Source organism: Rana temporaria, chromosome 8, assembly GCF_905171775.1.
Source record: "Rana temporaria chromosome 8, aRanTem1.1, whole genome shotgun sequence".
In the NCBI taxonomy this organism is placed as follows: Eukaryota; Metazoa; Chordata; class Amphibia; order Anura; family Ranidae; genus Rana; species Rana temporaria.
The window spans coordinates 170,572,861-170,628,887 of NC_053496.1; the positions used below are offsets into that span (position 1 = coordinate 170,572,861).

The window sequence follows — 56,027 nt, forward strand, 5'->3', positions numbered from 1 at the left end:
GGGGGGGGTAGAACTGACTGGAGGAGGAGAGAGATCCTTGTTCCTAATCACTAGGAACAGCAGATCTGTCTCTCCTCCCTTGTCAGAACGGGAATCTGTCTGTTTACATTGACAGATCCCCGTTCTGGCCCTTTCTCACAATCATGGATGGCCGGCGGACATTGCGCATCGGGGTCCCCCGCTGTGCAGCGGGCGCGTGTGCCTGCTATGGTTCTTAGTGGAGCCGGCTTACAGTTACACCGATACGTGGGACTGAGCCGACCTGCCACCGTATAACAGCGGCGGCTGGTCGGCTAGTGGTTAATAAAACACAGGTGTGGAGGATTCTGGGAAAATGTCAGTTACTTATTTTTTACGTTTCTTCATATTTAGAATTACACTGTAGTGAAAAAGGGGTTTCATCACAGTATCCTACAAGGCATTTACCCTCATCCCTTGCCGACATCTGATATAAACAACGACAAGAAGATCCTAGAAGTCACCCAGAAGATCATAGAGCTGCTGACAGGAGAGGTGAGCGGTGCCGGGAATTCTGGGACATTATCCAGTAACAGACAAGGGGTGTGTCTGGATGGTGACGGTATCATTGTGTGTGTCAGGTTCCTATAAGGTGTCAGGATGTCACTGTCTATTTCTCCATGGAGGAGTGGGAGTATATAGAAGGACACAAGGATCTCTACAAGGACGTCATGATGGAGGACCAGCCGCCCCTCACATCACCGGGTAAGAGGCGCGGTCATTGACATTTCTACACGCATTGATACAAAGCACCAAGTTTCTGTGTTAGCAGCCACCTTTATTAGAAAAGCGTTTTTCAGGGTGTTTTGTCAGATGATTTTAATGCGTTTTTGTACAGCGTTTAAAAAAAAGTATTTTTTTTGCTTTGGCGTTAGTGCTGTTGTCAGCAGCAGGGATTTGTCATCTGTTAACCACTTAAGACCCGGACCTTTAGGCAGCTAAAGGACCTGGCCAGTTTTTGCGATTCGGCACTGCGTCGCTTTAACTGACAATTGCGCGGTCGTGCGACGTGGCTCCCAAACAAAATTGGCGTTTTTTCCCCCCCACAAATAGAGCTTTCTTTTGGTGGTATTTGATCACCTCTGCGGTTTTTATTTTTTGCGCTATAAACAAAAATAGAGCGTAAATTTTGAAAAAAAAAACAATATTTTTTACTTTTTACTATAATAAATATCCCCCATAAATATATATAAAACAAATAGTTTTTCCTCAGTTTAGGCCGATACGTATTCTTCTACCTATTTTTGGTAAAAAAAATCACAATAAGCGTTTATCGGTTGGTTTGAGCAAAATTTATAGCGTTTACAAAATAGGGGATAGTTTTATTGCATTTTTATAAAAAAAAAAAAAATTTTTTTTTACTACTAATGGCGGCAATCAGCGATTTTTTTTTTTTTTCGTGACTGCGACATTATGGCGGACACTTCGGACAATTTTGACACATTTTTGGGACCATTGTCATTTTCACAGCAAAAAATGCATTTAAAATGCATTGTTTATTGTGAAAATGACAATTACAGTTTGGGAGTTAATCACAAGGGGGCGCTGTTGGGGTTATGTGTTCCCTGAAGTGTGTAGGGGGGTGTGGCTGTAGGTCTGGCGTCATCGATTGTGTCTCCCCTATAAAGGGGATGACACGATCGATGCGCCGCCACAGTGAAGGACGGGGAAGCCGTGTTTACACACAGCTCTCCCCGTTCTTCAGCTCTGGGGACCGATCGCGGGACTCCAGTGGTGATCGGGTCCGCGGGCGAGCTTCGGACCGGGTCGCGGGAGCGCGCCCGCGACCCACGGCTTGGTACTAGTACAGGACGTACCTGTACGTGGATGTGCCCAGCCGTGCCATTCTGCCGACGTATATGTGCAGGAGGCGGTCCTTAACCACTTAAAGACCTCAGGTGTTTTTCAGATTTGGTGTTTGCAAGACTAAAACATTTTTTTCTGCTAGAAAATTACTTAAAACCCCCAAACATTATATATTTTTTTTTCTAACACCCTAGAGAATAAAATGGCGGTCATTGCAATACTTTTTGTCACACCGTATTTGCGCAGCAGTCTTACAAGCGCACTTTTTTTGGAAAAAATTCACTTTTTTGAATTAAAAAATAAGACAACAATAAATTTGGCCCAATTTTTTTATATATTGTGAAAGATAATGTTACGCCGAGTAAAATGATACCCAACATGTCACGCTTTAAAATTGCGCCCGCTCGTGGCATGGCGTCAAACTTTTACCCTTAAAAATCTAGATAGGCGACGTTTAAAAAATTCTATAAGTTGCATTTTTTGAGCTACAGAGTAGCTCTAGGGCTATAATTATTGCTCTCGCTCTAACGATCGCGGCGATACCTCACTTGTGTGATTTGAACACCGTTTTCATATGCGGGCGCTACTCGCGTATGCGTTCGCTTCTGCGCGCGAGCTCGTCAGGACGGGGCGCTTTAAAAAAATTTTTTTTTTGTTTTCTTATTTCATTTTATTGATTTTATAATTTTTTACACTAAAATATAAAAAAAAAAAAAATGATCACTTTTATTCCTATTACAAGGAATGTAAACATCCCTTGTAATAGAAAAAAGCATGACAGGTCCTCTTAAATATGAGATCTGGGGTCAAAAAGACCTCAGATCTCATATTTAGGCTTAAATGCAAAAAAAAAAAAAAAAAGGAAAATTTGTCATTTAAAAAAATGACAGAAAAAAAATTGTCTCTTTAATGCCCCGTACACACCATCACTTTATGTGATGAAAAAAAACGACACTTTCTGTGAAGTAAAAAATGACGTTTTTGAAACTTCAATTTTCAAAGACGAAGTTGCCTACACACCATCGTTTTCTCACAATGATCTTGCAAAGTGAGGTTACGTTCCACCACGTTTTACCATTGAAGCTTGCTTCTGGGCATGCGTGGATGAAAAAACGTCTTAGAAAACGACGTTTTTTGCTACACACGGTCAATTTCTGTGAAGTAAAAAGTGCACTTTTGAAAAACGACACATAAAATTGAAGCATGCTTCAATTTTTTTTGGTCGTTTTTTTGAAGACATAAAACGACGTTTTCCCCCACACACAGTCAATTAAAGTGACGTTTTTAAAAACGTCATTTTTTTTCATCACATAAAGTGATGGTGTGTACGCGGCATAAGAGGCTGGGCGGGACTGACGTTTTGACGTCACTTCCGCCCAGCAGAGCTATGGGGACGGGTGGGGGCCATCTTGCCCTCACTCAAGTCCTCGCTCTCCAGGCTGCAGCATCCGATCTCCTCCGACGGCTCCGGTAAGCGGCGGAGGGCGCGGAAAAGCGGCGGGAGGGGGGGGGGCCCCTCTCCCGCCACCGATAACGGCGATCTCGCGGCGGATCCGCCGCGGAGACCGCCGTTATCGTTTACACGGCCGCCAGCTGAAAACATGGATATCTCAGTTGTGGCAGCAGCTGCTGCCGTTACTGAGATATCCATGTTTAAAAAGAGGACGTACATATACAGTGGGGGGTCCGTAAGTGGTTAAGTGGTTAAAGTAGCTCCAACACTTTTTTGAGCTTCAAGCGTTTGGCTTCAGGCGAATTGGATGGGAGTTGGTGAACCATCTCCATAGAGAATAATCAATTTTATTTCTTCCTGGGCGTTTCGGAGCTTCGAGCGACAAAACATTCAGGTGTGAATGGGGCCTAAAAATGATCTTGTGGTTTCACGTTCGTTTTATGTGCCAAAAGCAGACTGGGCTTTTGTGATATATTTTCCGCATTTTGTTTCCTCAGGTTCATTGTGGCGTTGGAATTTGATGGATAGTCAGAGCTCCATGAGATCTGATGAAGAAGGGCATCTCCCAAACCAAGACAATGGAAGTTCCGTCAGATCTGTTGAAGAAGAGAACCTCCCAAACCAGGACAGTTCCATTTCAACAGCCAATAACAGTCTTCATTATCCAAAGGATCAAGATGAACCTCAAGTGTGTGACGTCAACTGTCAACAGGCAAAACCATCCTTGGCCTGTCCACTTTGCGGTAAGACATTTACCAAGAAGTCAAAATTCTCCAAACACGTCAAGTACCACACCGTCAAGAGGCCTCACTCTTGCCCTGAATGTGACAAGAGCTTCATCCGGTCTTCTGATCTGTCCAAGCACACCATCGTTCACACCGGCGAGAAGCCGTTCGCCTGCAATGAGTGTGGCAGACGTTTTGTCAGCAAGGCCTACCTCACCATCCACACCCGAATCCATACGGGCGAGAAGCCGTATTCGTGCTCCGAGTGCAAGAAGCGTTTTGTCAGCATCTCGGCGCTCATTGTCCACCAAAAGATTCATACGGGAGAAAGACCCCACATCTGCTCGGAGTGCGGGAAGGGCTTCATTCGGAAGTCTGACCTGGTCCAGCACCAAAGGGTTCACACTGGAGAGAAGCCCTATTCTTGCGATGAGTGTGGCAAACGTTTTTTCAGCAAGCCTCATCTCGTTGTCCACCAAAGAGTCCACACAGGAGAGCGCCCGTTTTCCTGCGTTGACTGTGGTAAGTGCTTCAGTAGCAAAACGCACCTGGTGGTCCACCGTCGGATTCACACCGGTGACAGGCCTTACCCATGTACGGAGTGCGGAAAGTGTTTCATCCGGAAGGCAGTCTTGGTCCTGCACCAGAGGACCCATGCTGGGGAGAAGCCATATTCTTGTGCTGAGTGCGGGCGCCATTTTGCTTACAAGAACTACCTGAGCAGCCACCGCAAGATCCACCTTGGCATGAAGCCCTTCCCTTGCCCCGAATGCGGCAAATGCTTTATCAGCAACTCTGAATTGGTGAAACACCAGAGGACTCATACAGGGGAACGACCCCATTTTTGTGCAGAGTGCGGCAAATGCTTCACTAAGAAGTCCCACCTCAACCGCCACTTGAGGATCCACTCCGGTGACAAGCCTTACTCCTGCAACTGGTGCAGCAAGTGTTTTATTGTCAACTCTGACCTGGTCAAGCACCAGCTGACCCACACTCGAGATAAGACCTGTTCCTGCCCAGAATGTGGCAAGAGCTTCCTTAACAACTCCCACCTTGTTCTCCACAGACGAGTCCACCACGGTGCTGAGCAGTACCCATGTCCTGAGTGTGGAAAGTGCTTTCCTACTCCCGCCCTCCTTCTGAACCACCAGAGGTCCCACACTGAGGAGAAACCATTTATCTGCAGTGAGTGTGGGAAGAGCTTTGTCCGGAATATGGATCTAGTGAAACACCTGAGGAGTCACACGGGTGAGAAGCCTTATTCTTGCACAGAGTGTGGACGCAGCTTTGCTGAGAAGTCTTACCTTCACATACACCAGAGGACTCATACTGGCGAACGGCCTTACCCCTGCCCGTTGTGTGGCAAATGTTTCATCAGCAACTCCGACCTAGCCAAGCATGTGAGGATTCATACAGGCGAGCGGCCCCATGGCTGCACTCGGTGCGGAAAACGCTTTATAAAAAAGTCACATCTCACCCGACACGAGACCATCCATGTGGATGTACAGATTGACTTTCCACTTTGAATCAGGAAGTCTCAGTGTTCAGGTGAAAACTAAATGGGGTCCCCCAAAAAAACAGTTGTAGAAGACTGAATGGGGTCCAACAAACTCCAATGGCTATAGAGAAGCAAATGGGGTCCATCAATATCAATCAGCTTAGAAGAGAAAATGGAGTCCATCAAAACCCAGCTACTCCAACACATTAAACAGGCCCACCAAAACTAAATAGCTATATGGGACTAGATGTGGTCTGCTAAAACTCAACAGCCTGGTGAACACTATTCGGGGTCTCCCAAAAACCAACAGTAATAGAAGACTGAATGGGCTCCACCAAAATCCATCAGCTTAAAGGAGAAAATAGGGTCCATCAAAACCCAGCTGCTCCAACAGATTAAGCAAGGACCACCAAAACTAAATAGGGGACTAAATGTGGTCCACCAAAACCCAGAAACTTGGTGAACACTGATTGGGGTCCCCCCAAAACCCAACAGCTATAGAGGAATGAATAGAGTTCAGCAAAACCCAAAAGTTACAGAAAACTAAATAGGGTCCACCTAAATTCCAACAGTTTAGAGGAGAAAATAGTCTATCAAAACCTAAATTCTCTAAAATTAAACAACACCCACCAAAACTCAATAGTTATAAGGGACTAAATGTGGTCTGTCAAAACCCGAAAGCCCGGGGAACACCGATTGGGGTCCCTGAAAACTAAACAGGTATAGAGAACTAAATAGGATGCACCAAAACCCAACAGGTATAGAAGACTGAATGGGTTTCCACCAAAATCTAACAGCTATAGTCATACTTAATGGGGTTCAACAAAATTCAGTAGCTATAGGGGATTAAATAAGATCCATCAAACAGGTCCACCAAAACTCAATAGCTATAGGGTCTAAATGTGATCCACTAAAATCCAACAGCTATTGCGTACTAAATAGGGACTAGTTGTAGAAGACTGAATGGGGTCCAATAAACTCCAACGGCTATAGAGAAGCAAATGGGGTCCACCAAAATCAATTAGCGTAGAAGAGAAAATGGGGTCCATCAAAACCCTGTTGCTCCAACACATTAAACAGGGCCCACCAAAACGAAATGGCTATATGGGACTAGATGTTGTCTGCTAAAACCCAACAGCCTGGTGAACACTAATCAGGGTCTCCCAAAGCCCAACAGTAGTAGAAGAATGAATGGGGTCCATCAAAATCCAACAGCTATAAAGAAGCAAATGGGGTCCACCAAAATCCATCAGCTTAAAGGAGCAAATAGGGTCCATCAAAACCCAGCTGCTCCAACAGATTAAGCAAGGACCACCAAAACTAAATAGGGGACTAAATGTGTACCACCAAAACCCAGAAACTTGGTGAACACTGGGGTCCCCCAAAAACCCAACAGCTATAGAGGAATAAATAGGGTTCACCAAAACCCAACAGTTACAGAAGACTGAATAGGGTCCACCAAATTCCAACAGCTTAGAGGAGCAAAGAGAGTTCATCAAGTCCCGAATTCTCTAAACATTAAACAACGCCCACCAAAACTCAATAGCTATAAGGGACTAAAAGTGGTCTATCAAAACCCAGGAGCCTGGGGAAGACTGATTGGGGTTTCCCGAAAACTCAACAGGTATGGAGGACTTAATAGGATGCACCAAAACCCAACAGTTATAGAAGACTGAATGGGGTCCATCAAAATCCAACAGCTATAAAGAAGCAAATGGGGTCCACCAAAATCCATCAGCTTAAAGGAGCAAATAGGGTCCATCAAAACCCAGCTGCTCCAACACATTAAACAGGGCCCACCAAAACCAAATAGCTATATGGGACTAGATGTGGTCTACTAAGGCCCAACAGCCTGGTGAACACTAATCGGGGTCTCCCAAAACCCAACAGTAATAGAAGATTGAATGGGGTCCATCAAAATCCAACAGCTATAAAGAAGCAAATGGGTCCATCAAAACCCAGATGCTCCAACAAGGCCCACTAAAACTAAATAGCTATAGGGGACTAAATGAGGTCAACCAAAACCCAGAAACTTGGTGAACTCTGATTGGGGTTCCCAAAAACCCAACAGCTATAGAGGAATAAATAGGGTTCACCAAAACCCAACAGTTACAGAAGACTGAATAGGGTCCACCAAATTCCAACAGCTTAGAGGAGCAAAGAGAGTTCATTAAGTCCCGAATTCTCTAAAAATTAAACAACGCCCACCAAAACTCAATAGCTATAAGGAACTAAATGTGGTCTATCAAAACCCAGGAGCCTGGGGAAGACTGATTGGGGTTTCCCAAAAACTCAACAGGTATAGAGAACTAAATAGGATGCACCAAAACCCAACAGTTCTAGAAGATTGAATGGGTTTCCACCAAAATCTAACAGCTATAGACATACTAAATTAGGTTCAACAAAGTTCAGTAGCTATAGGGGATTAAATGGGATCCATCAAACAGGTCCACCAAAACTCAATAGCTATAGGGTCTAAATGTGATCCACTAAAATCCAACAGCTATTGCGTACTAAATAGGGACTAGTTGTAGAAGACTGAATGGGGTCCAACAAACACCAACGGCTATAGAGAAGCAAATGGGGTCCACCAAAATCAATCAGCGTAGAAGAGAAAATGGGGTCCATCAAAACCCTGTTGCTCCAACACATTAAACAGGGCCCACCAAAACGAAATGGCTATATGGGACTAGATGTTGTCTGCTAAAACCCAACAGCCTGGTGAACACTAATCGGGGTCTCCCAAAACCCAACAGTAGTAGAAGACTGAATGGGGTCTATCAAAATCCAACAGCTATAAAGAAGCAAATGGGGTCCACCAAAATGCATCAGCTTAAAGGAGCAAATAGGGTCCATCAAAACCCAGTTGCTTCAACAGATTAAACAAGGGCCATTAAAACTAAATGGCTATAGGGGACTAAATGTGTACCACCAAAACCCAGAAAATTGGTGAACACTGGGGTCCCCCAAAGCCCAACAGTAGTAGAAGACTGAATGGGGTCCATCAAAATCCAACAGCTATAAAGAATTAAATGGGGTCCACAACAGCTATTGCGTACTAAATATGGTCTACTAAAATCTAGTTGCCGTAGAGCAACCAAAGAATGAAGAAAATTGAAGTGTATAGAATTTTTTTTTTTTTTTTTTAAGTCCTCCTGACGCCGTAATTCCTAGATTGCTTTACAATTTTGCATGGAGCCCATGTTTCATAGCTATACCCCTGATTACCTGAGTTCCCACTTAGCATATAAACGTATGGCTCACACTTTAGTCTGAGACCTATGAAGGTCCAAACCTGCCAGGGTCTAATTTTTTGTATTTTTTTTGCAATTAAAAAATCTTTCAGCCTTCGGGCATTGGTTATAATCCAATATTTGCCCTCACGGGTCTATAGGATCCTTTTGTAAGGTACAGGAGCTGGTACAGAAGTGGATGTCAATTTTATGTATTTTGATAAAATGGTTGGAAGGCCTATAGGGTCTCCCCACAGAGGTTTGTACTAATGATTGAAGAACAAAGACTTTCTTCCCACCAAATATATTTTCGGTGTGGACCTCTACAATTCCGTTACATTCATGTTGTAGCTTTGCCACGGTGGTTGATGGATTTCAGAGGACAAAATCTTCCCTTGGGGGATACTTATTAATATTTCAGTCCCAGTCCCAACATAGTATTAAGTCTGCCTCAGGCTTGCCAGTGATGATTGGACCTGCCCCGTTACCTGCATGGCCCGCCAAAACCCCACCTCTAGTGGGACCTCCCACTCTCGGTTCACCATCACCGTAATGAATGCTTTATTGAGTTATTGTGCAAATAAGGCCGGGTTTCCCCGCATCCGATTCGCATGACATGCAAGTGTGATCAGCTCTTAATGAAGGCCAGTTTACAGAGGTCTGGGGCGACCGCGGTCAACATTCCGAAAAGGTCCTGTGCGTGTTTCGGTCCAGTTCAGGTGCAAATTCATGCAGATATTCGGACCTGATACGCACCTGAACCAGTGAACGGGAACGCACTGGACTCCATGCTGTGAACCGCGGACGCACATATGTGAACCCGGCCTAAGGGTGACCTTGTGATCCCTGGACATGGCTCCGGACACAGCATCATTGAGGCTGAAGTGCAAGATGTGGGACTATCCCGGCAAATCCGGGACAGTTGGCATCTGTACATTAAGGTCATAGTTAGACTAAAGAGACCCACAATTGCTATTTAAAGTGTATGTCCCACCAAAACTTCTTAGTTTTGGATAGAGAGGGGAAGGGTTTAGAATCCCTTTGCAGTTTTTACTGCCATCCAGGGTCCATATTTCCTGTCCTGTCCGTATTTTCCAACAAACAACATCCTGTCCTATTATATTTCTGTCTGTGTCTGTAACGTACCTGGTGGTGGAGCCTGAAGTATTGAGGAAGGCCTCACTTACAGCCTTGGCCTTGGAGTCCCTGGTAGGGTGACAGGGAATGCTGGAGCACAGAGTGGCATGAGACCCTGGTAAATTTCTCGCTGGAGTGCAGATCGGCACAAGACGGAGTCGGACAGTCCAGGTCAGCAACTATGGAGCAGATCAGGTTCAGGCGGCAGGCAGAAGAGTAGTCAGGAGTCAGGCCAAGGTCGATAACAGCAGAAGGAGAAGGCAGAAGCGTAATCCAGTGACAAGCCAATGGTCAGTACAGGCGGCTTTCAGGCAGAGGCAGGATCAGGTTGGTAACAGGAACTTAGTAGACCAAACGGCACTGACACACTACACTAGTGCAGTTTAAATAGCCCTTGTGGTGCCAATGCGTGCTCGTGCACGGGTACGTGCACCTGCTAACCGGCCACGAGCAGGGTTTCTTAGATTTGTGCATCTGCGCACACGAATCTTCCTTTCCTGACAGTGTCCTGTGTGCAGATTTTACCTCACTTCCTGTCTGATGAAACTGTTGTCCGCAGGACAGGAAGTGAGGGTAAATTTCTCTAACTGAGCCCTAGGTACCAGCAAAACCAGAGGCCTGATTTCTCCCCAATTCATCCAAAAGTAAGAAAGAAAATTCATGCTTAAAATACACTTTAAGCTTTAGGTGAATGGTGGTTTGTTGACTTAAAGCGGAGTTCCACCCTAAAAATGAACTTTCTATTAACAGCTTGCCGTTTACTCACATCTATCTGGCTGTTACTAGGCAGATTTCGTAATCTGCCTAGTTCCTGGTCCTAGGTGGTTCAACTTCCTGTCCTAAGACCCCCTTGCCTCCTGGGAAATGATGACACTCATTTCCCAGGAGTCTCTGGGCATTACTGTGCCTAAAGATCGCCCAGCATGCACCTCTCCCTGAAAACCAGGAAGAAAAAGGAAACTGGGCTTCACACGCCCACACATATGATGGATACGGCCACAACATGAGCTGGAGGATATAAGACAATGATTTCTGGAACGATTGGGGAGCTATTATCGGGGCTGAAGTCCAAGATGTGGGACTGTCCCGGCAAATCTGGGACAGTTGGCCTCTGTATGTTTGGGGTCGTGGTGAGACTAAAGAGACCCACAATTATTTTAAATACACTTTTTAACTTTTAGGCGAAAAGTGTCTTTTTGACTCAACTTTGCATCCCAGCAACATTCACTGCTCCTCTCACAAAGCCATAGTGGCGACCCTTTCGTGCGCAGAATTTCTCCAGCATTATAGTTTATCAACGCAGAGCAACGCCATCCTTTGGCTTTGCAGCGGCCATGCATTGCAATGAGTTGTGATCCCTGGACATGGACATTGTGATCCCTGGACATGGCGCTGAACACAGAATTATCGGGGGCTGAAGTCCAAGATGTGGGACTGTCCCGGCAAATCCAGGACTGTTGGCATCTGTATGTTGGGGTCATGGTGAGACAAAAGAGGCCCACATTTGCTATTTAAAATACACTTTAACCTTTAGGTATGGTAAATGGTGGTTTGTTGACTCAACTTTGCATCCCTTCAATGTTCTCTGCTCCTCCCACAAAGCCGTATTGGTGACCCCTTTTTCATGCACAGAAATTTTCCAATGTTATAGAGTTTATCAACGGGGCGAGATGCCAACTTTTGGCTTTAATTCTCCGCCGGCCTTGGATTGGACAGCATGGAACCCCATTAGGAATGGTTTAAAGGGGAAACCCTGTATTTTATCTCATACAACCATTACTGATAACCTTACGCATGTTTGTACATACTATACAGTATATATATATTTTTATAGTATATGTTATATAGTGTTTTTAATATGTAGCACTAAAATGAATATCTAGTTGAAGTTCATGTTTCATTATTTATATAAACTTTCTGTTTTTGAAGGACCGTCCGTTGCGTTTGGTTTACTAAAGAGGTGGGTTCACTTGAGTGAATAAGGAGAAGCTGTGTTCACATTATGTACCCAATCATGTCCAAGGGCCAGTCCTGTTTTTTTTTTTTTTTTCATTTCCCTAGCACATGATTGGATATTTATTTTATTATTATTATTATTGGATATTTATTTGACAATTTACTCAGCACTTTACATAATGTACTTTCACATCAGCCCCTGTCTCCAAAAAGCTTACAATCTAAGGTCCCAATATACATACGGAATAAGGGCCAATTGAAGTGATTGTAAACAAGCATACGCTAGTCGCTAGGCGATTCCCTGTAATATAAAAGCAATCATAGCGGTTGTTCAGCCGCTTGATTGCTTTTACAGGCGGCAAGAGGGGACGCCCCCACTTAACCTTAGGTGAACGTCATATGATGTCCTTAGGTCCAAGTTGAGATATCTGATTGATGCCCCTCTCAACACCCTCAGGTGCTTCTCAGGTCTTTCCCGTGCAATGGAGGAGCTGGAGAATGAATCCATAGAGGTGACCTTAGACCTGATGGTCCCCAGCCATCTCTATGACCCATGAAGGGCCGCAAGCGACGTTGCCGGCAAATGTAAACACTGCCGTTTTTATTCCTGGAAAGCCCGAGGTCGTTTTTTTTTATTTTTTTTTATCCAGGATAGAGGAGAGATATGGGGACTTATAGACCCCAGATTTCTCCGTAAAGAGGACCTGTCATGCCCTATTCATATTACAAGGGATGTTTACATTCCTTGTATTAGGAATAAAAGTGATAAAAAAAATTAAAGGAAAATTGTAAAAATAAAATAAACAAAAAAAATGTAAAGCGCCCCGTCCCCGCGTGCTCATGCGCATACGTAGGTCACAACCGCTTATGTAAACAGAGTTCAACCCACACATGTGAGGCTTGACGTGGTTACTAGGAAAGCAGAGGGGCTGGTAAGAACACCAGGGACTTCTCATAAAGGAAGCAATACAAAGAGAACAGGAGACTTTCTCATACAAGTACATGGTACAGCAGGCTACACATCGGGAATATGAAGTGTTGGGTTTACAGATCCTTTAACTTACCACCATTGGTTGTCTTCGGAGTGCGGGAGGAAACTGGAAACCAAAATCACGCAAGAGCATGCAAACTCCATGCAGGTGGTGTCCTTGTTGGAATTGGGATCGAGGACCCCGGTGCTGCCCATTTAAAGCACACCCAGGTTCACCCTATTTATTAACATTCACTTTGGTAGGTGAACAGCCTCCACCCCTTTAGTAAATCAAGGCCACTGTTTATTATTACTATGGACTTTATGTAGTCGTGTTTGACCTACAATATACTGGAACTATACCTGTCTGCTTTTGTGTCTTTGATTGGGCATCCCCCCTCCCCCCTCAGCTCTTGATTGGTCCCAGTAGCCATCATACCATGACAGCCTGGGGCTCTGCTTAAAGTGGCTGTAAACCTCAAACATTGGCCCAGATTCAAGAAGCAATTGCGCCTGCGTAACCATAGGTTACACAGCGCAATTGCTTACTTGCCCCGGCGTTACGAATGCTCCTGATTCAGGAACATCGTAACGCCGACTGCAGCCTAAAATCTGCGTGGCATAAGGCTCTTATGACACGCATATCTTAGGCTGCATTCTAGCGATGACCGCTAGGGGGCGCTCCCATTGTGCTCAGTGTATAGTATGCAAATTGCATACTAACACCGATACACAACGTTGTGTGAGCCCTGCGTACACAATTTACGTAGTTTCGCGTAAGGTTGCACATCCTAATAGCACGCGCAGCCAATGCTAAAGGATACCCTTCGTTCCCGCGTCGCGATATTTGAAATCTACGTCGTTTGCGTAAGTGATTCGTGAATGGCGCTGGATGTCATTCACGTTCACTTTGAAGCAAATGACGTCCTTGCGACGTCATTTGCCGCAATGCACGTCGGGAAAGTTTCCCGACGGAGCATGCGCTCTACGCTCGGCGCGGGAGCGTGCCTAATTTAAATGATTCCCGCCCCCTACGGGATCATTTACATTAGGCGCCTTTACGCAGGGCAAGTTTACACAGCGCACACGCTATTTACGGAGCTACTGCTCCGTGAATCGCGGGTCGCGCAGTAAATTTGCGGGGGCGCAGGGCAAAAACGCTGCCCTGCGCCTCCGTAACAGATGGGCAAATTCTACCTGAATCTGGGCCATTAAATATAACCAAAGCATATCCCTCTATAGTGTATACTTGTCTCGATCCAAAGCACCAAGTGTCATTTCTGTCTACTGTTTCGTTCCTCTACTATCAGCATGAATCACTTCTGACAAGTTTTCCTGACACCAAGAGAAAAAAAGGTGGCAGGGAAGGGACCTCCAGCACACAACCTGTGATTGACAGCCTCGGCCATAGCTCCCAACTGTCCCTGATTTCGAGGGACTGTCCCTGATTCGGAGCAATGTCCCTCTGTCCCTCATTTTGGTCTGATCTATATAGTTGTATATAAAATGCACTTTTTATCTATCAAAAGGTGTTTTGCAGCGCTAAACCCTTCATCTGATTTCTATATTGCTGCATTTGTAAATTCCAAAAGCCAATATAAAGCAAAAGTAGTGGTTAAAAAAAAAAGCACTTGTGTGGTTACCCAATCTTGTTTTTTTTGTACAATTCTCCTTTAAGGGGTGTGGAAAGAGGCGTGTCCTATGCCTGCATACTTTTGCTGATAGGTGTCCCTCATTCCCATCTCAAAAAGTTGGGAGGTATGGCCTCGGCTCCCTTCCTGTGTGCTGTGTGAAGTTGGGTGTCTCTCTTCCCTCCAATCAGCTCTCAGAGCTCTCCTCACTGATCCTACCTGCATTGTGGTGTCACCCTACACCCAAACAGGCCGCTTTATGCTGTTCAGTTTCTTGAAGCTTTATTGAAAATTGTTCAAACTCACAAAGCCAGGCTGTGGACTATCGCTCACTGCCAGACCCTCTGATACTCCTTCAATGCATTTCTCCCCAATAGTATCCTAGTGATGAAGAGGAGGAACGGATACCAGGAGGAATACATCCCGTGGCCGGTGGATAATCTATAAGACAACCTGGAATGGAATCATCTTTATTTATGTTGTCGCCCTATTTGGTTTTCCAAAGGAATTAGTAAATAATGTATTACAGGGAGGAGAATCAGGCAGATCTCCTGGTATGAGAGCCTCTGGTGGACCCTGCTGGGATAAGGAATCAATACTACCACCCCTATGCACAAGCTCAGCCTTCTTTGTCTCCATACATCTCACCTTGATTGTATTCAACCCAAGGTGAAGGGTCGGAGGTTCAGCCTGCTGTACCACACTGCCTGCTGTACCACACTGATCAGGAGCCTGCTGTACCACACTGATCAGGAGCCTGCTGTACTGCACTGATCAGGAGCCTGCTGTACCACACTGATCAGGAGCCTGCTGTACTGCACTGATCAGGAGCCTGCTTCACTGCACTGATCAGGATCCTGCTGTACTGCACTAATCAGGAGCCGGCTGTACTGCACTGATCAGAAGCCTGCTGTACTACACTGATCGGGAGCCTGCTGTACTGCACTGATCAGGAGCCTGCTTCACTGCACTGATCAGGATCCTGCTGTACTGCACTAATCAGGAGCCTACTTTACTGCACTGATCAGGAGCCGGCTGTACTGCACTGATCAGAAGCCTGCTGTACTGCACTGATCAGGAGCCTGCTGTACCGCACTGATCAGAAGCCTGCTGTACCGCACTGATCAGGAGCCTACTGTACCGCACTGATCAGGAGCCTGCTGTACCGCACTGATCAGGAGCCGGCTGTACTGCACTGATCAGAAGCCTGCTGTACTGCACTGATCAGGAGCCTGCTGTACCACACTGATCAGGAGCCTGCTGTACTGCACTGATCAGGAGCCTGCTGTACCACACTGATCAGGAGCCTGCTGTACTGCACTGATCAGGAGCCTGCTTCACTGCACTGATCAGGATCCTGCTGTACTGCACTAATCAGGAGCCGGCTGTACTGCACTGATCAGAAGCCTGCTGTACTACACTGATCGGGAGCCTGCTGTACTGCACTGATCAGGAGCCTGCTTCACTGCACTGATCAGGATCCTGCTGTACTGCACTAATCAGGAGCCTACTTTACTGCACTGATCAGGAGCCGGCTGTACTGCACTGATCAGAAGCCTGCTGTACTGCACTGATCAGGAGCCTGCTGTACCGCACTGATCAGAAGCCTGCTGTACCGCACTGATCAGGAGCCTACTGTACCGCACTGATCAGGAGCCTGCTGTACCGCACTGATCAGGAGCCTGCTTTAGGTCATATGAGCTGCAGAAATGTATGTGCCTCCTCAATTCAATAATTGAGAGCCTTCAGAGAAGAAAAATAAAAAAAGTAGAATCTCTGATAATATCAGTTGCAGAGTCTGGGACTTTTCACTTCAGCAGCCCAAAGCCTACAGAAGAAGTAGCTAAGGGACCGGTTATCTGAGCCATAAAGTTTCTTGTGACAGATTTTTCACTGCTGGGGCCCTACAGAAAAAAGGGGAGGTGTCCACTTGTCTAAGCTGCTGGGAGTCTCGTAACTTCTCTCTATTAATCTGGAGCCTGGGGGCGGGGGGGGGGGGGTGGAATGATAGGAAGATTCTGGTTATCTTTGCTGCAGAGAGCCTTGCCCCTACTCCATCGGTCAGGGAAAGGTGTTTTTTTTTTTCATAGAGTTTACTACCGCTTTAAGGCAACTGAGAAAAAAAAGATTCTTGTGACCCTTTTCCAAATGATTTGCAAAGAACAATCGCTGCATGAATGCTATGCAGCCAGCAAATGTGGCTGCTTGTACCTACTGTATAGCTGGGCGACACGGGGAACAAATACCATAGCTGGAACCAGCACGGCAGATCAACGGCACTGCATCGCTTTAACTGGACTATTGCGCGGTCGTGCGATGCTATACCCAAACAAAACTGACATCCTTTTTTACCCACGTATAGAGCTTTATTTTGGTGGTATTTGATCACCTCTACAGTTTTTATTTATTGCGCTATAAATTATGCTAAATATTGGGGGCGTGGCTTAAAGGGGATGTGGTTAACTAAAGTCTGAGATGACTTACATAGTGGAGAATGTGGTAATATATAGGGAAAGAAAAAGAGGGATGGAGGGGGGAGAGAGAGAGAAAAAGAAAGAAAGGGAAGGAGAGAGAGAGAGAAAGGAAGACATAAACGGGAAAAAGAGGGATAGAGGGAGAAAGAAAGAGTAATAAAAAGAGGGATAGTGAGAGAAAGAGGGATGGAGGGAGAGAGGAAGAAAGAGGGAGGCATGTAGAAAAAGAGGGATGAAGTAGGGTGACCACATTTCCAAACTACCATTCAGGGACACCCTCCCTTCCCAAAAATCAGCTTGTGGTGTAACAAATCAAAGCACAGTGATTGGACACAAGAGGCAGGATTTATGATTTCTCCAATCACAAGCAGGGGGCGGGGACTGTCCTCTTCCAGGCATTCCCGGCCAGGACAAGTACTGTCAGTGAGTAAAGCGATGAGGTGGCGGCCTTTTTTGGGGGCATTAATTTGGCTTGGGGGGTGGCTGTGTCAGTTTCATTCCGGGGACACTGTATTGTCCGGGAATGAAGGTGCCCGGGACAGACCTGCAAAATGTGGGACTGTCCCGGGCAATCCGGGACACGTGGTCACCCTATGATGAAGGGAGGAAGAAATAAAGAGAAAAGGGATGGAGGGAGATGGAAAGAGGGATGGGGAGAAGGAGAGAGAGAGAAAGAAGGGAAGAGAGATGGAGGGAGGGAGAGAGAGAGGGGGAGGCAAAAAGAAAGAAAGAGGGAGGGAGAAAAAAAGAGAGAAATAAGAGGGAGAGAGAGAACTTGCTATGTGGGCGGGCTGGGGTGACACGGCGACCATGCGCATGCCGCACCAGGTGACAGCAGAGCGGTGCATCCATTTTATGGGGTATCAGACACCCCCCAGCACACCCCGCCCCTGCCCACGACAAAGCCTATGTTCTGGGACAGGCTCAGACTTGGACATGGGTCGGGCAAATCGGGACTGTTGGCAACTATGGTGTTATATCTTTGTGCTTTTAATAACTAAAATGCCATTCCCTCCCCATTAATACCTGTTAGTATAATGAAGTTTAAGTCATTTCCTGCAAAAGGGTGACAACCCTGTAGTGCGGCTGTGAAAATATCCACAGCGTTGTCACCTTCTCCTGTTAGCCGCAGCCGTAAGAGGTAAGTCATGATGCTGCCTCTAGCACCAGCGTTGTTACCCATGAGGCATTTCACTCCTTTACTGCCAGTCCAGTCCATCTTCATTGCACATCACAATGGCCTGGAGACTTCTGAAAGGGATGCTGGGAGTTAAAATCCAGGTCACCGGAAGCAGCACTTCCAACATTACCAATGAAGGTGGGTGTAAGATGAAGGAGAAAGAGCTTGGTTAGTGGTGGCTGAGGAAGACACCTAGATGATAAGGAAGGAGGGAGGGGTTGGTCAATAAAGGTGGGCAGACAATTAAAAAAGACAGGTGGATGATCAGTGAGTTGAGTTGAGAGGTATCTTAATATAGCGCGGTCTTCCCCCGAAGGGTCCCGACGCATGGATGCCAGAAGGGAGAGGTTGGTCAGTGGTGGCCAAAAAAGGGTGGGTGGATGACAAAGGATTTTTTTTTTTTGTGGTGGCAATCGAAGGTGGGTAGATGATCAAGAAGGAAGGGGTTGGCCAGTGTGGCCAATGAAGGTGGTTGGTTGATGAAAAAGGAATGGGGTCAGTTGGTGGTGGCCAATGAAGACGAGTGGATGATGAACAAAGAGGGAGGGATTGGTCAGTGGTGGTTGATGAAGATGGGTGGACAATGAAGAAAGACGGGGATAATAAGTGGATGCCAATGAAGGTAGGTGGATGGTGCAGAAGGAAGAGGTTGGTCAGTACTGGCCAAAAAAAGGTGGTTGGATGATGGAGAAGGAGTAGGGTTTGTCAGTAGTGGCAACTGAAGGTGGGTGGATAATTAAGAAGGAAGGGGGTTGGTCAATGTGTCCAATGAAGGTAGGTGGATGATGAAGAAGGAATGAGGTCAGTCAGTGTTGGCCAATGAATGTGGGTGGATGATAAAGGAATGGGGTTGGTTCGTGGTGGCCAGGGAAGGTGGGTGAAGAAGAGGGGTATCAGTCGGTGGTGGCCAGTGAAGTTGGGTGGATGATGGTGACCAATGATTGTGGGTGGATGATGAAGTGAAGTTGGGTGTATGATGAAGAAGGGATAGGGTTGGCTATTTGGTGACCAATGATTGTGGGTGGATGATGAAGACGGAATGAGGTCAGTAGGTGTTGGCCAATGAATGTGGGTGGATGATAAAGGAATGGGGTTGGTTTGTGGTGGCCAGGGAAGGTGGGTGGATGAAGAAGAGGGGTATCAGTCGGTGGTGACCAGTGAAGTTGGGTGGATGATGGTGACCAATGATTGTGGGTGGATGATGAAGAAGGAATGAGCTTGGTTTGTGGTGGCTAGGTTGGTGGATGATGAAGGGGGGGGGGTGTCGGTCAGTGATGGCCAAGGAAGGTGGGTGGATGAAGGAGGCAGGGATTGGTCAGTACAAAAACTGGGGGTTGATCAGTGGATGCTAATCAAGGTGGGTTGCCAGTGAAGGACATGGGGTTGATCAGTGGATGCCAATATAGGTGGTTGGACGGTGCAGAAAGGGGAGGTTGGTCAGTGGTGGCCAATAAGGGTGAATGCATGAAAGAGAAGGTGAGGGGTTGTAGGTGGTGGCGGCAATTGAAGGTTGGTGGATGATTAGAAAAGAAGGGGATTGGTCAGTGTAGCCAATGAAGGTAGGTGGATGATGAAAAAGGAATGGGGTTTATAGTGGTTGCCAATGAATGTGGTTGAATTACGAAGGAATGGGGTTGGTTCATTGTGGCCAGTGAAGTTTGGTGGATGAAGAAGGGGGGTGTCAGTTGGTGGTGGCCAATGAAGTTGGGGGGATGATGGAGAAGAAATAGGCTTGATCGGTGGCCAATGAATGTGGGTAAATGACGAAGAAGGAATGGGGTTGGTATGTGGTGGCCTGATAAGGTGGGTAGATGATGAAGGAATGGGGTCGGTCGTTGGTGGCCAATAAATGTAGGTGAATGACGAAGAATGAGTGGGGTTGGTTCATGGTGGCCAGTGAAGTTGGGTAGACGAAGAAGGGGGGGCGAACCAAATAAGTTTATCTGGGTCTCATCAGATCACAGGACATGGTTCCAGTATTCCATGTCCTTAGTCTGCTTGTCTTTAGCAAACTGTTTGTGGACTTTCTTGTGCATCATCTTTAGAAGAGGCTTCCTTCTGGGACGACAGCCATGCAGACCAATTTGATGCAGGGTGCCGCGTATGGTCTGAGCACTGACAGGCTGACCCCCCCCCACCCATTCAACCTCTGCAGCAATGCTGGCAGCACTCATATGTCTATTTCCTAAAGACAACCTCTGGATATGACGCTGAGCACGTGCACTCTTGTTTGGTCAACCATGGCGAGGCCTGGTCTGAGTGGAACCTGTCCTGTTAAACCGCTGCATGGTCTTGGCCACTGTGCTGCAGCTCAGTTTCAGGGTCCTAGTAATCTTCTCATAGCCTAGGCCAGTGATGGCGAACCTTGGCACCCCAGATGTTTTGGAACTACATTTCCCATGATGCTCATGCACTTTGCAGTGTACTAGAGTATCATGGGAAATGTAGTTCCAAAACATCTGGGGTGCCAAGGTTCGCCATCACTGGCCGAGGCCATCTTTATGTAGAGCAACAATTCTTTTTTTTTTAAAGATCCTCAGAGAGTTTTTTGCCATGAGCTGCCACGGTGACCAGTATGAGAGAGTGAGAGCGATAACACCAAATTTAACACACTTTCTCCCAATTCACACCTGAGACCTTGTAACACTAACAAGTCACATGACACCGGGGAGGGAAAATGGCTAATTGGGCCCAATTTGGGCATTTTCACTTAGGAGTGTACTCACATTTGCTGCCAGCGGTTTAGACATTAAAGCGGTTCTCCACCCTAAAGTGAAGTTGCGCTGATCGGAACCCTCCCCCCCTCCGGTGTCACATTTGACACCTTTCAGGGGGGAGGGGGGTGCAGACACCTGTCTAAAGACAGGTATTTGCACCCACTTCCGGCCACACGCTACGGGCGAAAGACGGGCATTCCGTCACATCCCGTCTGTCGCCCGTTGTGTGCTGGGAACACTCGGCTCCCAGCACACAGCGTGTGAGCCAATCGGCGGGCGCAGCGCGACTCGCGCATGCGCCGTAGGGAACCGGGCAGTGAAGCCGCAGCGCTTCACTTCCTGGTTCCCTCAGCGTGGATGGCGGGGGGAGCAGCAGAGTGACGAGCGATCGCTCGTCCTCTGCTGCGATCGGCGCTGGACTCCAGGACAGGTAAGTGTCCTAATATTAAAAGTCAGCAGCTGCAGTATTTGTAGCTGCTGGCTTTTAATATTTTGTTCCCATGGCACATCCGCTTTAATGGCTGTGTGTTGAGTTATTTTGAGGGGACAGCAAATGTACACTGTTATACAAGCTGTACACTCTCTACACAACATTGTAGCAAAGTGTCATTTCTTCAGTGTTGTCACATGAAAAGATAGAATAAAATATTTTTAAATGTGATGCGTGTACTCCCTTTTGTGAGATACTGTAAAGTCTAATGAGAGCGACCAACTAAGTCCAATAGGTAGATTCAGAAAGATTGCCGCAACTTTGCGGCGGCGTAGCTTAGCGTGTTTAGGCATACGCCGCCGTAAGTTAGCGAGGCAAGTACTTGATTCTCAAAGTACTTGCCTGCTAAGTTACGGCGGCGTATGCCTAAAGCGGGCGGGCGTAAAGGTGCCTAATTCAAATTCGTCTGAGGGGGCGTGTTTTATGGTAATGAGGCTTGACCCGACGTGATTGACGTTTTTTTCTAACTGCGCACGGGCCTATTGATTTTGACGTGGACGTAAATCCCTATTCACGGACGACTTACGCAGATGGATGGTTGGGCGATGCCTATAACGATGTGATGTTGGACAGGGTGGGGAGGAGATGAAGTAGATGGAAGGTTGGGTGATGCCTAGACTGATGTGATGGTGGATGAAGTGGAGAGAAGGTGAAGTGGGTGGAAGGTTGGGCGATGCCTATAACGATGTGATGGTGGACAGGGTGGAGAGGAGGTGAAGTAGATGGAAGGTTGGGCGATGCCTATAACGATGTGATGTTAGACAGGGTGGAGAGGAGGTGAAGTAGATGGAAGGTTGGGCGATGCCTATAACGATGTGATGGTGGATGAAGTAGAGAGAAGGTGAAGTGGGTGGAAGGTTGGGTGATGCCTATAACGATGTGATGGTGGGGAGGAGGTGAAGTAGATGGAAGGTTGGGCGATGCCTATAACGATGTGATGGTGGATGAAGTGGAGAGAAGGTGAAGTGGGTGGAAGGTTGGGTGATGCCTATAACGATGTGATGGTGGGGAGGAGGTGAAGTAGATGGAAGGTTGGGCGATGCCTATAACGATGTGATGGTGGATGAAGTGGAGAGAAGGTGAAGTGGGTGGAAGGTTGGGTGATGCCTATAACGATGTGATGGTGGGGAGGAGGTGAAGTGGGTGATGCCTATAACGATGTGATGGTGGATGGGTTGGAGAGGAGGTGAAGTAGATGGAAGGTTGGGTTATGTATATAACAATGTGATGGTGGATGGGTTGGAGAGGGGGTGAAGTAGATGGAAGGTTGGGTGATGCCTATAACGATGTGATGGCGGATGGGGTGGAGAGGAGGTGAAGTAGATGGAAGGTTGGGCAATGCCTATAACGATTTGATGGTGGATGGGTTGGAGAGGAGGTGAAGTAGATGGAAGGTTGGTTGATGCCTATAACGATGTAATGGTGGATGGGGTGGAGAGGAGGTGAAGTAGATGGAAGGTTGGTTGATGCCTATAACGATGTGATGGTGGATGGGTTGGAGAGGGGGTAAAGTAGATGGAAGGTTGGGCGATGCCTATAACGATGTGATGGTGGACAGGGTGGGGAGGAGATGAAGTAGATGGAAGGTTGGGTGATGCCTACAACGATTTAATGGAGGACGGGGTGGGGAGGAGACGAAGTAGATGGAAGGTTGCTGACTGGGCTTAGAGCAATAAAATTGGCATAGTCGGAGGCTGGTCATGTTCTGCTCACCAGCTGTATTCACAAAACTCCAGGCAGAACAAAAACATACTTTTTTGGTAAATTGATTTTTTTTTAAATATAAATGTCAACATGTACAAATTTATCAATGAAGGAGATGAAACACGATGCTCTATTTGACCACTGAAGTCCTAAAAAGGTCCCAACTTAAGCCTCATTCACATAATAAAAAGTGGCATGATCAACGTTCAGTACACTTTTGAGCGGTTTCCTGGGCACAGATAAAGCTCCCTAAGGATTGTGGGTTCTCATGTGTTTGGTCAGCGCCGAGGGCCTGTAGAAGCTTTTTCCGCATTCCATGCAGCAGTGCGGTTTGATCTTCTTGTGAATCTTCTGGTGGTTCTCCAGAGTCTTTTCCTTTGTAAAGCACTTGCCGCAGGTGTCGCAGGTAAACGGCTTGACCTTGGTGTGGATCTTCTGGTGCCGGTACAGCACCGACTTGGAGGTGTAAGACTTGCCACAGACGGAGCAGGCGTGCGGCTTCTCCCCCGAGTGGCACCGGCGGTGTTTCATGAGGTCGGAGCTGCTGTAGAAGCACTTGCCGCAGTCGAGGCAGGTGAAAGGCCGTTCCCCCGTGTGAGTCCGCATGTGGTTGATGAGCTCCGAATTGCTGACATAGGCCTTGCCGCACTCCGTGCACGAGAACGGCCGCTCGCCCGTGTGCGTCTTTTCGTGGCGGATGACGCCAGAGCGCAACGTGAAGCACTTGCCGCATACGGAGCACGGGTGGGGCTTTTCCCCCGTGTGGCTGCGCTTGTGCTTGCCCAGGTCCGATTTGGTGATAAAAGCCTTGTCGCAATCCGGGCACGGATGGATCCTCAACCCCCGGTGCCTCTTGCGGTGCTCGTTGAGTTCGGATTTGCTGCCGAAGCATTTCTTGCACTCGGAGCATATGTAGGGGCGCTCTCCTGTGTGGCTGCGCTCGTGGATCACCAGATGCGGGATGCGGCTGAAACACTGGCCGCACTTGGCGCAGCAGTAAGGCTTCTCGCCCGTGTGCTTCCTCTGGTGGAACAGGACTTCTGACTGCCACCGAAAGCACTTTCCGCAGTCGGGGCACATGGGCTTTTTATCCGGGGAGAAGATTCGTGGCTTCCGCGCGGGTTCCTTGGCGGGCGTACAATTTGCTAGGTCTGCACCGGTAGGTTGTGTGGGATCGGTAAAGATGGCTGAAAGGGTGTTGAACTGTGTGTGAGTAACTGCTGCCTGGGTGTTGTCTGTACCCGAGGACTGTATGTGACCAGCCTGAACCGGTGTAGGTGGCAGGTGGTCTTTATCAGTCACCGTAGACGACACATTGTCCGCTGCGGCAGCTGCCGACGTTGGGTGGTCTGTCCGGACATACGTAGATGTTATAGGATTGGTAGACTGCACATGGTCCATTTGAGTCAGCGTAGACAGCACATGATTGGTGGTAGGCTGCAAAGGCTCGGTTGAGGTTGGCGCCTCCACATCTACACCGGCAGTAGCCGACGGCAATTGGCTTGCGGAAGTAGCGGCTGGCTGTGGGGAGTCGGTTCCACCCGGGGTAGACGGCGTCCTCTCCACAGTCTGTGAATCGTCCGTACAAACAGGCATTTGTTGCTCCTCGATGGGTGCAGCAGTGTCGCCGTCGGAAAGGTCTCCCTCGTCGCACGATGAAAAGTCCACCGCCGAGTTTAGGTCCAACTTGCTCATGATGGGATCGCACATGGTGGACATGCTGTCTTCTTGATCGTTGCTGTTCTGGACTTCGTTAGAGCAGGCCGGAGAGGGGACAGAGGCATCGGGGACTAGAGGGGTGCTTGTGGGCTCAAGTAAATCTGCAAAGAAGAAGAAGATAAACTGAAACCTTTAAAATAAAACGTATAATAATAATAATAATAGCATGTGACTGTGGGGGCACATTAGAGTGTAAGCTCTTCTGGTGCCGAGACTGGTGTGAACGCTTCAGTGTTCTCTGTATAGCACCACGGTATAAGTCAGAGCTATTACCTGCTGCCCACCAGGCCTACTGACAGCTGATTGCACCATTCTGCGGCACGATCTGTCACCCGCTGTGTCCACCAGTCACAGCGGATGACAGATCATTGTACTGGGCCGGTACCATGTGATCGATTTGACCAATCACAGCGTTGTAGGACAGTTGTACACATTGAATGGCTTTCATTCATTATGTACTGTTGTGCAATGTGACCGATCACAGTGATCACACAGTACAGACAAGGCCAATCCCAGTGCATCTGTACCATGTGATCGCTGTGACCGATCACATGACAGATGTACGCAATGAATGGCATTTTTTTTCCATTGTGTACTGTTGTGTTGATAACTGATTGACCATGTCTGTACCATGAGCACTATGACCAATCAGTGATCAACACAACATTACACAATAAATAAAAAATAATAATGGCGTACATCTGTCATGTGATCGATGCGATTGGTCACAGCAGGGCCGTCTTAATAGCATCATGGGCCCCTACAATGATGACAGTGCAGGTAAACAGACATCAAGTAGGTAGGAGGCAGACTGCCTCCCCTGTGTATCTATCACTCTCAGTGCCATCATGGGGCCCCCCCAATTTCGGGGCAGTGTGGGCTCAAGGACCAGCTGCTTTGGGGAAAGTGCAGGGGCCCCTCATACAGCTGGGGCCCCTGGGCAGTGCCCTGGTGTGCCCTCTCATTAAGACAGCCCTGGGTCACAGTGATCACTTGGTACATATGCACTGTGATTGGCCTTGCCTGTAACATGTGATCACTGTGATTGACCATGTCTGTACCATGAGCAATCGCAGTGATCACATGTTACAGGCAGGGCCAATCACAGTGCGTACCAAGTGATCACTGTGACCAATCACAGACAGATGTACACGATTTTTTATTTATTTATTGTGTAATGTTGTGTTGATCACCGATTGGTCATAGTGCTCATTGTACAGACATGGTCAGTTATCAACACAACAGTACACAATGAAAAAAAAATGCCATTCATTGCGTACATCTGACCAATCACAGAGATTGCATGACAGTAGTATGCAATGAATGGCTTTCATTCATAGCCCTTCATTCTGTACCGTTGTGCTGATCACTGTGATTGGTCACGGTGATCACATGGTATAGACAGTATCAATCACAGTGCATCTGTACAATGTAATACCTGTAGCCAATTACAGCTTCACAACAGTACACAATGAATAGAATGAATGCAATGCCATGAAAAATGATTGCTTATAACGGTGATCATCACTAATATAAGAAATCGTAGTGTGTAAAACGAAAAAAAAAAAAACTGTTAACTTCCCCAGAGTAGTACAGCCTCACTATGGTAACAGTGTACTGCTCTAGTCACAGTGGGGTAGATTCAGATAGATCAGCGGATCTTTAGATCTGCGTAATCTATCTTATTTACGATCCGCCAGTGCAAGTTTTTGAGGCAAGTGCTGTATTCAGAAAGCACTTGCCTCTAAAGTTGCGCCGGCGGATCGTAAATCCCCCGGCGGAATTCAAATTCCGCGGCTAGGGGGAGTTTACTATTTAAATCAGGCGCGTCCCCGCGCCGATCGTACTGCGCATGCACCGCCGGCTAAATTTCCCAGCGTGTATTGCTCCAAATGACGTCGCTAGGACGTCATTGGTTTCGACGTGTATGTAAATTACGTCCAGCCCTATTCACGAACGACTTACGCAAACAACGTAAAAATTCAAAACTCGGCGCGGGAACGACGGCCAAACTTAACATAGGATACGCCGCATATAGCAGGGGTAACTTTCCGCCGGAAAAAGCCGAACGCAAACGACGTAAAAAAAAAAAACGACGGGCGGGCGTTCGTTTCTGAATCGGCGGATCTCCTCATTTGCATATTCGTCGCGTATACAAATGGAAGCGCCACCTAGCGGCCAGCGGGAGATTGCAGCCTAAGATCCGACAGTGTAAGTCACTTACACCTGTCGGATCTTAGGGAGATCTATGCGGAACCTGATTCTATGAATCAGCCACATAGATCCGACCGTCATATCTCTATCTGAATCTCCCCCAGTATGTTTAAAACAAATAAAAAATCATAAAACAAAAATGTAAAAAGAAAAAATGAGAACAAATTATTATTAATTTTATTTTTTACATACTATGACCGGACAAGTTAGTGTCACGGATCACCACCACGGCTAGTCATATGGTGACACTGTACTGCTCTGGTTACGAAAAATAAATAAATAAAATCGTAAAAAAAAAAATATTTAAATGTAAAAGCAAATTATAAATGTTTCTTTTTTTTACTTCCGCGATTAGCTGTGATTGGCCCTTTACTCTGCTCTGTAATCAGCCGAGTCGGAAGGGATGCTGGAGCAGCGCGATCACGGGGAGGACGTCTATTGGAAGCCCCACGCTGTGGACATGATTCGGCAATAGTGTGGGCAGAAAGTGGTCACAGGAGTACAGTGTTGCATGACTGCGCAATTGTCATTCAAAATTGGCCTGGGCAGAAAGTGGGTGAAAGTGTGCAGTATTGAGGTCCTTAATAATAGTGTGTGACTAAGGGGGGGGACATTAGAATGAAAGCTCCTCTGATGCCACGAGTGTTGTCTTTGCTTTCTTTCCCAGAATCCCCTGCTAGCTGTAACATGGAACAGGCAAGGATTGTGTCTTCATGTTTAACATCTCCTTACCTTCAGATTCGGGGATCTGTTCATTCTCCACCAATGGGTCCTTCTCCAGGGTCTTCTCTGCCTCCTGAAGAACAATTTGCTCCACCGAAATGGAGACCTCGACTTCCTCAGAGCCATTAGGAACCTGACATACAAAATGATACAGTCACCATCCAGACACATCGCTTACTGGATAATGTCCCAGAATTCCCGGCACCGCTCACCTCTCCTGTCAGCAGCGCAATGATCTTCTGGGTGACTTCTAGGATCTTCTGCTCGCTGTTCCTCTCCACCGTCAGGGAGTCAGGTGGAGGCACTGCGATGGTCACCAGATCTCCAGACTTCACAGCAGGGAATCTCTGTATAGAACCAAAAACAATGTCATGTGACCTCCCAGAATCCTCCTCACCTCTCTGGTCAGTTCTGTGTTTTATTAATAGAGATAAGAGTGATGTCATGTGACCTCCCAGAATCCTCCTCACCTCTCTGGTCAGCTCTGTGTTTTATTAATAGAGAGAAGAGTGATGTCATGTGACCTCCCAGAACCCTCCTCACCTCTCCGGTCAGGTCTGTGTTTTATTAATAGAGATAAGAGTGGTGTCATGTGACCTCCCAGAATCCTCCTCACCTCTCCGGTCAGGTGTGTGTTTTATTAATAGAGATAAGAGTGATGTCATGTGACCTCCCAGAATCCTCCTCACCTCTCCGGTCAGGTGTGTGTTTTATTAATAGAGATAAGAGTGATGTCATGTGACCTCCCAGAATCCTCCTCACCTCTCCGGTCAGGTCTGTGTTTTATTAATAGAGATAAGAGTGATGTCATGTGACCTCCCAGAATCCTCCTCACCTCTCCGGTCAGCAGGCAGATGATCTCAATGGCGAGGTTTAGTATCCTCTCTGCAACGGGCTGACTGTCCTTGTCCATTGCAGCAGGTGACTTTGTACAGCTGGCCTCTGTCGGTGGTAGAGCTGCTTAATCTATTTCACATCGATATTCATAAAGCCACCTGGTAACAGAAGACAAAATATAAACATCATAGTCATAGAATGGAGATAATAAAAGGCACAAAGAAAGCGGAGCTCTAGCTCACCCACTGATCAGCGAGGCAGCACATCACAACAATGGGGCAATAATCAGGTTTGGGAGGCAGGAGGGAGAGGCCAGTGCTGGGTTGCTTCAACAGTTCATCACACATCGTTATGCTCTCACTTAGTCCTACTGTCCTCCTCTCCACAATCCCAAATGAGCTGTAACGTCCTCACACATCATTTGACCTCACAGAGTCCAGTTTCCTAACACGGTCCCTTATCTTCCCATAACCCAAGTGTCCTGAGAGTCAAGTCCTCACAGAGTCCAGTATCCAAACACTGTCCCTTACCCTCCCACAAGCCAACTGACCTTTAGTGTCATGTGCTCGCAGTGTCCTAACAAGGTCCCTTACCCTCCCACAAGCCAACTGACCCACACTGGCATTGCCGGGAGACAATCTTTTTGCTCTAACTCCTTCAAAGGGAGAACTTGGTCACTAGCACACCGCGGATCAGCAGTTCAACGGGTCCAAAGCGGGTCCAAAGCGTTATTCCACGATCACATCCTGGTTACAAAGTCGATGTGACGGAGTCTCGTAGGACACCTTCGTCGGAGAAGTGAGGTAGGGTTGGGATTATTGAAGGGGTCTTGCGGGGGTTCCAAAACGTTGCCTTTGTAACCATGATGTGATGGCGGAATGAAGCTTTGTTCCCGTCCCTCAGATCCATGGTGTGCTGGTGACATAGTTAACGGTTTTGACGTCTTCAGTTCCCAGCCGGTGGTCGCGGAAGCACCCATTGACATCTACAGCCAGTTTCGGGAACGCGCGGGTTGGGGGATATTCTGCTTGTCTAAGTCCATCGCACGTCTCGGGGGTCTTGGTATCCATGGCAACCAATGGGCGTGAACATCCACAAGGAATATCCTTAAAATTCATTGACAAGCAATTGCTGCCAGGTGTCGCCATCCTTTTAGCATGCATGTAAACTGGCAACGTAATAAAGAACGACATCACGCCTTTCCACCATAACCGGCTTCAGATACATCAGCAAAGGCTCAGTGCAGTGCAGTAATGAATAAGCAGATAATATGGCCTCCCCCCTTACAGATAATGAGCAGATCTTACTTACAACCCTCCCTAAAGGTCCCCCAATCCCTTTACATAACCATTACAGCTCCCCCTCCAGCCACCACAACAACAGAACAGCATTAAAAAGCGAAGAAAAAAGCCATTACCACCATATCCTCCCAAGATCAGGAAGTGTTTTCTTCTAATCTACAACCTCTTCCGGGTTTTGCGTTCCAGCGGCTGCGCCGCTCTGCGTTCCAAGCGATCGGCGCTCTTCCGGTCGGCCTTCCTTTCCTTTTCCTCCAAACGTAGCAACAGCTTCCCTAGCAACCGAGCTAGCCGCTGATTGGCTACCGCCTTCGCTGGTTTTTGGATACACAGGCTGCAGTTCTTACAGGAAACCAGCAGAGGGAGAGCACAGGCTTCCGGCAGATGAAACGCAAACGCGGAAGTCAGGTGCAGCAAACTGTGACAATACAGTGGCTCTTGTAAATTTGGGGAGCGGAAGCAGCTCCAGGTAACGGGGCCGTTTAACCTTTAACGTCCAGCCCCGCGATACCAAAACAGCGGCTCTTTTCATTTTAGTGAGCTGTGCCCATATCTATCATGGCGGTTTACGCATTTCCGCATCCGCGCTTGACGCCTCTTACGTCAGTAGCGTCCAGCCCCTTGCGCTTGCGCAGTGAGCGGATTGAAGCCGCAGGTGAAGGGTGTAGCAGCAGGGAGCGGAGAAAGGTATATATGGGATTCCTGTATGGGTCAGAGATGCAGGGGGAGGGGTGGAGGAAAGGAAGGGGGAGGAGAGACAGTTGTCTGCAGAGCTGACACTCTAGTGACAGAGAAGACTCAGGCTGTGTGTTAGAAATGGGGGGGGGGTGATCGGTTATCTGCTAGTCCTGGCTGTACCGTCCACCATTCCCTCTCTGGTGTATTGGGGCGCAGTGGGTGGAGCGATGGCGCTCTGTTTTCGGGAGGAGTGTTGGGGAATTGCAGAAATTTTCCAGCGTGCTGAACAGTGTGCTGCAGCACCCCTGTTACCGTGACAACGGCAACTACTTTGTTGGTATTTTTTGGCGATCGTTGCAATACTTTCTGTCACGCCGTATTTGCGCAGCGGTCTTACAAGCGCACTTTTTTTGGGAAAAAATACACTTTTTTTTTTAATTAAAAAATAAGACAGCAGTAAAGTTATCCCAAATTTTTTTTTTATATTGTGAAAGATAATGTTACGCCGAGTAAAATGATACCCAACATGTCACGCTTCAAAATTGCGCCCGCTCGTGGAATGGCATCAAACTTTTAGTCTTAAAAATCTTCATAGGCGACGTTTAAAAAATTCTACAGGTTGCATGTTTTGAGTTACAGAGGAGGTCTATGGATAGAATTATTGCTCTCGCTCTACCAATCGCGGCGATACCTCACATGTGTGGTTTGAATACCGTTTACATATGCGGGCGCTGCTCGCGTATGTGTTCGCTTCTGCGCGCAAGCTCGTCGGGACGGGGCGCGTTTTCTGGCTCCTAACTTTTTTAGCTGGCTCCTAGATTCCAAGCAAATTTGTCAAACCCTGTTATAGACCCTTAATTTCTTTGTAAGTAGGCAAACGTAGAAAATCTGCAGGGGATCCAATAATAATTTCCCCCTCCTGTATCGATCTTAACCACTTAAGACCCGGACCAAAATGCAGCTAAAGGACCCGGCCAGTTTTTGCGGTTCGGCACTGCGTCGCTTTAACTGACAATTGCGCGGTCGTGTGACGTGGCTCCCAAACAAAATTGGCGTCCTTTTTTCCCCACAAATAGAGCTTTCTTTTGGTGGTATTTGATCACCTCTGCGGTTATTATTTTTTGCGCTATAAACAAAAATAGAGCGACAATTTTGAAAAAAATGCAATATTTTTTACTTTTTTCTATAATAAATATCCCTCAAAAATATATAAAAAAATATTTTTTTTCCTCAGTTTAGGCCGATACGTATTCTTCTACATATTTTTGGTAAAAAAAATCGCAATAAGCGTTTATCGGTTGGTCTGCGCAAAATTTATAGCGTTTACAATATAGGGGATAGTTTTATTGCATTTTTATAAAAATATTTTTTTTTACTACTAATGGCGGCGATCAACGTTGTTTTTCGTGACTGCGACATTATGGCGGACACTTCGGACAATTTTGACACATTTTTGGGACCATTGTCATTTTCACAGCAAAAAATGCATTAAAAATGCATTGTTTACTGTGAAAATTACAATTGCAGTTTGGGAGTTAACCACAGGGGGCGCTGAAGGGGTTATGTGTGACCTCGTGTGTGTTTCTAACTGTAGGGGGGTGTGGCTGTAGGTGTGATGTCATCGATTGTGTCCCCCTATGAAGGGATCACTCGATCGATGCAGCCGTGAAGCACGGGGAAGCCGTGTTTACACACAGCTCTCCCCGTTCCTCAGCTCCGGGGACCGATCGCGGGACTCCAGCGGCGATCGGGTTCGCGAGTCCCGCGGCTGTGGTCACGGAGCTTCGGACCGGGTCGCGGGAGCGCGCGCCCCCACGGATGGGCTTAAAGAGCCACGTACATGGATGTGCCCAGCCGTGCCATTCTGCTGACGTATATCGGCGTGAAGGGGTCCTTAAAGGGGAGTTCCACCCACAATTTCACTTTTTAAATATAAATACTTCTGTAATACACAAGCTTAATGTATTCTAGTAAAAGTTAGTCTGTAAACTAAGGTCCGTTTTGTTAGGTTGTTACAGCATTTAAATAGTTTATAATCTAGATAAATAGACCGTGGCCATCTTAAGTGTGGGCATCATGAAGCCAGACTGTATGACTTCCTGGATTTCAGCTTTGCATATCTCGCACATGCTCAGTGCACAAGCAATGTAATAGGTTTCAGTCAGGTTTGCAAGGACTACTGGGAAACATGATGCCTATCCCAGAAACCCTTGCAAATAGCCTAGGCAAATAAGGAGGAGGAAGTAATGAAGGACTACAAAATAAAGGTATTTACAAGCAACAAATTAAAAAAAAATTGTCCATTCTAAACACTATGGCCCAGATTCAGGTAGAATTGCGCAATATTTGCGTGGGCAAAGAGCAAAAATTTTTCTCTGCGCCCACGCAAATATTGCGCTTTGCCCGCGATTCACGGAGCAATTGCTCCGTAAATTGCGCGGGCGATATGTTAATCAGCCGTGCGTAAGGCTGCCTAATGTAAATGATCCCGCCGGGGGCGGGAATCATTTAAATTAGGCGCGCTCCCTCGCCGAGCGAACAGCGCATGCTCCGTCGGGAAACTTTCCCGACGTGCATTGCGGCAAATGACGTCGCAAGGACGTCATTTGCTTCTAAGTGAACGTGAATGGCGTCCAGCGCCATTCACGGTTCACTTACGTAAACGACGTAAAATTTGAACGTCGCGAGCGGGAAGCGCAGCTATACTTTAGCATTGGTTGCGCCTGCTATTAGCAGGAGCAGCCTTATGCTAAAGTCGCCGTACGGAAACTCCGTACCTTGCATGCGCAGGGCCCGCGCAACTTTTGTGAATCGGTGGTAGTATGCAATTTGCATACTATACGCCGATCACAAAGGCCACGCCCCCTAGCGGCCAACGCAAGAATGCAGCCTGGGATGTGAAGGCATAAGGAGGCTTATGTCTGTCAGATCCTAGGCTGCAGTCGGTGTAACGAGGTTCCTGAATCAGGAGCACTCGTTACACCGGAGCAAGTAAGCCCTTGCGCCGCGCAACCTATGGTTGCGCGGGCGCAAGTGCTTCTTGAATCTGGGCCCTATGAGATTAGAGCATGCAGCACAGACAAACATAAAAAAATGGGTGGAACTCCACTTTAAGTGGTTAAATATTCTATGTATAGAGCCTTCCCACATTGATTTTTTTGTCTCATTTCTTGTGCGCGCTTGTAGGGCAGGATGCCGTCGTGCATCGTGAAGGGCTGCAACTTCTCATGGAAGAAGAAAGACCCCAACATCATCCTCCACTCCTTCCCGGGGGACCTCGCCGCCATCAAGTCCTGGCTCCTGGCCACGGCACAAGCCACAAAGCAAGAATTTGGGAACGTCGATGAGCTTTGCCAGAAGATCCTGGCGGGGAAGGCAAAGGGTCTGTACCGCATGTGCTCCCAGCATTTCACCATGGACTGCTACTACCAGAGGGGGATGCTGGTGTCTCTGAAGAAGGAAGCCTTACCTTCCATATTTCCCGACAAGAAGACCATCGAGATGAAGGCCTTGAGACCAAAGACGTATAAACCCCGAAAGAAGAAAGTTCCTCCACCAAACCTGACACTAGGCGTAGGTGGTGCCCCCACAACGATGGACATGGGGGCCGTCAAACTAGAAGACGATCCGCTTCCACTAACTAGTCCTTATTTAATTTCAGAAGAGGGCTACTATATACCCCGCGGTGATCCCTATACTCGGAGACGGCCATGGAACGCAGATTGGAGTGGCAGCATTGGTGAGGCTTTACCTCCACTAAAGAGGACCAGAACTCTTGGAACAAACACAGAATACTTTCCTGGCCAGAGACACAAGGCCACCCTCACGGACAAGACCATCAGCATGAGACACAAGGAGGTCCAGACGGAAAGAAGCAAAGAGGATCAGCGGCCATGCGGTTGCAAGCAGGAGTCCAGATCGGCCACCCAACTGCCCTCTGTGGTAAGAACCACAATATATCCGTCCAAAGCACTACTGATGACCGCAGAGTCGCTTCCCACAAAAGACAGTACTCTTGACTTATCTCAACATCAACCATCGGGAATTGGGTCTTTTTCCAATCTCAATGGTCTTCTCGAATTTCCAAAATCCAGGTCTACAGAGGTGGTAGGTGTTTGCGACGTAGGATGTTCCAATTCGTGGCCCACGCCAAAGGAGGAGAAGCCATTAGTTCTCCCTGTTTCATGTAATCCTGATGGAGAACTTACCTCAAGACGGGCAAGAAGCAACTCCTCCGTAACAGAAGAATACGAGGCCAATGGAGAGCAGTCTGGGGAACTTGGCATCAAGCCTGAGGACACGGACTTGGCCGGGGTGGAAATTCCCGGGACTAGCAACTCGTCGGATCCTATGTCCGAAAACAAGTACATCGTTTTCGACAGCTGCCTGGATAAACTTTTAATGTACTGCCGATGCCTCGCCGACGACGGCTGTAACGGGCGCATAGGGAAGTTAAAAAAATTCTTTGTTGGGTCTAGCGTGTCCGTGAAGGCAGAGTGCTCCAATGGCCATCAGTTTCACATGTGGGACAGCCAATCATAAATGTCCAATTTGTAGGGATAAAAGCATTCTAGATAAATGTTATATAATACTGGGCTAGGGAATACATCATCTTCCAGGAGGGGGGGGGGGATGGGTGTTTTTGTCCAGTAGACATGGCCATTGATGTAGTGTTCACATTCACATAATATATGGAAATTCGAGATGAATTTGCCTTTCTCAACCAGGGTTCCATGAAAAACTTGGGTTCCTTCCAGAGTTTTCAAGGGCCTTAATTCAGCAGTGATGGACCGTTCTCCTGCCTGGTAGTGCCCACGTAGTATTGGCACCAACACCTCTCACTCTTTCCACTGACCATCAGTGCAAGGAAGCCCTCCTCTCATTGACTAACAGCCTTTCTCATCGAAAGTCCAGTGAAAACCTTGGGTTCCTCCAGAGTTTACTAGGGGTTCATTCAACAATGATGGACTGTTCTGCCTGGTGGTGCCCATGTAGTATTGGCACCAACACCACTCACTTTCAACTGGCCACCAGTGCAAGTAAACCCTCCTCTCATTGACCACTAGTATGGTCAAGAAGCAACAGTCTTTGTCAACCAAGGTTCCTCCAGAGTTTTCAAGGGCCTTAATTCAGCAGTGATGGACCGTTCTCCTGCCTGGTAGTGCCCACGTAGTATTGGCACCAACACCTCTCACTCTTTCCACTGACCATCAGTGCAAGGAAGCCCTCCTCTCATTGGCCATCAGTATGGTCAGGACCAACAGCCTTTCTCATCGAAAGTACAGTGAAAACCTTGGGTTCCTCCAGAGTTTGCTAGGGGTTCATTCAACAATGATGGACTGTTCTGCCTGGTGCTGCCCATGTAGTATTGGCACCAACACCACTCACTTCCAACTGGCCACCAGTGCAAGTAAACCCTCCTCTCATTGACCTAGTATGGTCAAGAAGCAACAGTCTATGTCAACCAAGGTTCCTTAAAAACCTTGGGTTCCTCCAGAGTTTTCAAGGGCCTTAATTCAGCAGTGAGGGACCGTTCTCCTGCCTGTTAGTGCCCACGTAGTATTGGCACCAACACCTTCCCAGAAGAGTTGAAGCTGTTATAGCTGCAAAGGGTGGGCCAACTCAATAAGGAACGCTATGTACTAAAACTGGGATGTCATTAAAGTTCATATGTGTGTGTAAAGGCAGGCGTCCCATTACATTTGGTAATATAGTGTATGTTGCATTTAAGCCCTGATGAAGTGCTGCAGCCCTGAAATGCATTAAATAAACTCCTGCTGCTCCAGGTAAGCCCAATTCACAGGACTCTACTTATTCAGCATTGAAGGATGTCAGTCCAAATCGCATCTGCATCGCACAATGGAGAAACCCGGAACGCTGCACACCTAGGATCTTCTGAATGAATCTTTATTAATAACAAACTGTATCCATAAAAACAGACAGAAATCCACACAAGGGGGAGTGAGAGAGATGGTTGACACGTTTCACACTTATTTGATGACCTTTAATGTGTTGGATATGTAAAGAGACTGTTGTTGGAATAAACTTTTCCAATTGGACTAAACTTTTATCTGGAACTTTTCCTGCATGTTTTATTGTTGTCTGTAGGGTTGTCCCGATACCAGTATCGGTATCGGGACCGATACGGAGTATTTGCGGGAGTACTTGTACTCCCGCAAATGTCCCCGATGCCTGGCCGAATACTTGTTACCCCCCCCGCCGCAAACCCGCCTCCGCTGCATACCGCAAAGCTGCCGCCGCGTTAATCTGCGTTCAGGGAACATTACAGCTTTCGTTTGAATAGCTGTGTTCCGCGCAGCGTATAGACACTCCCCCTTGCTCGGGATTGGACGGGTGATCTGTCCAATCCTGAGCAAGGGGGAGTGTCTATACATGGCGCGGCGGGGAACACAGCTATTCAAACGAAAGCTGTAATGTTCCCTGCACGCAGATTAACGCGGAAGCATCATCATCATCTAGGTATGGGGGACATGGCTGGATATATGTGGGGGGACATGGCTGGATATATGTGGGAGACATGGCTGCATATATGTGGGGGACATGGCTGCAATATGGGGGGGGGGACATGGCTGCATATAGGGGGGACATGGCTGGATATATGTGGGGGGACATGGCTGCATATATGTGGGAGACATGGCTGCATATATGTGGGGGACATGGCTGCAATATGGGGGGGGGGACATGGCTGCAATATGTGGGGGGACATGGCTGCAATATGTGGGGGGAGACATGGCTGGATATATTTGTGGGGGGACATGGCTGGATATATGTGGGGGGACATGGCTGGATATATGTGGGGGACATGGCTGCATATATGTGGGGGACATGGCTGGATATATTTGTGGGGGGACATGGCTGCATATATGTGGGGGGACATGGCTGGATATATGTGGGGGGACATGGCTGGATATATGTGGGGGGACATGGCTGGATATATGTGGGGGGACATGGCTGCATATATGTGGGGGACATGGCTGGATATATGTGGGGGACATGGCTGCATATTTGTGGGGGACATGGCTGCAATATGGGGGGGGACATGGCTGGATATATGTGGGGACATGGCTGCAATATGTGGGGGGACATGGCTGGATATATGGGGGGGGACATGGCTGGATATATGTGGGGGATATGGCTGGATATATGTGGGGGGACATGGCTGGATATATGGGGGGACATGGCTGCAATATGTGGGGGGGGGACATGGCTGGATATATGTGGGGGACATGGCTGGATATATGGGGGGACATGGCTGCAATATGTGGGGGGACATGGCTGCATTTGGGGACACATTTAAAAAAAAGTATCGGTATCGGCGAGTACATGGAAAAAAAGTATCGGTACTTGTACTCGGTCCTAAAAAAATGGTATCGGGACAACCCTAGTTGTCTGTGTCCCCACTATAAAGATTATCTGCCAAAACAGTGGGAGAACATCTCAGGCCCTGTACACACGTTCGAACATGTCCGATGAAAACGGTCCGCGGACCGTTTTCATCGGACATGTCTGCTAGGAGATTTTGGTCTGATGGTTGTACACACCATCAAACCGAAATCCCTGCGGACAGACAGCGCGGTGACGTTGACGCCGCCACGTCCGCAAACCAGGAAGTAAAATGCTTCAACGCATGCGTCGAATACATTTGGCGCATGCGGGAGATTTCGGTCCGCTGGTTAAGCGTACTAACCAGCGGACATGTCGGACGGACGGGTTTCCAGCAGATACGTTTTAAAGCCTGCTTTAAAAGTTTTGTCTGCTAGGCTGTACACACGGTCGGATCTGGTCTGCGGAGCCAGTTTCAGCAGACATGTTCGATCGTGTGTACAGGGCCTCAGAGTTAGGGGGTATCCCATTTTGACGTCTGTCATTGCAATAGGTGTCCTGATTGGACAGTTTCCCTTCACTTACTGCTTGGGCAGCAACTGCAACCTTTTAGGCTTGCCAGAAGCATGGGGTCGCCATTAAGAATCCTCCAAAAGCAGATTGTCACGTTCCTATAATAGTGAGCGCTTGTAGAAGACTGACTCTGGGCCTAAGCTTCAGCCTGCTTCTTCATCAGGGCCCCTGATGGCGGGGATGGACTTGCAGCAGACTGGAAGCAGGTCACTGGCCCCCAGATACGCCAAGCTGAAGATGAGGGCGGGCAGACAGAGGGGTAGGGGTGGGAGGAGGAGCAGATCAAGCCCTCTCTCGTCTCCGTGTATGAGGATGGGGCCCGTGTTAGGGTGCCCTTGTGTCCCGGATTGCCTGGGACTGTTCCACAATTGGCATATCCGTCCTTGGACCCAGGCACCTTTATTCCAGGACAATACAGTGTCCCAGAATGAAATAGAGGACACCGCCACCCTACCAGCAACATTGTCAAAGCTGGTTGCTAGGGCCACCCCCGCTTGATGTCTAGTAACCAGTGAGCGAGGCCTGCACCTAGTGCTGCTTAGCTCAAGTCTCCACCCACCTCCTCCTTCTCCGCTCTGGCGGCATTGGGAGGGAGGGAGTGACTTGCCGCAGGGACTGATGTGATAGTCTTCTGTGTGCTGCTCCACTGCTGGCTCAGATTGGCTGCCCGACTTCTCCTCCTCCCGCCCGACTGAGGGACCCCACCAGAGGGGATAGTAATGAAGGTGACAAATAGGGAACTGAGGGGACTCTAATGAAGGTAACAGAGAACTGAGGGAACACTGATAAAGGGGACACACGGGGAACTGAGGAGACACTAATGAAGGTGACACAGAGAACTGAGGGAACACTAATAAAGGGGACACACAGGGAACTGAGGAGACATTAATGAAGGTAACACAGAGAACTGAGGGAACACTAATAAAGGTGACACACAGGGAACTGAGGAGACATTAATGAAGGTAACACAGAGAACTGAGGGAACACTAATAAAGGGGACACACGGGGAACTGAGGAGATACTAATGAAGGTGACACAGAGAACTGAGGGAACACTAATAAAGGTGACACACAGGGAACTGAGGAGACATTAATGAAGGTGACACAGAGAACTGATGGGACACTGATAAAGGGGACACACGGGGAACTGAGGAGACACTAATGAAGGTGACAGAGAGAACTGAGGGGACACTTAGAAAGGAAACACACAGGGAATTGAGGGGACAGCAATGAAAGTAACACATTCAACTGAGGGAATAGTAATGAAGGTGAAACAGAGAACTGAGGGAATAGTAATGAAGGTGGAAAAATAGGGAACTGAGGGGACTCTAATGAAGGTAACACAGAGAACTGAGGGAACACTAATAAAGGTGACACAGGGAACTGAGGAGACATTAATGAAGGTAACACAGAGAACTGAGGGAACACTAATAAAGGTGACACACAGGGAACTGAGGAGACATTAATGAAGGTGACACAGAGAACTGATGGGACACTGATAAAGGGGACACACGGGGAACTGAGGAGACACTAATGAAGGTGACAGAGAGAACTGAGGGGACACTTAGAAAGCAAACACACAGGGAATTGAGGGGACAGTAATGAAAGTAACACATTTAACTGAGGGAATAGTAATGAAGGTGAAACAGAGAAGTGGAGGGACAGGAATGAAGGTGAAACACGGAACTGAGGAGACATTAATAAAGGTGACACAGGGAACTGAGGGGACAGTAATGAAGGTGACACGGGGCATGTTAATAAAGGTGACACACAGGGAACTAAGAGGACATTAATGAAGGTGACACAGGGAACTGTGGGGACATTAATAAAGGTGACACACAAGGAACAGAGAGGACATTGATGAAGGAGTCAAAGAGAACTAAGGGGTCACCAATAAAGGTGACACACAGAGAACTGAGGGGACACTAAAGGATACTGATAATTGATTTCCCGGCCCCCTCCTCTATCTGGCCTTTGGCAGCCTCGTATTGCAGGCAAGACCCCCAAGGAGCAGAGCCCTCAGCCACTAGTGCATGAGAACTCTGCGGCTGGAACGTTTGTCTAAAAAGAAATGTGTGAAAAAAAGGAATTCATTTTTTTGGGTGCGGGGGGTTGTTGTCGGGGGTGTCCCTGAATGGTTTGGAGATGTGATCACCCTAGCTGGTGCGCTCCCTTATGCACTCTGCAGTTGTGATACTCGGTTACTTAGGGAGCCACAATCCATTATGACTATTGTGCCAGGGTTTCAGGGACCAGACACACGATTCGGACGGGTGGCAACCCTAGGCCGGCCGCAGATAGGGGTTGAACTGCAATGGAGGGCAAAGCATACAAGGCCCTCCTGAAGCTGACAGACTGCTGACTACTACTCTATAAGAGGCAGCATGGTGGTGGCATGTAGATTCAAAAGTATCCCAACGAGTAGCCCAGCACCAAGTCCCACCCCCGAGGAACGACACAAATACAAGTTTTAAGTGGTTGTGTAAACCCCATTAAAGTCATCTGGAGGTGAAAAAACAAAAAAAATGGCAATAGGATAATGAGACAACACGCTTCCAGCAACGTAAAAAGCGGCTGAACAACTTTTTTGTTCAATGGCATGGAATGTGCGGAGAGTTGGAGGGCGGAACTAAGAACGCAAGGCCGCGGGGAGGACAATACGCAGCACCATCCGGCTTTTGGAACGCAAAACAAGGAAGCCGCGTGGAACGCACAGACCGGAAGTGCATCGGAACTTCCTCTCCCCGGCTCTCTATGGGAAAGAAAGGAGAGGGGAAGCTGATATGTGCTCTGATCGCCGGTAAATAACGATGTGCACGTTGTGTGCTAATGGGGGAAGAGGGAGGACTGTCATTTGTGGGGGGTCATGTGATCATGTCTATCTGGTATAGGGTTATAGTACCCTCATATGACCACCAGGGGTCTAAATGGTGCTGTTAAAGGGTAAGTTCACCTTTGCAATCCAGGGGCCCCAGTAGGTAGTAAGAAAACTGAGCAGCTTTGTAAAATGGGTCTTCATTTTATTTTAATACCTGCAGGTCTTCTGCCCCCCCCCCCCCCCCCTGCAAGCCTGCCCGAAAAACTCCCAGTTAGCGACGCCAACGTCCCGCCTTGTTGCCAGCATGCGAAAACCATTTGTTTTTACTCCTCCAATGCCGGTAGGGAGCGTCCGATGGTTTCCATGGCATCTAAATGAGTGTTTTTCAGGCAGGCTTCCAGAGGGGTCCAGATGGCCTTACAGGTGTGACTCTAAAATGACTGAATGTAGATACAGCTGCTGTGCCCTCGAGAAATGCCGGGAAAGTGGAGTCCCCGACCCCTTTATTAATCGTAAAGTGCTGTGTGAACATGTGATCTGTCACGTACTAAATCACGCCAAAGGTGCCATTAAGAATTAGGAACACCCCTGAGCGTCTGCTAAAGTGCAGCGTGTCTTCGTTGGGAACGCATGCGATTATGCACACGACCCATACCAGTGTGAACCTAGCCTCCTATAGCCTCATCTCCCACTTTGATGTGGTTGCAGGATTGACTTCTGACCACTAGGTGCCGCTGATGCTCATTATTACTACAGGATGCAGGAGGTCACCGAACTGTGGCATGTGCAGTGCTATGTTATCACCACCAGATGGTGCTATGTGGCTTATAACTTTAGGGACATGTGTATTGTGGCTCTAGTCTAGTGCAATGCAGTGACCACTAGATGGTGCTGGTGTTATTACTGCCATAGAGCTTTAAACCACCATCTAGTGTATTGTGGCTGTAGTGCTTTGTACTGACCACAAGATGGTGCTGCTGTTATTAATGACATAGGGATACAAGTAACCATCCAGTGTATTGTGGCTGTAGTGCTTTGTACTGACCATAAGATGGTGCTGTTGTTATTAATGACATAGGGATACATGTAACCATCCAGTGTATTGTGGCTGTAGTGCTTTGTACTGACCACAAGATGGTGCTGTTGTTATGAATGATATAGGGATACAAGTAACCATCCAGTGTATTGTGGCTGTAGTGCTTTGTACTGACCACAAGGTGGTGCTGTGGTTATTAATGATATAGTGATACATGTAACCATCCTGTGTATTGTGGCTGTAGTACTTTGTACTGACCATAAGATGGTGCTGTGGTTATTGATATAGGTATACAAGAAGTAACCATCCAGTGTATTGTGGCTGTAGTGCTTTGTACTGACCACAAGATGGTGCTGTTGTTATGAATGATATAGGGATACATGTAACCATCCAGTGTATTGTGGCTGTAGTGCTTTGTACTGACCACAAGATGGTGCTGTTGTTGTTATTAATGATATAGGGATACATGTAACCATCCAGCGTATTGTGGCTGTAGTGCTTGTACTGACCATAAGATGGTGCTGTGGTTATTGATATAGGGATACAAGAAACCATCCAGTGTATTGTGTCTGTAGTGCTTTGTACTGACCACAAGATGGTGCTGTTGTTATTAATGATATAGGGATACATGTAACCATCCAGTGTATTGTGGCTGTAGTGCTTTGTACTGACCACAAGATGGTGCTGTTGTTGTTATTAATGATATAGGGATACAAGTAACTATCCAGTGTATTGTGGCTGTAGTGCTTTGTACTGACCACAAGATGGTGCTGTGGTTATTAATGATATAGTGATACATGTAACCATCCAGTGTATTGTGGCTGTAGTGCTTTGTACTGACCACAAGATGGTGCTGTGGTTATTAATGATATAGTGATACATGTAACCATCCAGTGTATTGTGGCTGTAGTGCTTTGTACTGACCACAAGATGGTGCTGTTGTTGTTATTAATGATATAGGGATACAAGTAACCATCCAGTGTATTGTGGCTGTAGTGCTTTGTGTTGACCACAAGATGGTGCTGTTGTTGTTATTAATGATATAGGGATACATGTAACCATCCAGTGTATTGTGGTTGTAGTGCTTTGTACTGAACATAAGGAGGTGCTGTTGTTAATAATGACATAGGGATACATGTAACCATCCTGTGTATTGTGGCTGTAGTGCTTTGTACTGACCTCAAGATGGTGCTGTTGTTGTTATTAATGATATAGGGATACATGTAACCATCCAGCGTATTGTGTCTGTAGTGCTTTGTACTAACCACAAGATGGTGCTGTTGTTATTAATGATATAGGGATACAAGTAACCATCCAGCGTATTGTGGTTGTAGTGCTTTGTACTGACCACAAGATGGTGCTGTGGTTATTAATGATATAGGGATACAAGTAACCATCCAGTGTATTTTGGTGCTGTAGTGCTTTGTACTGACCATAAGATGGTGCTGTTGTTATTAATAATATAGGGATACATGTAACCATCCAGTGTATTGTGGCTGTAGTGCTTTGTACTGACCACAAGATGGTGCTGTTATTAGTGATTTAAGGTGCTCATGGTTACTAGAGAGATACGGGTCACCTGACTGTGGCACATGTCTGTTGTCCTGTGATATCATCAGCAGATGGCACTGTGGTCCTTGTTACTGTAAGGACGCTCCCTGTGTATTGTGGCTGTAGTGCTATGTACTGACCACAAGATGGTGCTGTTGTTAGTGATCTAGAGATACAAGTTACCATCCTATGTATTGTGCGCAAGGGTCAAGTCAGAATTGTCAAGGAAGGCATGAGAAGACCCACACGGGGGGGGGGGGGCCTTCTCCTAAGCGATATGTGGCAAAAGCTTTACCTGCAAGTCCCACCTCCTATCCCATCGCCACATGTACACTGGTCAGGAGTCTTTTCCCTGCAAGAAAACACACAGGGGGTACAGACCGGCTTAATGGAGATTGCAGTCGTGAATTTGGCTGTGGTTATTAGTGATCTAGGGATACAAGTCATCTGTGTATTGTGGCTGTAGTTCTACATACTGACCAATAGATGGTGCTGTGGTTTGTGGTATAGGGATACAAGTCATCTGTGTATTGTGGCTGTAGTTCTACATACTGACCAATAGATGGTGCTGTGGTTTGTGGTATAGGGATACAAGTCATCTGTGTATTGTGGCTGTAGTTCTTCAAACTTTCTAATAGATGGTGCTGTGGTTTGTGGTATAGGGATACAAGTCAGTATCCTGATTGTAGTGACGCTGTCTATCCTCTGGGGGTGCTGACACTCTTCCTGCTTCTGTACGGGAAGTAAACCGTTTAGTTATAGAGCAGTTGGCAGTGAGTGTCAGCTCTGGCTGCAATTGGTTCATTCTGTTTATTCTCAGATTTTCCAGCTGAAGAGGTGGCGGCTCCGACTACCAGACCGACGGCAAAGAGAATTCTGTATAGACAATGCCACCGAGCGTGAGCGAGGGAAGAGGTCATGTTTCCGAGAGGATATTAAACTTGACCCTGGAGATCATCTACCTGCTGACCGGAGAGGTGAGGAGGATTCTGGGAGGTCACATGACATCACTCTTATCTCTATTAACCACTTAAGACCCGGACCAAAATGCAGCTAAAGGACCCGGCCAGGTTTTGCGATTCGGCACTGCGTCGCTTTAACAGACAATTGCGCGGTCGTGCGACGTGGCTCCCAAACAAAATTGGCGTCCTTTTTTCCCCACAAATAGAGCTTTCTTTTGGTGGTATTTGATCACCTCTGCGGTTTTTATTTTTTGCGCTATAAACAAAAATAGAGCGACAATTTTGAAAAAAATGCAATATTTTCTACTTTTTGCTGTAATAATTATCCCCCAAAAAGATATAAAAAAACATTTTTTTTCCTCAGTTTAGGCCGATACGTATTCTTCTACCTATTTTTGGTATAAAAAAAATCGCAATAAGCGTTTATCGATTGGTTTGCACAAAATTTATAGCATTTACAAAATAGGGGATAGTTTTATTGCATTTTTATAAAAAAAATATTTTTTACTACTAATGGCGGTGATCAGCGATTTTTTGCCGTGACTGCGACATTATGGCGGACACTTCGGACAATTTTGACACATTTTTGGGACCATTGTCATTTTCACAGCAAAAAATGCATTTAAATTGCATTGTTTATTGTGAAAATGACAATTGCAGTTTGGGAGTTAACCACAGGGGGCGCTGAAGGGGTTATGTTTCACCTAGTGTGTGTTTACAACTGTAGGGGGGTGTGGCTGTAGGAGTGATGTCATCGATTGTGTCTTCCTATAAAGGGGATGACACGATCGATGCAGCTGCCACAGTGAAGCAGTGAAGGCTCTCCCCGTTCTTCAGTTCCAGGGACCCCAGCGGCGATCGGGTCCGCGGATCTCACGGTCCCGGAGCTTCAGACCGGGTCGCGGGCGCGCGCCGGCGACCCATGGCTGGGTAGCTGTACAGGACGTGCTGCTACGTCCATCTGCCCAGCCATGCCATTCTGTGGACGTATATCTACAGTGGGCGGTCCTTAAGTGGTTAATAAAACACAGAGCTGACCGGAGAGGTGAGGAGGATTCTGGGAGGTCACATGACATCACTCCTATCTCTATTAATAAAACACAGACCTGACCGGAGAGGTGAGGAGGATTCTGGGAGGTCACATGACATCATTCTTATCTCTATTAATAAAACACAGACCTGACCGGAGAGGTGAGGAGGATTCTGGGAGGTCACATGACATCTCTCTTATCTCTATTAATAAAACACAGACCTGACCGGAGAGGTGAGGAGGATTCTGGGAGGTCACATGACACAATGTCTTATTTAGAACCATATGAGGGGAGGTCCTTGTGTTTGTGACCCTGATTGTGTTGCCCCCATTACGTTGCAGCATTACAGACCTGTGAAGGAGCCGATGGTGGTCACGAGTCGATGGGCCGAGAAGGCTCCGCCTTCCTCCCTAAAAAATGAGAGGTACAACGACGAGAAGATTCTAGACATCACAAAGAAGATCATTGAGTTACTGACCGTTGATTTGGAGTTGGAAAAGGACGTCACAATGGATAATCAGAAGCCCCTCCCATCTCCGGGTAAGAGAAGGCGGACCTATTGCTCCTTGTGATAAAAAAACAAAATGTCTTTCTGAGGCAAAACTAGCCAATGGCCTTTCCTGAAATTCCACTTTTAGTGTCTCGTGGTACTACCGCTGAAGCTTCCTGTTCCATAGATTCCCCCCTCCCCCTCCAGCCTATAACATATGGAGCGTCCACATAAATCATCCCCGGTATAGGAATGGCCCTTTTCCCGTTACCTCATCTCTTCCTATTAACTACTTCAGATCCACGCTATATCCGAAAGACGGCTACAGCGCGGACCTAATTTGCTGGGAGGGCGTCCATGGATGTCCTCCCGTTCTGGAGCAGCCTGTGCCCCTGCAGGGCGCGCTCAGCATGCTCTGTGATCAGTGAGTCAATGAGACTCGCTCTATCGGAGTAAGGGGTCGATCCTGACCCCTTACTATGTGATCAGGTGTCAGCCAATGACAGCTGAGCATGTGATGCAAACAGAGCTGGCAATCGGCTATATTAAAAGCTGATCACCAGCGGTTGTTAGAGGGACATCGGTCCCGACCAGCGAGAGAAGCCGCCTGCTCATCTGTGCCACCTGCCAGTGCACAACAGTGCCGCCCATCAGTGTCATCAATAAGTGTCACCTACCAGTGCCCATCAGTGCCGCCCTATCTGTGCCCATCAGTGCCGCCCTATCTGTGCCCATCAGTGCCGCCTTATCTGTGCCCATCAGTGCCGCCTTATCTGTGCCCATCAGTGCCACCTACCAGTAACACCCATCAGTGCCGCCCTATCTGTCCCCCATCAGTGCCGCCCTATCTGTCCCCCATCAGTGCCGCCCTATCTGTCCCCATCAGTGCCGCCCTATCTGTCCCCATCAGTGCCGCCCTATCTGTCCCCATCAGTGCCGCCCTATCTGTCCCCATCAGTGCCGCCCTATCTGTCCCCATCAGTGCCGCCCTATCTGTCCCCATCAGTGCCGCCCTATCTGTCCCCATCAGTGCCGCCCTATCTGTCCCCATCAGTGCCGCCCTATCTGTCCCCATCAGTGCCGCCCTATCTGTCCCCATCAGTGCCGCCCTATCTGTCCCCAGCAGTGCCGCCCTATCTGTGCCCATCAGTGCCACCTACCATTAACACCCAGCAGTGCTGCCCTATCTGTCCCCCAGCAGTGCCGCCCTATCTGTCCCTATCAGTGCCGCCTCATCAGCGCACATCAATGAAGGAGAAAAATTACCTGTTTGCAAAATTTTATAACAAACTATGAAACGTGATTTTAGTTTATTTTTTTAATTTCCATGTTTGTTTGTTTAGCAAAAAACAAAAACCCCAGCGGTGCCTAAATACCACCAAAAGAAAGCTCTATTTGTGTGAAACAAATGATAAAAATTTCCCTTGGGTACAATGTTGTATGACCGCATAATTGTCATTCAAAGTGCATCAGCGCTGAAAGCTGAAAATCGGTCTGGGCAGGAGGGGGGTTTAAGTACCCGGTAAAGAAGTGGTTAAGCTCCAGGTCCCCCCCCGCGTGCCCATTTTCTTACCGCCATGTTTCTATGTTTCCAACAGATTTACTTCCTGGAGGATCTCCGCTGGACATTTCTCCATCGCAGGAAGATCCCAGAGCCATTAGTCCCTCCTCTTTTAGGTCCTCCTCCCCAGAGGAGCAAAGCACGAGCCACACTTGGGATGAAAAAACGTTGACCACGTGGGAAGGATCGGAAGACCATCCCCAGCTTTCCAAGCCGACCAGTCACATGTCCGACTCATCTACCCAGGAGGGGGTTTTGTGTAGAGAAGGCTCCTCACAGACGGATAAGGCTACCACCGAACATCCTCCATCACACTGGCTTCCGTGTATTAAGGAGGAACCCAGCTCATGCGACGAGGAGCATCAAACCAGGGGTGGTCCTTCTCCGTCTGGAGACCAGTGTGACCAAGTTAAGGAGGAAAAAAAGGACCACGTTGAGTACACAACTTTCGTTATTAAGGATGAAAGCCTCCCATGCAACACCACCTGCTCCCAATGTCACATGTACTTCCCGGATAAAGACGGCTTTCTTAAACACTGCGAAACGCACTCCAAAAAGAAGCCGCTTTCTAGCGATTCCGGCAAACCGCCTGCTGGAGAAAAGCCGTTCTCCTGCCCCCTGTGCGGGAAGAACTTTGCGGAGAAAGGGTTACTCCGCCGCCACCAGAAGGTCCACTCCGGGGAGAAGCCGTTTTCCTGCACGTACTGCGGCAAATGTTTCGCCTGGAAGTCCAACCTCACGGTCCACGTCATGAGCCACACGGGACAAAAGCCATACAGCTGCAGCGAGTGCGGTAAATGCTTCATCGCCAAATCGCACGTGGTGGAGCACAAGAGGAGCCACACGCACGAGAAGCCGTACCCGTGCCCGGAGTGCGGGAAATGCTTCGTCAGCAAGTCGCAGATGCTGAAGCACCAGAGGAAGCACAGCGGCCACCGGGCATTCCTCTGCTCCGATTGCGGGAAGAGCTTCACCGACAAGTCGGTGCTGATCATCCACCAGAGGACTCATACCGGCGAGAAGCCGTATGCTTGCTCTGTGTGTGGGAAATGCTTCACCACGACCACCAACCTCCTGGTTCACGAGAGGATTCACTCGGGAGAGAAGCCGTATTCGTGCTCGGAGTGCAAGCGATCGTTCATCCATAAGTCGGACCTCATGAAGCACCAGAAGATCCACACCGGGGAAAAGGCCTTTGCCTGCTCGGTGTGTGGGAAATGCTTTAGGGTCAAGTCGGGATTGACAAGGCACGAGAAGACCCACACGGGGGAAAAGCCCTTCTCCTGCGCGATATGTGGCAAATGCTTTACGTGCAAGTCCCACCTCCTATCCCACCACCGCGTGCACACCGGCGAGAAGCCTTTCCCCTGCAACGAGTGCGAAAAATGGTTCACCAGCAACTCCGACCTCATCCGGCACCAGCGCATCCACACGGGAGAGAGACCCTACGCTTGTAGCGAATGCGGCAAACGCTTCACCTTCCAGTCCGCTCTGGTTCGGCACGTGCGAATACACACGGGGGAGAAGCCGTACGCCTGCGAGGAGTGCGGGAAATGCTTTGTCAGTAATTCAGATTGTGCTCAGCATCAGAAGACGCACAGGGGGAGCAGACCGGCTTAGTAGAGATGGCCATCGTGAATTCGGGCTCCATGCACGGGTCCAGTTTGAGCGAAAGCGTTGATATCGGCTGAGGTCTACAACTGGAACCTTGGTCTTGATTCTTGAGCTACCTAATTCATGCTGCCGTGGTTGGCTACCACACAACTTCCTGCCCCCACTTTAAAGGCCAACCCCTGCTTCCCCCTGTTTCCTGCCTCCACCTACTTTGAAGCACCCCCTGCACTTCTTTATTTATTAAAGAAAAACTGTAAAGCATACCTTTTTGTTTCAGTCTTTGGTCTGGTCCAGTGGTGGGTGTCCCTCTGCATCATTCCCCTGCGAGTCCAAGGCAGCTTGATGACACCCCAGGGGGTGGGTCCTTGAGAAGAACCGCATGGAAGACTCCCTGGACAGGAGGGGGTGGGGCCTATTTAAAAGCTTGGGCTATAATTCACCAGTGCCTGGTGCCATTTGAAACTACAAGTACCCAACCTCCTAAAGTGAATGTATAGTGGTTTTGTACATATTTATTATAGTCAGGGTTAATTGCCTATTTAATATTATGTGTTTTCCTTTTGAGGCTTCTTTTAACATGTCTAGTTACATATATCTTGCTCGTTGTTAACAGAACCCAATAGTTGAAGCTGAATGAGGGATCAGAGGGGGTGACTTATTCCTTATTGGATGGCTGAGACCGAGGTTTCAGTTAGACAGATGGAGCCTCAAAGCAGGCAGATTCATTTTAGCTAACCCATGGTGCTGTGGGAACCCTTTGTCATTAAATGTTAAAGAGTTTATATACGGTATAATGTAATAAAAAAGAAAGATCAAGACAATTTAAATAAAAAAAAAATTACCCTAAACTTTTATAAGGGCCTCCAGGTTAGGGATCTTTCCCCTATATGGGCCTCCAGGTTAGGAACCTTTTCCCCTATAAGGGTCCTTCAGGTTAAGGAAACGTTTCCCTCTAAGGGCCTCCAGGTTAAGGAAACGTTTCCCCTCTAAGGGCCTCCAGGTTAAGGAAACGTTTCCCCTCTAAGGGCCTCCAGGTTAAGGAAACGTTTCCCCTCTAAGGGCCTCCAGGTTAAGGAAACGTTTCCCCTCTAAGGGCCTCCAGGTTAAGGAAACGTTTCCCCTCTAAGGGCCTCCAGGTTAAGGAAACGTGTTCCTCTAAGGGCCTCCAGGTTAAGGAAACGTTTCCCCTCTAAGGGCCTCCGGGTTAAGGAAATGTGTTCCTCTAGGGGCCTCCGGGTTAAGGAAACGTTTCCCCTCTAGGGGCCTCCGGGTTAAGGAAACGTTTCCCCTCTAAGGGCCTCCGGGTTAAGGAAACGTTTCCCCTCTAAGGGCCTCCGGGTTAAGGAAACGTTTCCCCTCTAAGGGCCTCCGGGTTAAGGAAACGTTTCCCCTCTAAGGGCCTCCGGGTTAAGGAAACGTTTCCCCTCTAAGGGCCTCGGGGTTAAGGAAACGTTTCCCCTCTAAGGGCCTCCGGGTTAAGGAAACGTTTCCCCTCTAAGGGCCTCCGGGTTAAGGAAACTTTTCCCTCTAAGGGCCTCCGGGTTAAGGAAACGTTTCCCCTCTAAGGGCCTCCAGGTTAAGGAAACGTGTTCCTCTAAGGGCCTCCAGGTTAAGGAAACGTTTCCCCTCTAAGGGCCTCCGGGTTAAGGAAATGTGTTCCTCTAGGGGCCTCCGGGTTAAGGAAACGTTTCCCCTCTAGGGGCCTCCGGGTTAAGGAAACGTTTCCCCTCTAAGGGCCTCCGGGTTAAGGAAACGTTTCCCCTCTAAGGGCCTCCGGGTTAAGGAAACGTTTCCCCTCTAAGGGCCTCGGGGTTAAGGAAACGTTTCCCCTCTAAGGGCCTCCGGGTTAAGGAAACTTTTCCCTCTAAGGGCCTCCAGGTTAAGGAAACTTTTCCCTCTAAGGGCCTCCAGGAAACTTTTCCCTCTAAGGGCCTCCAGGTTAAGGAAACGTTTCCCTCTAAGGGCCTCCAGGTTAGGGACCCTTTCCCTATAAGGGCTTCCAGGCTTGGGACTCTTTCCCTACAAGGTCCTTGTAGGCTAAGGATCCTTCCCCTGCAAGGGCCTCCAGGCTAGGGACCCTTTCCCTATAAGGGCCTCCAGGTTAAGGAACCTTTACCCTATAAGGGCCTCCAGGCTAGGGATCCTTTCCCTATAAGGGCCTCCAGGCTAGGGATCCTTTCCCTATAAGGGCCTCCAGGCTAGGGATCCTTTCCCTATAAGGGCCTCCAGGCTAGGGATCCTTTCCCTATAAGGGCCTCCAGGCTAGGGATCCTTTCCCTATAAGGGCCTCCAGGCTAGGGATCCTTTCCCTATAAGGGCCTCCAGGCTAGGGATCCTTTCCCTATAAGGGCCTCCAGGTTAGAGATCCTTTCCCTATAAGGGCTTTCAGGCTTGGGACTCTTTCCCTACAAGGTCCTTGCAGGCTAGGGATCCTTTCCCTATAAGGGCCTCCAGGATAAGGAACCTTTTCCCTATAAGGGCCTCCAGGTTACGGAACCTTTTCCCTATAAGGGCTTTCAAGCTAGGGACCCTTTTTCTGTAAGAGCCTCCAGGTTAGAGATCCTTTTCCTATAACAGTCTTCAGGTTAGGGCACCTTGGTGTTTAGACCCCTCAACACCCATTTTTTACTCCATGTCCTGTTGAGTAATGCCCTTCAGAGTCAGACTCAACGCCCTCAACTTACCGCGGGAAGATCCAGTCTACCACTTATGAACGATGATTCATAGCAATCCCAGTCTGTATGGGGGAGCCTCCGGCTCGTGTATCTGCTTACCAAAGCAACCAATCCTAATACATGGGCAAGTTTCTACCCCACTACGGGATCATCATTGTTGGGTTTGTATATTGTATATATGTATTGATATGTAGCATATGACTTGTGATATTAATTTATTAAAGTGATAATATGGACTGTTGTATTAAAAAGATTAAACTGTGTTGGGAATCCAACGTGTGTCATTGGCACGATCGTAGGAGAGAAGCAGCAGCTTCCTTGGTAATCCAGTAATTCCAATTTAATCCAATTGCCACTATGATTTGATGGATCTACAAGACCGGGTAACCCTCCAATTGGTCACTTCTTTCCTGGATATACCATCATACCCTCCCCACTCCTTTCCTGATCATATTGTCCTACCCTCCCCACTCCTTTCCTGATCATACCGTCATACCCTCCCCACTCCTTTCCTGGATAGACCGTCATACCCTCCCCACTCCTTTCCTGGATATACCATCATACCCTCCCCACTCCTTTCCTGATCATGCCGTGATACCCTCCCCACTCCTTTCCTGGATATACCGTCATACCCTCCCCACTCCTTTCCTGATCATACCCTCCCGACTCCTTTCCTGATCATACCGTCATACCCTCCCCACTCCTTTCCTGGATATACCATCATACTTTCCCCACTCCTTTCCTGATCTTACCGTCATACCCTCCCCACTCCTTTCCTGGTCACACCCTCCCCACTCCTTTCCTGAGTATAATGTAATACCCTCCCCACTCCTTTCCTGGATATCCTGTCGTACCCTCCCCACTCCTTTCCTAATCATACCGTCATCACTCCTTTCCTGGATATACCATCATACCCTCCCCACTTCTTTCCTGGATATAACGTCATACCATCCCCACACCTTCCCTGATCATACGCCCATACCCTCCCCACTCCTTTCCTGGATATACCGTCATACCCTCCCCACTCCTTTACTTGATATACCGTCATACCCTCCCCACACATTTCCTGATCACACAGCCATGCCCTCCCCACTCCTTTCCTGTCATACCTTCAGCGCTCCTCTCCTGCACATACTTTCTGCCTCTATACCCCCTACATTCCCCCTTACATATCCTACCTACTAAAACAGTTCTTCAAAATTATTTTTTAATTTTTCTATCCTAGCCCAATGTGGAACAGGCACACCTTTGTTCGTATTCATGATAAATTGCACTTTAGAAAATAAGTAATCAAAAATACTTTATTTTAGACCCCTTAAAGACCACAACATTGGCTTCTTATCTTGTGTGGGTTCTGCGATGTCTGTTCAGAGCCACCTCCTGCACAAAACGTTTGTCACATTCTAAGCAGGCGAAAGGCTTCTCACCCGTGTGAATCCGCTCGTGGTTGAGAAGGATTACCTTTCGCGCAAAGCGTTTTCCACACACAGAACAGGAAAAGGGGCGCTCCCCTGTGTGGCTACGCTGGTGTACACTGAGGGCTCCCTTAAGGCTGAAGCGTTTGCCACACTCCTTGCACTCGAAGGGCTTCTCGCCCGTGTGTGATCGGAGATGGCGGACCAGGTCGGACCTCTGGATGAAACTCTTCCCGCACTCGGTACAGGAGTACTTCTCTAACCCCGCCCTCTGCGCGAAGCACTGCCTGCAGTACGGGCACAAAAGCTGCATCTTCTGCCTGCGGATCCTGCGGTGCACATCTGCGGGTAACTTCAGCGAGAAACATTTCCCGCACTGTGAACAGACAAATCTATTGTTGCCTCGATATGCGGTATGATCGGTAAGATTGCCGGCATGACCAGAAAGATGGCCTCCAATTGTAGAGGAGTTGGGAAGATGTCCACTGAGCACAGCAGGATCAGAAGGATGTCTGTCAAGATTAGAGGCATCGGATGTGTGTCTTCTATTTGTGGAGGGATCAGGAGGATAGCCAGTCTGTGTAGAGTGATTGGGAGGATGTCCAATATCTAGAGAGCAATTTGGTGGATGACAAATCTGTGTGGAGTGATTGGGAGAATGACAACTCTGTGTGGAGTGATTGGGAGGGTGACCGATCTGTGTGGAGTGACTGGGAGGGTGACCAATGTGTGTGGAGTGACTGGGAGGAGGACCAATCTGCGAGGAGTAATTGGAAGGAGGACCAATCTGCGAGGAGTGACTGGGAGGGTGACCAATCTGCGTGGAATGACTGGGAGAATGATCGATCTGCTTGGAGTGACTGGGAGGGTGACCAATCTGCGAGGAGTAATTGGAAGGAGGACCAATCTGCGAGGAGTGATTGGAAGGATGACCAATCTGTGTGGAGTGACTGGGAGCATGTGCAATCTGAGTTGAGCCATTAGGATGTCCAATCTTTGTGGAGCAATTGGGAGGATGTCCAATCTGTGTGGCACAATTGGGAGGAAGTCCAATCTTTGTAGAGAAATTGGGAAGATGTCCAATTTTTGTGGTGCAATTGGGAGGACGTCCCATCTGTGTAGAGTGATTTGGAGGATGTCCAATCTGCGTGGAGCGATTTGGAGGATGTCCAATCTGCGTGGAGCTATTTGGAGGATGTCCAATCTGCGTGGAGCGATTTGGAGGATGTCCAATCTGTGTGGCACAATTGGGAGGATGTCCAATCTTTGTAGAGAAATTGGGAAGATGTCCAATTTTTGTGGTGCAATTGGGAGGACGCCCAATGTGCGTGGAGTGATTTGGAGGATGTCCAATCTGTGTTGAGCGATCTGGAGGATGTCCAATCTGTGTTGAGCGATCTGGAGGATGTCCAATCTGTGTGGAGTGATTTGGGGGACATCCAAAGTGTGTAGAGCAATCTGGAGGATGTCCAATCTGTGTGGAGTGATTTGGAGGATGTCCAATGTGCGTGGAGTGATTGGGAGGATGATTTGGGGGACGTCCAAAGTGTGTAGTGCAATCTGGAGGATGTCCAATCTGTGTAGTGCAATATGGAGGATGTCCAATCTGTGTAAGATGTCCAAGGTGTGTAGAGCAATCTGAAAAACGTCCAAGATGTGTGGAGGGATCAGAAGCACGTCCTCCATACAGATCTTCCCCGACAATCTCTGGATGGAAATCTGGGGTGTTGGGGATTTCTATAGAATCATCTTCTGCTATGCACCTCGGAGATGAAGCGAGAATCTCCAAGATCTCACTGTTCTCAAGTCCATCTACTAGAAACAAATAAAAAAAGATTATAAATGTCTATCAGCCTTTCTTAACCTTTTTACCCCAGATGAACCCATGAAATGTCTTGGGGAACTCATGCGAAGATTAGTCCATTGGGTGTTATCAACAACCCTTACATGGCCAGTGGGACGAATGCCTTCTGGGGGGCGGTTTGTACTAGTAGGGATGAAGGGGGGGGGGGGGGGAATTTGGTCTAGTTGGGATGATTGGGGGAGGCATTTGTGCTAGTTGGGATGATGGGGGGGGGGGGGGGATTTGTGCTAATAGGGATGAACGGGGGGAGACTTGTGCTAGTAGGGATAATTGGGGGGGGGGGGTTGTGCTAGTAGGGATGATGATGGGGGGGGACGGACTTGTGCTAGTAGTGATGATTTGGGGGGGGGGGGATTTGTGCTAGTAGGGATGATTGGGGAGGGAGATTTGTGCTAGTAGGGATTATGGGGGGGCGGACTTGTGCTAGTAAGGATGATGGGGGGGGGGGGGTTTATGGTAGTAGGGATGATTGGGGGGGGGGGGGATTTGTGCTAGCAGGGATGATGGGAGGCGGACTTCTGCTATTAAGGATGATGGGGGGTTTATGCTAGTAGGGATGATGGGGGGGACTTGTGCTAGTAGGGAAGATTGGGGAGGATTTGTGCTAGTAGGGATGATTGGGGGGGGGGGGGG

At 48.0% G+C, this 56,027-nt stretch overlaps 5 protein-coding genes across 6 annotated transcripts in view; 3 read left to right on the plus strand and 2 right to left on the minus strand.

The window, feature by feature from the left end:
• The first annotated feature begins 689 nt into the window (after positions 1-689).
• Positions 690-8,850, plus strand: LOC120909367 (gastrula zinc finger protein XlCGF26.1-like). Its single transcript, XM_040321124.1, has 2 exons — positions 690-723; positions 3,775-8,850. Exons 1-2 carry the CDS (start codon positions 690-692, stop codon positions 5,526-5,528), a joined length of 1,788 nt encoding a protein of 595 aa, XP_040177058.1. The 3' UTR covers positions 5,529-8,850.
• Positions 8,851-23,038: 14,188 nt separating this feature from the next.
• LOC120909361 (oocyte zinc finger protein XlCOF22-like) lies at positions 23,039-30,019 on the minus strand. The gene is made up of 5 exons (XM_040321116.1): positions 29,903-30,019; positions 28,484-28,643; positions 27,861-27,995; positions 27,658-27,781; positions 23,039-24,812 (listed from the first exon to the last, which is right to left on the minus strand). Exons 2-5 carry the CDS (start codon positions 28,559-28,561, stop codon positions 23,242-23,244), a joined length of 1,908 nt encoding a protein of 635 aa, XP_040177050.1. The 5' UTR covers positions 28,562-28,643; positions 29,903-30,019; the 3' UTR covers positions 23,039-23,241.
• A 344-nt stretch (positions 30,020-30,363) lies between these two features.
• Positions 30,364-36,110, plus strand: LOC120909387. Its single transcript, XM_040321147.1, has 2 exons — positions 30,364-30,470; positions 33,648-36,110. The coding sequence occupies exon 2, from the start codon at positions 33,654-33,656 to the stop codon at positions 35,001-35,003; it is 1,350 nt and encodes a 449-aa protein (XP_040177081.1). The 5' UTR covers positions 30,364-30,470; positions 33,648-33,653; the 3' UTR covers positions 35,004-36,110.
• A 4,975-nt stretch (positions 36,111-41,085) lies between these two features.
• LOC120909363 (gastrula zinc finger protein XlCGF26.1-like) lies at positions 41,086-49,703 on the plus strand. 2 transcript variants are annotated; one of them, XM_040321118.1, is made up of 4 exons: positions 41,086-41,177; positions 44,603-44,759; positions 46,117-46,315; positions 47,864-49,703. In XM_040321118.1, the coding sequence occupies exons 2-4, from the start codon at positions 44,670-44,672 to the stop codon at positions 49,444-49,446; spliced, it is 1,872 nt and encodes a 623-aa protein (XP_040177052.1). In that variant the 5' UTR covers positions 41,086-41,177; positions 44,603-44,669; the 3' UTR covers positions 49,447-49,703. The 2 variants fall into 2 exon arrangements, with proteins under 2 accessions (XP_040177052.1, XP_040177053.1); XM_040321119.1 differs by lacking the exon at positions 41,086-41,177 and adding an exon at positions 41,185-41,320.
• A 3,750-nt stretch (positions 49,704-53,453) lies between these two features.
• Positions 53,454-56,027, minus strand: part of LOC120910482 (zinc finger protein 252-like) — a 123,954-nt gene continuing 121,380 nt past the window's right edge. Inside the window, exon 5 of the mRNA XM_040322238.1 lies at positions 53,454-55,345. Coding sequence (XP_040178172.1) covers positions 53,454-55,345 — 1,892 coding nt within the window. The remainder of the gene's footprint in view (positions 55,346-56,027) is intronic.

Bases quoted from the DNA above. Each gene is read 5' to 3' on its own strand.
- LOC120909387 (XM_040321147.1), top strand. From the start codon at position 33,654: ATGCCGTCGTGCATCGTGAAGGGCTGCAACTTCTCATGGAAGAAGAAA.
- LOC120909363 (XM_040321118.1), top strand. From the start codon at position 44,670: ATGCCACCGAGCGTGAGCGAGGGAAGAGGTCATGTTTCCGAGAGGATA. The intron at 44,760-46,116 runs GTGAGGAGGATT...ATTACGTTGCAG, and splicing joins TCTACCTGCTGACCGGAGAG to CATTACAGACCTGTGAAGGA. The intron at 46,316-47,863 runs GTAAGAGAAGGC...TGTTTCCAACAG, and splicing joins GAAGCCCCTCCCATCTCCGG to ATTTACTTCCTGGAGGATCT.
- LOC120909367 (XM_040321124.1), top strand. From the start codon at position 690: ATGATGGAGGACCAGCCGCCCCTCACATCACCGG. The intron at 724-3,774 runs GTAAGAGGCGCG...TTGTTTCCTCAG, and splicing joins GCCGCCCCTCACATCACCGG to GTTCATTGTGGCGTTGGAAT.
- LOC120909361 (XM_040321116.1), bottom strand. From the start codon at position 28,561: ATGGACAAGGACAGTCAGCCCGTTGCAGAGAGGATACTAAACCTCGCC. The intron at 27,996-28,483 runs GTGAGGAGGATT...GGTTCTATACAG, and splicing joins TCTGCCTGCTGACCGGAGAG to AGATTCCCTGCTGTGAAGTC. The intron at 24,813-27,657 runs GTAAGGAGATGT...TCTTCTTTGCAG, and splicing joins ACAGATCCCCGAATCTGAAG to ATTTACTTGAGCCCACAAGC.